The sequence below is a fragment of the Mercenaria mercenaria genome, chromosome 15, assembly GCF_021730395.1.
Source record: "Mercenaria mercenaria strain notata chromosome 15, MADL_Memer_1, whole genome shotgun sequence".
NCBI classification, from domain to species: domain Eukaryota; kingdom Metazoa; phylum Mollusca; class Bivalvia; order Venerida; family Veneridae; genus Mercenaria; species Mercenaria mercenaria.
Window position 1 is genome coordinate 21,672,338 of NC_069375.1, and position 69,934 is coordinate 21,742,271.

General features: G+C 35.6%; 2 protein-coding genes and 1 long non-coding RNA gene across 3 annotated transcripts; 2 read left to right on the forward strand and 1 right to left on the reverse strand.

Annotated features, from left to right (window-relative positions):
• Window positions 1-217: 217 nt before the first annotated feature.
• On the reverse strand, window positions 218-15,461 carry LOC123532085 (uncharacterized). Its single transcript, XM_053524758.1, has 5 exons — window positions 15,279-15,461; window positions 13,829-14,083; window positions 9,107-10,819; window positions 2,560-2,747; window positions 218-854 (listed from the first exon to the last, which is right to left on the reverse strand). Exons 3-5 carry the CDS (start codon window positions 9,170-9,172, stop codon window positions 341-343), a joined length of 768 nt encoding a protein of 255 aa, XP_053380733.1. The 5' UTR covers window positions 9,173-10,819; window positions 13,829-14,083; window positions 15,279-15,461; the 3' UTR covers window positions 218-340.
• Window positions 15,462-19,528: 4,067 nt separating this feature from the next.
• Window positions 19,529-39,475, forward strand: LOC128548729 (uncharacterized). The gene is made up of 3 exons (XM_053524116.1): window positions 19,529-19,536; window positions 20,062-20,237; window positions 36,664-39,475. The coding sequence occupies exons 1-3, from the start codon at window positions 19,529-19,531 to the stop codon at window positions 37,017-37,019; spliced, it is 540 nt and encodes a 179-aa protein (XP_053380091.1). The 3' UTR covers window positions 37,020-39,475.
• Window positions 39,476-39,543: 68 nt separating this feature from the next.
• Window positions 39,544-56,556, forward strand: LOC128548956 (uncharacterized). The gene is made up of 7 exons (XR_008367380.1): window positions 39,544-40,098; window positions 40,398-40,511; window positions 42,100-42,239; window positions 42,809-42,950; window positions 44,766-44,874; window positions 50,748-50,960; window positions 53,346-56,556. It is a non-coding gene; the product is annotated as an uncharacterized LOC128548956 (long non-coding RNA).
• Window positions 56,557-69,934: the final 13,378 nt, after the last annotated feature.

Below are 69,934 nucleotides of genomic sequence, written 5' to 3' on the forward strand. Positions count from 1 at the left end.
AACCTTCAACATGTTAAGTTGTGACTGCACAAGCCTTGCCCTCAGTCATGTTCAAGATATCTTACCAGTGTTCTCATAAGGACATCTGTTTTTTTAAGTTCAAATGTACATGTTAAACAACAACACCTGGTGCCAAACCACTCAAAGACAATATTTCGTTCCAGTTAAACTTAAAGCTCATATTTCAATTAACTGCATTTTATTTTAAAAGCTAAGCTTATTACAGTAAGCATATCCCATTCAAAATAAATTCTTTAGTCAGGATCAAAGTATCATACATTTATTATGTACTCTTTAATTAAACATTTGTTTTCTGTTAAATTGATTTTGACTAATGAAATTATTTGCTTCTTATTAACATCCTTAACTTTTTGCCGGATATATTTTTTTGCCATTCCTCACCATAAACCCTTTTGGCGGGGGATACCAATTCATCGAATTTGCTTGTTAATTCAGCATCGATCCGTGGTAAAAATGTGTGATGCAAAGCGAATACATGAATTTCATTGTTTTTATCTAAAAGTTTGTAATCTTCCATATGATAAAATAGTTTATAAAATTTATCCAACACTTTGGTAAAGACATCTCTCCATAAGCGTTCAATTCTTTGACTGTGTGTAGACTGGCCGCTAATAGCACTTCCCCTATTTGGTCCCAATTCTGTATTCATAAAACGTCTAACATGTACATACTCTCCACCATTATCTGTACGTATTCGACTAGGCAGACCATGATCAGCAACACTTCGAAGAAAGAAGACGAAACTGGTCTTGGCTCGATTGTTTGATGAGGCTCTCAGGAAAGTAACAAGCCTTGAAAACCCATCAATACCTCCATGGACAACAAATCGCCACCTGTTATAGAAGTATAAATAAAGGGAATTCCTATATTTTTATGCGCATCTTTTCCGCAGCAGACACTATTTATGGAAAATTGAAGAGAAGTCAACATTTGTTGAAACATGTGACAGACAATCTTAAATATCATGTATCTTGAAACAAATAACATTTTTAAAAAGTTTTATCAGTAATCATTACTAATCAAATGTTGATACTTGTTTAAGTTGTATTGACATGTATCAAGCAACTTGCCATTTGTGGCTGTGTTTTGGCAGCGCATCTTAATACAAAGACAGTAATGTCCATATAATGTTAGATAACTAACTTTGTATTGATACGATAGATACGACAATATCTCCTTTCAGATCATTTGGTATTCGAGTATAGAAAGGATTAGGGATTTTTTAACATTTTTTTACCTTTTAGCAGACATAATCAATTTGGTCAGGTTCGCGACATTTTACGCCCGAACAGGTGTTGTATTAAGCGGTCTTAACATACTTTAGCATGGTGACCCATACATTTATAGGAGTATGATATCAAGAAAGTACATGTATATGAGCCGCACCATGAGAAAACCAACATTGTGGCTTTGCGACCAGCTTGGATCCAGACCAGACTGTGCATTCGCTCAGTATGGACAGGATCTATATGCTGTTCGCTAACGGTTTCTTTAATTGCAATAGGCTTTGAAAGCGAACAGCATGGATCCTGACCAGACTGGGCGGATGCGCAGGCTGGTCTGAATCAATGCTAGTCGCAAAGCCACTATGTTGGTTTTCTCATGGCGCGGCCCATTGTTTTTATTTGTTCATTGTTTTCAGCACACTTTTTCCTGTCATAAATTTGATAAAAATCTATGAAAGGAAACATTATAGGAATTCTCTTTAAGATTGTAACTTCTTAACCAAAGGGTATATAACGCAAAAGGAGGCAAAAATAAAATTTAATAATGCTTAGATTTGCTGATCTGATGAGCAACATTTTCATTATTGAATCCGCTGAAACAAACGAAGCCAAATGACATAGTGGATCGTAACTATTTGTAGTAAACAAGTTAGAAGTAGGCAGGTGATGCAGTTGGCAATAATTTAATTGCAGAGATTTCACTTCAAGTTATATCGTCAAGGTGTGCACCAATGAACTGCAGGCTATTATCAAGACCAATTTAAGTTTAGCTATTTCTTTATGACAATTTCAAAAAATTGTGTAAAATCTACATCGTTCAAATTTTCTGGGCATAGAGCTAGGGACCTTGGTGATGTGATTGTCTAATAATGGTGAACATTTCTGCCAAGTTATTTCATAATGCATGAAGTTGTTCTGGCGGGATACGAAAAGTGTATCCTGTTTTCAAACTTTGACCTCTACATGTGACCTTGACCTTGAAGACGGGAGTTGACACATCGTCTCATGATGGTGAACATTATTTCAGAATCCCTCCATGCAGGAAAAAAGTTACGGACAAGAAACGAAAAATGAACCCTTTTGACCTTTGACCTCCAAGTGTAACATTGATCGTGGTGTTACGGATCTGGGCCTTGTCTCATGATGGTAAACATTTGTGACAAGTAATACTAAATAAAAGAATGTACACAAAGAGTCAAAGTTATGGAGCGGAAGGGAAATTGTCGGACGGAAGGACGGACGGACGTGCCCAAAACTATATCCCTCCGCTTTCAGCGGAGGATAATAAGGTGTAACATAATTATGTGTGTACCTTCTTAATGCATGATTGGTGTCTAAATGCCACACTGCATTTGGTGAAGGAACGGAATACCGCCTGCGTTGAATAACTCTTGACCAACGTGAAGCTGTTCCAACAGGATCAGCTTCTCTCAAAGCAGCTTGAACTCCATTTCTTTGGGTAATTATTGGTGGGTGTCGTGTACGAAGGATTGCAGTAACCTTTAATACAAAATCATTGGTATATACACCCATATAGTTTTATAATCGGTCACTTTTGTAATTGCGATAACTTGGATAATATTTGAATTACACGGATTTGTTCCTCTAATATGCTATTTATTCGTGATGGTAATTTTCCATTAAAATGGCTTAACGAGTTTCACGTTTATTGGCATAATGAGCAAAAAAAATTTGCCTTTGGCCATTTACAAATTATAAACAAGAAATATGACAAAGACAATAAGCACAGCAATAAATTACAAAAAGAAAATATACAAAAATAGTTCAGTTTAAGAAACAGTTATAACTTCCAGGGTGCTATTACGGATTTCAAAAGCTTCTTTAATAAACCGAGTCAAATTATACAATGTTTTTTTTTTAGACGGCATTAAAATATTAAATTTATTAATTGGTGGCCATGATATATAATTTAAGTTTTTTCTTCAGAATTGCGAGTATTTAGTACAGCATAATAAACAAGAGCTGTCGGAGGACAGCAACGCTCGACTATTTAACAGCCTTGTCGCTTGAATGAATAAGAAAGTCGAAAAAGGGGCATAATTTAGTAAAAAAGTAAAATAGGGTTATGGAACCTGCATAGTGCTTATCAGCTCATGACAGTGGACAAGTGTATGAAGTTTCAATCCATTCCCATTAGTGGGTACTGAGATACCAGCTTACATATAAGAATTTAACCCAAAAACTCCTAAGTTGAAAAAGGGGCATAATTTTGTAAAATGCAAAGTTGAGTTATTGACCCTTTGCACTGCATGTCATATCATGACAGTGAACAAGTGTGTGAAGTTTCAATCCTTTCCCAGTAGTGGATACTGAGATACCAGCTTACATACAAAAACTTAACCAAAAATTTCTATGTTGAAAAAGGGGCATAATTTTGTAAAAAAGCAAAATAAAGTTATGGGACCTGCTTGGTGCATGTAAGATCATGACAGTGAACAAGTGTGTGAAGTTTCAATCCATTCCCATTAGTGAGTACTGAGATACCAGCTTACATACAAAACCTTAACCAAAAAATTCTAAGTCGAAAAAAGGGGCATAATTTTGTGAAAAAGCAAAATAGAGTTATGGAACCTGTGTAATGTAAGTCAGTTTATCACAGTAAATAAGTGTGTGAAGTTTCAATCCATTCCCACAAGTGGTTACTGAGATACCAGCTTACATACAAAACCTTAACCAAAAATTTCTAAGTCAAAAAAGGGGCATAATTTTGTAAAAAAGCAAAACAGAGTTATGGAACCTGTGCAATGTAAGTCAGTTTATCACAGTGAATAAGTGTGTGAAGTTTCAATCCATTCCCACAAGTGGTTGCTGAGATACCAGCTTACATACAAAAACTTAACCAAATCGGGACGCAGACGCGGACGCGGACGCATGGGCGAGTCCAATAGCTCTACTATTCTATGAATAGTCGAGCTAAAAATGATATTCAGTTTCTGTGACATTTGCATTACACATTTTACATAATCTGTCAGTTCTATCAATCCCTCTAAATCTATCCATTTCAATATCTAATCCAGTGAGCTTAATCTTAAGCGAGACAACTCAATAGGAAGAGAATCATTTTCAATTTTATCCAGGTAATGTTTGTAACAAAATGTACTTTTAAATTTCTTATAATAGTCTAATTTATAGCTATTATTAACCCTTATCATGCTGGACACGAGTTTGTCTTTGCGACAAGTGCAGGTCAAGATCAGCCTGCAAATTTAACAAGAGCTGTCACAGGAGACAGCGCGCTCGACTATTTCGATGCTGGATAGTAAACTGGGCACATCTGAGGAAACTAGAGCTGTCACTGGAGTGTTTAATGACTCCAACTGTGGATGAAGATATTGCACAATAGCCTGAGTCTATGTCAAAAATATCAACTGAAAGTATTTTAGAGAGGTAAAGATAAAATGTATCAATACACTATATAAATATATCATAAGCAAAAAGGGGCATAATTCATTAAATATTGGTGCCAGAGTTATGCACCTTGTGTCATATGGTGTGGGTGATGATGTTGAACAACTTAAGTTTGAATTAAATCCATTCAATAATAACAGAGACAGAGTGGAAGTGCATCAAAATTTTAACCTAAAATTCTAAGTAAAAAAGGAAATATTTCATGAAAAATTGGTCCCAGGGTTATGCACCTTGTGTCATATGATAAGGGTAATGATGTTGAACAATTGTTTAAGTTTGAATCAGATCCATTCAGTAATAACAGAGATAGAGTGAAAGTGCATACAACTTTAACCTGAAATTCTAAGTAAAAGGGGAATAATTCATGAAAAATTGTGCCAGAGTTACGCTTCTTGTGTCATATGATGTGGGTGATGATGCTGAACAAATATTTTAAGTTTGAATAAAATCCACTCAGTAATAACAGAGGTAGAGTGAAAGTGCACCAAACTTTAACCTGAAATTCTAAGTAAAAAGGGGGAATAATTCATGAAAAAATGGTGCCAGAGTTATTTACTTTGTGTCATATGATGTGGGTGATGATGTTAAACAATTTTTTAAGACTGAATCAAATCCATTCAGTAATAACAGAGATAGAGTGAAAGTGAAAGAGTCAAAACTTTAACCTGAAAATCTAAGTGAAAGGGGGGATAATTCATGAAATATTGGTGTCAGAGTTATGGCCCTTCTGTCAGATGATGTGGATGATGCTGAGGAATGAGTATTTCAAGTTTGAATCAAATCCATCAAGTAACAACAGAGATAAGTTGAAACAAGAGGACCATGATGGTCCTGAATCGCTCACCTTTTCCCACATGACCCAGTTTTGAGTATGATGTCGTTTTTTTCTATTATTTGTGACCTTATTTTTGAGCTCATGTGACCCAGTTTTGAACTTGACCTAGATATTATCAAGATAAAAATTCTGACCAATTTTCATGAAGATCCATTGAAAAATATGGTCTCTAGAGAGGTCACAAGGTTTTTCTATTATTTGACCTATTGACCTAGTTTTCGAAGGTACGTGACCCTGTTTTGAACTTTACCTAGATATCATCAAGGTGAACATTCTCACTAATCTTCATGAAGATCTCATGAAAAATATGGCCTCTAGAGAGGTCACAAGGTTTTTCTATTTTTATACCTACTGGCCTAGTTTTTGACCGCACGTAACCCAGTTTCGAACTTCGCCTAGATATCATCAAGATGAACATTCAGACCAATTTTCATACAGATCCCATGAAAAATATGGCCTCTAGAGAGGTCAAAAGATTTTAATAATTTTAGACCTACTGACCTAGTTTTTGATCGCAGTTGACCCAGTTTCAAACTTGATCTAGATATCATCAAGATGAACATTCAGACCAACTTTCATACAGATCCCATGAAAAGTATGGCCTCTAGAGAGGTCAAAAGGTTTTTTTATTATTTGACCTACTGACCTAGTTTTTGAAGGCACGTGACCCAGTTTCAAACTTGACCTAGATATCATCAAGGTGAACATTCTGACCAATTTTCATAGAGATCCATTCATAAGTATAGCCTCTAGAGAGGTCACAAGGTTTTTCTATTTTTAGACCTACTGACCTAGTTTTTGAAGGCACATGACCCTGTTTCGAACTTGACCTAGATATCATCAAGATGAACATTCAGACCAATTTTCATACAGATCCCATGAAAAATATGGCCTTTAGATAGGTCACAAGGTTTTTCTATTATTTGACCTACTGACCTAGTTTTTGACGGCACGTGACCCACTTTCAAACTTGACCTAGATATCATCAAGATAAACATTCAGACCAACTTTCATACAGATCCCATGAAAAATATGGCCTCTAGAGAGGTCACAAGGTTTTTCTATTATTTGACCTACTGACCTAGTTTTTGATGGCACGTGACCCATTTTCGAACTATATCTAGATATCATCAAGGTGAACATTCTGAACAATTTTCATGAAGATCTCATGAAATATATGGCCTCTAGAGAGGTCACAAGCTTTTTCTATTTTTAGACCTACTGACCTAGTTTTTGACCGCACGTGACCCAGTTTCGAACTTGACCTAGATATCATCAAGATGAACATTCAGACCAATTTTCATACAGATCCCATGAAAAATATGGCCTTTAAAGAGGTCACAAGGTTTTTCTATTATTTGACCTACTGACCTAGTTTTTGAAGGCACATGACCTAGTTTCAAACTTGACCTAGATATCATCAAGGTGAACATTCTGACCAATTTTCATGAAGATCTTGTGAAATATATGGCCTCTAGAGAGGTCACAAGGTTTTTCTATTTTTAGACCTACTGACCTAGTTTTTGATGGCACGTGACCCAGTTTCAAACTTGACCTAGATATCATCAAGCTGAACATTCTGACCAATTTTCATGAAGATCTTGTGAAATATATGGCCTCTAGAGAGGTCACAAGGTTTTTCTATTTTTAGACCTACTGACCTAGTTTTTGATGGCACGTGACCCAGTTTCGAACTTGACCTAGATATCATCAAGATGAACATTCTGACCAACTTTCATAAAGATCCCATGAAAAATGTGACCCCTAGAGTGGTCACAAGCAAAAGTTTACGGACGGACGGACGCACGGACGCACGAACGGACGACGGACGACGCGCGATCACAAAAGCGCTAAAAAGAGAATGTGTAAAAAAACTTTAACTAAGGTGGGGACGCGGAAAGACGCCGACGCCGGGGCGAGTAGGATAGCTCTCCTTATACTCCGTATAGTCGAGCTAAAAAATAAGATCATGACCTGTATTAATTGCCATTCAGTCACTCAGTATTGTTTTTGGTAAGCGCCCCTTTTAACAGTAAATGGTACTGTACAAATTGAAAGATGGACAAGTTGATAATGGAAATTTAGCAGGGTAAGGGTTAATTAAGTGAACCATTCCAGTCCTGAAATATATTGATCTCTTAATCTTCTTTTTATCATAGGAAAATAATTAAAATCTTTATTGAAATTATTCAAAAGATGTGAAAAACCCAAAGTAAGAGAGCATTATGACGTCAATTATGGCGTCAAGTTGCCGCATGACGTGAGAAACATTACTCCTCGGGAAAATGAGTCCAGCATAATATTTATTAAAATATTTCAATGAGCATGTAGGAATGAAAACAATCAAAGCCTTCTTGTGATTTATCGTCTAATTTACCACGGTTCATCGTTCGGATGCTGCAGTATTTAACCACTCGTGCTAACGTCCTCGTGGTTCAATTCCTACGCATCTAAACTCTGAACCATGGTAAATCAGACGATAAAGCACTCGAAGGCCTTGATTATTTGTTAATTATATAATGATGAATGGTCAGATTTCATTATATTTAACCAAAATTTAACAGATATCTCCTTTGCTACAACTCCCCAGTATACCATACACAACATTATTAGGTGTTTTTGTACGTACACCTAGTATATATTTACAAAATCTCAGGTGAGTTCTATCTACTTCAGTATAATTGTACACGCCCCAAATTACAGAACCTTATAAAAAAAAATAGGTGCAACCATTGTATCAAACATCTGCAGCTTTAATTTTACATTCATAATTACACGATCAAATAATGAAAGTAGATTGTGATAAGCCCCTTTGGTCAGACAAAGTTTTAACAGCCCCTAACAAATTGCCAGTATAAAGAAATTTAACACCTATATAAATAAAATGATCAACAATTTCAACCTTTTCATCGTAATGAAGAAATCGATATCATTATGATTTTGATTTTGCATGGTGGTATACTTTATTGTTTTATTTTCAGCGTAGTCTTAAAGCCCTGCTCCGCGGCTATTCAAATTCTATTGTGTGTATGCAACCCATGATTACAATAGCTAACAGTTAACGGCCTCGTGCCACACTTTGGCATGCAAAACCACAGGCATTTTATATAGAATTTTATATAAAATAGACTCTATTTTGACAGGCGTCACTGTTCATAGTCAGGATTTTCATGCTTTTTCAGTGACAATTTAAGGTTAAAAGGTAGGACTGGAGCAGGTCTTTAACGAAATATATAAAAATCATAGGTGATCGATTATAAATGCCTATGAGTGTATAATATAAGATAATTGATATATAGTTACATTTCTTATTTATACACTTAAAAAGTTAGTTATTAAGATGTGAATAAAACACCTAAATAAGGCTATCATTTAAAAATATTTTTGTTTGTTACATGTCCGCCTTCCTACTACTAAAATTTAGCCTACCCGCAAGTTTTGTTCAATGACTTTCGGACCTTATTTTTTAGCTTATAAAGGCAATGATCCATATGCAAATAGAGATACAACTCTTGTGCGTGTTGCAATTTTAATTAAAATATCTGCCTTTCATTTTGTTCTTTATTTACAGAAGTAGTATAGATTTATAGCTTACCTCTTCGCTACCAGAGTTAGGATTTTCTAGATTTATGCCGGTGTAATGAAGTATTTCGACCCCCATTGAATAACGACCCCCCGGTCATTATTCTATAGAAAATGTGACTCCTTTCCTGTAAAATATTGACTCCCTTTATAAAAAACTGACTCCCTTCGAAAACTCTATAGAATAACGACCCCCCAGTCATTATTCTATAGAAAAACTGACCCCTCCAAGTAAAATACTGACTCCCTAAAGATGACTCCCTTCGAATCTCATAGAATAACGACCCCGGTTATTATTCTATAGAAAAAGTGACTCCTTCCATGTAAAACACTCACTGCTGAAATTACTACATTCGAACTCTCATACAATATCGATTCCCGGACATTATTCTATTTAAAAAAGTTACTCTTTCCGTGTAAAACACCGACTCCTAAAAAGACTTTCGACGAAAATATCTATTAAAAAGTGATCCCCATCAAACCAAACGGACAATTTTACTAGATCTACAACTCTAATACCCTCCATTGCCAGTAGTTAACCTTTTGATTGTACTACTACTACTGGTGCCGCTACTTCTATTGCTATTACTACATGTACTTCTTCTTCTTTTACTACTACTACTACTACTTCTACTACTACTACTACAAATGCTACTACTGATACTACTATACCTGCTTCCACTAATATGTCTTGTACATCTACTTCTTCTTCTCCTGCTGCTGTTGTTGCTGTCACTTATTCCTCTGATGCTGCTGCTGCTGCTGCTACTGCAACTGCCACTACCACTGCCACTACTACTACTACTACTACTTTCTATTGTTGCCGCTACCGTACTTTACTGCCACTGCTAAGGATTGCAACTTCTATTAATACTAAGTTCTATGCTAGCAGTTTCTTGTGCAGTTTTCTTCTGAAGAATTGCTTCATACCGAAGTTTGCAGGGATTATTGACACTGGTGTGTTTTGTGAACGTATTGTGAATTGTTATTTTCCTGAAAAAAAAATGTATACACCGAGATACAGCGTCTAGAAATAGAATCCCTTTTCCAGTTGCGGAATGCTCTGATTTCTATGTCAAGTGATGGTATCTGGGGCTAATGGTCAAACGGAAGGACGGACGGACGAGGGCAAATCTATATGCCCCGTCCCCCGAGTGGGGGCATAAAATGCAGCAATTAGGTCTTAGATACATGAGTTATCACTAAATTTGACTAAATGACCGGGGGTCGTTTTTTTTATGGGAGTCAATATTCTTCGTGAGGTTCAGTTTACTTCACGTGGGGGAGTCATAGTACTATGATCTGGAGGTCATAATACTATGACCGGGGGGTCACTTTTTCTATAGAATAATGACCGGGGGGTCATTATTCTACGGGGGTCGAAATACTTCATTACACCGGCTACAACATCTCTCAGCTCTTCATCAGATATATTAGTGTATCTCTGGCGTACTTTTGCAATGTTGTGTTTTGACATATGGTTATATATAGTTTGGCGACAGCTTGTACCCAGTAATCTACTTTTAGCAATCTCCGTAACACTAAATCCTAACGAAAACAAGGTATGCAACTGTGAAGCAGTTATGTCATATGCAGAGGCCCCAGGTTGAGTACCAGCAATTCTTGAACACAGAGTTGAACTTGTTTCGTTGGCACCCAAGTCAGGTTGTGTTGGTACATCAGCAGTTTGCTGTTGGTGGATGTATTCTCTCAATATATGGATCACCTAAAAAATGGACACATGTGACAAAAAATATAACGAAGAAAAACACTTACTGTTCATCATAATTTATATAAGGTAGTTAGTTAGAGACTTCTCTGACGTTTTTTAAAAGCATTTTAGAAGTCATTTTACGTTATCAACACTATGTCTTACATAACCAAAGCAGCTTAATAAGAATGCCACTGTAAGTTACATTATGTCTTGTATAAGTGTGACCTTCACCTTGGCACTATGGACCTTTATGTTGCAAACAAAACGTGGTCTGGTTATGGTAAACATCTGTGCTAAGTTATTTCGAAATCCAATAAATGTCAGGGTTATTGATCTGCCACGATACTGTGGTGCTTTTAAAATCCATGCAGATGTTTTGAAGGTATGGTCCAGACACGAATGTCTGACAGAAAAATTTGACGTGTAAGTGCGACCTTGCCCTTACAGAAGCAAGCCTCTGTGGCGTACATGCTGCGTATTTGCTGTGTATATGCCGCGAACACAGTAGTACGCCAGAGGAGTACATTTTACATACACCGCATGCCGCGTACATGCCGCGTACTATTTCGAGGAGTACACAGCATGTACGCAGGAGGTCACTAGTACACTTCAAGTACGCAGCACAGACTCTGAAAATTTAAGGAGTACACTGCATGTACGCAGGAGGGACTTGTACAAGAAAATAGTACACTGCATGTACACCGCAGATACTTTGAAATTTGTGCAGTACACTTCATATACGCGGGAAAGACTTGTACAATTTCTTTGGCATTTATACTTAGTTTTTTTTTTTATAAGTTAAAGTCTGAAGTAAACTTCATATATGCGGGAGGGACTTGTTCATTTTCTTTTGGTGTTTATACTTTGAATTTTTTTAGGTAAAAGTCTGAAGTACACTTCATGCAGGAAGGATTTGTACATTTTTTTTTTTGGAAGCAAGAACTTGATTTCCGTGTAACTTTTATCTTAATAGCATAGAATAGTTCAGATTACCGGTATTCTGAACAATGAAAATTTGCCGAACTATTTGCAATGTTCATTTGTGAAGCTTACATCTTAGTGATTTCTGAGCTGCACCTTGCATGCAGTGTAAAAATATATTCTTTTTCATTTTGAATTAATCCTGGAGCTTTCTAACTTGGATAATTGAAAAGCCTTATTTGAACTTCGTTGCATTACATTTTGTAATACATGAAATAATTACCAAGATAATGTCTCAATAGTGCCCGAATCAGAAGAATTAATAGCTCTCACTGTTTTTTGAATACTCTTAAGCAAAACACCATTCTATCATGTTTTATAAAGGCTTTAATGCTCATTATGTTAACTCATTAAGGCCTCACCAAATTAAAAAGTTGTTCATCGGATTTGCCGCTCGTATATTTTCAGAACGTTTTTGGCTAATTGCGCTCGCCCCATTGGAAAAAATCAATCCAAAATTTTTTGGTGCGCTACTTTTTACGGACGTAAAAGTGTATAAATGCTTATTTAATTCCAGTCCTAGATTTTCTCAGATGGATTTTAATCAAAATAAATACATACTACGCACACATCGTCTATAATAAATCATAATACTTATATTTAGTTGCATTAAAGTTGTTTCCCCTTGATGCAGTTACGCCATTTTCTTCAAATGTTTACCAAATTACATGCTACAAAAATTGATTTATTTCATTGAAAAGTGGATGGAGAAAAGCATACTAATTTATTTGATAACATCAATCTACATTATTTTGGTAAGGGTAAGTACTTATTGATGCATGTCACTTATTTTTTTTCTGTTTTTTTCTGTCCAAATGATCAGCATTTGCATACGAAAGTTGGTGGGGTAAGGAATTTACATTATCACAGCAGTTTCGCCACAAGAGTACACAGCATGTATGCAGCAGGAGTACACAGCATGTACGCCGCAGGACTCGGGCCAGGAGTACACAGCATGTACGCCACAGGAGTACACAGCATGTACGCCGCAGGAGTACACAGCATGTACGCCGCAGGAGTACACAGCATGTACGCTGCAGGGGTAGTACACCGCAGGCTCATTTGCATGTGAAAAGTGTATGTGCCGCGTACATGCTGCGTACTATTTCCCGCATACTAAATTCCTCCAGCGTACATCCTGTGTACTATGTAGTCCACAGCATGTACGCAGCAAGTAGTACGCGGCAGAGCTCATTTGCATGTCAAAAGTGTACTACAAACGTACTATCGGTGTATGTGCGGTGTATATCCTGCGTACTATTGATTTCAGTACACATCATGTACGCATCATATATGCTGTATGTACACAGCAAGAGTACGCAGCAGGCCTTTTTCTTCTGTAAGGGTGACCTTAGAACAACGCACCAGGATCTTGCGCGCGACAACTCTTACCCGAGATATTTGACCTATATGCGTGACCTTGACCTATGAGCGGACCTGGGTTTTGCACGCGATACATCATCTTTTTATGGTGGTCACTTTTGCAAAGTTGTTTTAATCCATGCAGGGATTTGGAAGGTACGGTCCAGACTGACTGCGGACTGACGGACAGACAGAAGGAAGGACGGTGCGATTACTGTACACCTTCGAAATCCAAACACAACAATAAAGTGTAAATACAAGGACGCGTACAGATGTTAGTTCTATAGAAAAAATAGGGGTCGGGTGCAGAGGTGGAGGAGTTAGAGGACTGTCATATCTCACACTGCACTGGGTGCATACCAGATCAGTACCCTATAACTTAATTTCGCGGACGAAGAGGCGGACAAATGAGCCATGCCATGAGAAAACCAACATAGTGGATTTGCGACCAGCATGGATCCAGACCAGCCTGCGCATCCGCGCAGTCTGGTCAGGATCTATGCTGTTCGCTAACAGTTTCTCTAATTGCTATAGGCTCTGAAAGCGAACAGCATGGATCCTGACCAGACTGTGCGGATGCGCAGGCTGGTCTGGAGCCATGCTGGTCGCAAACCCACTATGTTGGTTTTCTCGTGGCACGGCTCAAATATAAAGACGAGATACTTATTTTAGGCTTACCTGCAGCAAAGAATTTTCAACAGGTTCATACAGTCCCACCGGTATCCTTGTCCTAATTCTGTTGACATGTCTCATAACAATTTGCAACCTGTCAAGGGCGTTTTGGAATGTTGTAACTACATGCTCCAACTTGAATGTCATTAGCACATACAAACCGTTGTAGATCATGTAACTATGTAACAGTTTTGAAACTTCCTCGAAGAAATCACTAAGTGTCGCGACAGAGGAACGTTCAGTTCGATCCGGTAGTGGAGACTGAATAAATAAAAAAAATAATACAAATATGAGAAGACGAAATATGCCCACCATTTTGTCTCTTCAGAAAAAAATGTAGTTTCTTGATTCCCATTTGGATATAGGGCATACGGTTGTGATTGGCTATGCTCGTAAATCACAGATACTGGTGCTAAAGCATAGTTACAAATCGATAAACACGGTTTTACGAAGGTAAACTGTAGTTCACGGCCGTAAACCTAGGTTCACGCTCGTAAACATAGGTTTACGGCCGAAATTGATAGTTGATTTCATAATCCTAGTATATCAATCGTAAACCATGGTTTACGTTCGATAAACTAGGTTCCTCGATTGAACTATGAATTTCGGTTGTTATCCTATGTTTACGACCGTAAACTTGGGTTTACGAACGTGAACCTACGTTTACGAGCGTGAACTATGGTTTACGATGTTATCCTATGTTTTCGCTCGAAAAAATAGGTTAGTATTTGAAAAACCTGGTTTTACGTTTGAAAAACCTGGTTTATCGGACGTAAACCTAAGTTCACACTCGTAAACCCAAGTTCACGTTCGTAAACATAGGTTCACGCTCGAAAATATAGGTTCAGGTCCGTAAACTATAGTTCACGGTCATAAACATAGGTTCACGTCCGTAAACATAGGTTCATGGCCGTAAACCCATGTTCACGCCCGAAATTCATTGTTGATTCTATAATCCTAATATATCGACCGTAAACCATGGTTTACGTTTGATAAACTAGGTTTTTCGATTGAACTATGAGTTTTGGTCGTTATCCTATGTTTACGATCGTTATCCTATGTTTAAGCTCGTAAACCCTGGTTCACGCTCGTAAACCATAGTTTACGAATGTAACGATCCGTTATTTCATTCTAGTCCTACCCTCTTTAATAGCTGTACTTTATTAATGTTTATGTTCCCCCTCCCATGTTGAAAATAGCACTTGTTGTTGTTGATATTTGTTTCTAAATGTAATTTCACTCATTTTATTTGTAATATGATGTACATAGATATGCATACTTTTGATTACAGATTTAATTTTTACTGTGCATCGTCGTCCGCGATCAAAATATTCATGGAAGTTTGTGCTTGAAATCGGCAGTATTTATTTCTAGCGTAAATGCTAGATTTCCGCTATTCAACTGATTTACGCTTCTTTCAACCGATACATATCGATAATAAATGTGATTTACTTACGAAATATTCCCGAAATATCCTTTCATAATGTGTTTGTTGCTTAAAATCGTTAAATAAAAGTGTAATTTCAAGTCACTTCCTGGTTTTGGAGCCGCCATTACTGCGCTTCACTCTCACGAGACGTGACGTCACAAGTATCGGAGTATAAAAGTGGGAACGGCGCGAAATTCAAAACAATACCGAACAAGGACGGTATTCGTGCGGTACACCTACCAACACTACCAACGTAAAATTATATGTTAAATATACCAACTGGTATCAATACCAATGCCAATTTAAAATCTACCATCTAGTTCAGAAAACCAAATCTGGTATACAACCATGAACAAAGAAGAGGTAATATTCTTAAAATAAATAAAGTGTGGAATTGGTTTTCCTTGTTTCCATCTCCAGCATCATCGTATACCAATTGGTATCGTATACCAATACCCGTGTTCTTTACCGTACATACTCATCTATCAAACTTCATAAGATTACTTATAGTATTATAATATCCTTGAATTGGTATTCAGTGTTAAACATTATAAATACCAATAGATCTATTGGTATATACCATTTGGCGTAAATACCAACAGTGAGTTACAGTGTAAAATATCTTAGAATTTGTGTTTACAATGGAAGTCGCGCTATATGTGTTTATCTAGTGATCGTAAATTTTAATAATCAGCTTATCTATCGTTGATACCAATTGGTATCATTGGTATCCGATACCTGCGATACCAAATACCAACGGTGTGTTACAGTGTACACTTTATTATGGACTTGTAATTCTAAATCGTTGTGTTAGATACGCGTAGTGGTCTATTATGTTTAAGCAGCAGTGATACTATTTGGTAAACAATACCAAATTCACATATTTACGTACTTCAATATTAAAAGCAACGTTCGGAGTATTATATCTATACCACTGAACAGTGATAGTTTATTTAACTTGATTCCTTACAGTGTATTTATTAACTGACGAGTAATACTTAGTGAATTTCATATTCCGGGGAGTTTTATCCCTGTGTTCCTAGTGCTGATTTCAAGTGTTACTTATTTCTAAGAAGTGTTATAAAATAGTGTGTGTTTTCTTTAAGCTGAAGTGTGTGATTAAAGGACAAGCTAAAGTTATTTATGGTGCTTAACTTTTACAATTACGGACTAAACGCGATGCACAGATAACATTTTACTGTTATAGAAATTGTCTTTATAGCATATCATTATACTTTCGTTTTTACGCTATGTATTAATACGTACATTATGTAATGCCATGCTAGTGTTCTTCTATAGTTAATAAAAGTTACAGTTAAACTTTAAAATTGCCTCCGTCATATTTACCCATAAATTAGATTATATATGAAAAACACTTTCGGTATTTGCCAAAAGCCGGGCCCAGGCGAACTCACGTAGCACCCTTTCTAGAGCTAACAGGCCAACGCTCGACGAGGGGGTTCGCTACACGAACGTGAACCTATGTTTACGACCGTGAACTGGAGTTTACAATCGTGAACCTACATTTACGAGCGTGAACTATGGTTCACGGCGTTATCCTATGTTTTCGCTCGAAAATATAGGTTAGTATTCGAAAAACCTAGTTTTACGTTCGAAAAACCTAGTTTATCGATCGTTAATCCTAGTTTTTCGACCGTGAACTAGGGTTCACGTAATTATTGGACAATTGGCTTGCCATACGCGTACCTATATATTTACAAGTGCACGCGTAAATATTATACTTGGGCGTATATTTTACGCTTGGATCCGCAATTCTGGGTGCTCGTTTATAGGGACACGCATAAATACGTGCATGCGTAATTACATATGCATGTATATATACACGCAGCTGCCTCGGTTAGAATTTGAGGAGCAAAAAAAAAAGGGTAAAAAGTAGGCCTATCACACTGATGAAAAATTCAGTTACAAAAATTCAAAAAAGTATATTAATATGAGTCGAATATATCAGAATATCATTTGCCTCATTACATCCTTGAGGCAAGGTGAGGTATAAATCCTAGCAGTCATATTGATAGCCTTGTCAGACCCTAGCACCACCCCCAGTTTGCTTATAAGTGACCTATACTCATCAAAGTTAAACCCAATTGTTTATTGTCATTATCAAATTCAAACCCCAAAACGCACAAGAGGCCACTATTTCATACCGATATTTCAAAATTTTCCAGGGGAAGAGTCCCCTGACACCACTAAAATGAGGGTACCCTTATACCTCAAACTTAAGACCATAAAATGAACAAGAAGCCACCACTTTATATCTGTATTTCGTTTTTTTCCCAGTGAGAGAGCGCATTAACCCCCCTAACACGAGAGGGTTTCCCATTCAGTACCTAAACATTTACACCAAACAATGCACCATAGGCCACCATTCCGTATCTGTATTTCAAATTTTCCAGGAAGAGAGCCCCGTGACCCCAATACAATGATGGGAGAACACCCTCCCATACCTTAACATTTAGACCATGTCTGTATTTCAATTCTATTCAGCGGGAGAGGCCTCTAAAATGCTCCCCCCCCCCCCCTACAGTACCTTATAATCAAGACAAAAATGCACCATAGGCCACCATTTCGAATCTGTATTTCAAAATTTTCCAGGAAGAAAGCCCACTGGCCTCACTAAAATGAGGGGGAAATCCCCACCATACCTTAAAATTTAGACCGAAAAATGCACAAGAGGCCACCATTTCCTACCTGACCTCCCCCCAAACACACACACAACACGGACAGAGCTCCCTCCCGTACCTACCCCATCTCGACCTATATAAACTAATAAACTACTAGTAAACTGATGAATAGCATGTTCTTGTATGTCTTTATTGGTGGTTGTCTGATTTTATTGCCTTTTAGTTACAAAAATAATTGTATCCGACCATTAAGTCCCCAAATATCCTTGTTATCAAAATATTTCTTTCTAAAAATATGAAAGTAGAATTGTGAAATAGGGCTAAAGTGACGATTTTTACTGTTATATAACACAGTCTGAGAGGGCTCCAGAACGCACCAGAGCCTTCCTGGGGACAAATATTCCAGGGGGGAGGGTATACCCCTGGACCCCCTAGATTGCGTCGGTTAAAATTTGTGTCTGGCTACGACACTGCCAGGCGGTAGATAAGTAATATTATAACGACTGATACATGATAGAAAACTAGTTTTGGCCGTAGGCTACTGCTCATTCATCCAAGCTACCATAATGGAAGCATATAATCGTGCGATATTGTTACCTGATGTGTGACTACGTAATATTTTTGTAAGAGGCCCGTCTATGTGAGACTTATCTGAATAAAGTCTGAGTGTAGACATGAATAACACTAAAACTATAGAGTACACAATAAAAGTGCTTATATCTTTCCTCACTACATTTATCAATGTATCTACCAAGATATAACTGTTACATCAACATATGAATGAATCATTACTTATATATTTAAGCAAACATCGAGAAGTCACTTCATATTTGTAGTATAAATAGGTACAATTGGTCTCCCGCTAACTGATGGCAGAAACAAGAAACAGTCTGATTTGCATTTGCAACTTATTTCTATTGTATTACGCTAACATACAATGGTTTCAACGACCTACGAATTTACCCCCCCCCCCCCCCCCCCCACACACACACACTTTCATCTGTTACAAGATGCAATAACACTAAACATGTTTAAGCATGCGAACTAATTTGGAAGTATTATACATGTAAATGTATACATATCTTTGAAATTACAAAACTGTGACAAAAATGTAAAAGTAAAGATCATCGAAAGGCAATACATTTTTACAGAAGCAGTTCCCTTAAAGGGAGGTAATCAAAAGAAATACGACTCTAGTGGTACTGTATACATAGATGATGAGCATGCACGATCTTCTCTGGGTTTAAAGTACATTTAAGGAGAAAAGTGGTGCGGTAGAGTTGTGATAGCAAAAGATGCCACAGAAATAGTCAATATTGTCCAGACGTCACTGCAATTTACCACTACCGTAGGGCTTAGGCCTGTTATTAGATGTACTAAGAATAATTTTAATCTTAGTTCGAAAAAGTTTCTTTTATCTTCCTTGTATTTCTTTAATAATAAGTCTGAGCTTGACACGGAGAAAATAAGAAAAGTTAAACAAAATTAATTTTGATAGTACCCAGCGAATTCAAGAGAAAAAAGGCAAATAGATATACATAACATTATTAATTATAGTTTGTGATTCTACCAAGGTAATAAAGGTAATAATAAAACATATCTTAGTTGGCAGTATCCACCACGGCGAACAAAGACATGTGTAGGTATGTTCTATAGGCAAGAATCCAGGACAATATTGGACGAAATTATATATTCAAGATTGCCTATGCTCGCCCATGCTTGATGTTGTTGACACTTACGAAGCTGGTCATATGTCAAATTTCTAGCTTAAAGAGAAGGGAGCCGATGTGCTGGGGTCATGAGGATGGGAGAGCTTAGGCGCCGGGGGCGGGTGAGGGAAGGGAAACCATTTAATAGTCTGCTGCATCAGTGCTAGCCATAACTGGATAGGTCGGATACAGACAGTGGGTCTACATCTAGGTAGATATAATTACAGAAATATGACCGAAACCAAGCCTGTCAGCCAGAGGGTATGATACATGGCGAGAAATACGGGCAACTAGACTCTATGTTCTTTCTAAGGCGATATGTGTGTGTGTTTGTTTTGTTGTTTCTTTGTTTTCCATGTGAAAACCAAGCCGAATCACATTTCACTTAGAATGGCTATTACGGGCCTCACATGTCAGTAGCGTGATCTCTATTAAGAGTTACCTCTAGTATAAAAGCAGGTTTTCCGCGCCAAAATTAGACCGATTAAAATTCTCTGTTCAAACTGACTGTTTGCTTGTATATTATGGCGCTGAGACGAGTTTGTGTGTGTTGGCGAAGATACGGCAGTGGTTTGGTTGTGGAGAGACTGCAGAGGTAGCGGAGGTAGCAGCGGAGGCCGGGGACTTCCAGGGAGGTATATGTTAGAGTTTGTTTACGTTTTTTCTGTTCTGTAAATGTCTGTAACCTCTGATGTCGGCGATGTTTTATCTGGGATATTTTGATGATTGTGTACACAAAAAAGACACAACATCACAACAACCCTCAAGGCTCTACCAAATTCTTTAAATTATTTTGATTTTTTAAAACATCGTGGCCGCCACTTTAGCCATAATCCTCTGAAACAGTGAAACAGCTGGTCATATTTCATAAACAATGAAGGTATATGTTTGTTGGATGATCCTCTGCCAAACTGGATTTTTTATATTGTTTTTTTTTTTTTTAGAAATCCCAGAATGTGCTAATCCAGTTCAAATAATAGATCAATAAAATGTCACTTTTGGAGGGACTCTATGAATCTAGTCCAAATAATTGTACTCGAGAGTTGAATATCGTTATATTTTTTTGACTTGTCGATATCCGCCTCTAGGCAGACAGCGTAAAATATCAAAATGTAAAATCGGTCTACCCGAGGCCTCATTATTTAGACTACTATGAATCGTGTAGATCTTCTTGTAGGAAAGCTTTAAAATTATTCTTCTAATACAGTTGATTGGTCAGTTCTGGATCACTAAGTGATATATTTGTTATTGAGCTTCGAAAACATATTTTTAAAAACACATTTTTGCACAGGGTGGAAGGAAAATCATTTTGCTTTTTAAATCACCACATTTGGTTTGAAAATTCAAAGTAAATAATTATACTGTAGGAGCAACAGTGATGTCACCACTTTGGTCAATTATGGATCATTTTGGTCTATCCATGATCATTTTTCAGTAAAACTAAAACGCACTGAGACACCTGTGAAATAAAAATTGTTTTCTCTCATCCAAACAAATCATTACACATTGGCAAGTTGGAAATATAAAAATATTTTCTTGTTTAAAAAACAATTCCTCGATTGTGTTAGTGTCCCTGTTGCGTGAGTTCGGGATCACATAGATTGACAAAATACGATTTCTTTTCGCATTCCTGTGATCTGCAAAAGTTCTGTTTTAGAATGTTATTTCCATCATTGAAGCAAATATTCATGCTAAGGATTAAATGATTATGTTTGTCATATAAGTGTATACAGTGCTGTGATTCGGAACCCCTATGATGCGGAACTGACCAACCAAATGTACTGCTTGCCTGATTATAAAGGTGGTTAATCAGATTTTGGTCAACTAATGAATTTGTTCAATACATAACCAGTTGGTCGCTGGAAGTATTTTTACATAGTATCCTTGTTTGATTTTCCTACTCTGGTTGCCCAACCAAGATAGTGTTATTTTAATATAAGTATGAATTAAATAAACATATATCAAAATTAGGCCTAATAATATGAATTTAAACACTATTATAATAAAGTTGTCAAAACTTGCTTTGGAAAGTACACTATTTTGCCAAAATTGATTAGAAGTTTAAGTTTATAAATTTATTATTACCTCCCTTTGTTTATCTTGGTTGCGCAAATATGATAGATTGAGACTAGATCAATTCCAAAGCTACACACTGTTTTAAATGTTACCTGTTTCATGTAGTTGAAATATCCCAATATCAATTAAATGCAAATATAAAACAGGAAATTATATTGAATTCGGAAGAAAGTCTAATTTTTGTTATTTTTATATTAAAGGGAGGTAATTACAAAATTTCATAAAAATTAATGAAATATACATTTCCAATAGCGATCTAACTCTATGTGATGGCTCTTTTTTCTTCCTTAATTAAATAGATCTGAAAAATGTCCTAAAATGTTGCTCGAATGTGATTAAACACCTTTAACATAATCACACAAAATTTATGTTTCTTGTGTGGTCTCATAAAAGATCTATCAGAAATGTTAAGACACATGACTGCTAGGAGTAGGAATAGGTCTGCCTAATACAGCTATTGCAGAAATTGAGAATCTTTTCGGAAATTGCCAGATTGTTTTCAAAATAATTATATACAAATGTTTTTTTTAGCTCAACTATACAAAGCGTATGGAGAGCTATCCTACTTGGCCAGGTGTCAGCGTCTGCATCAGCCTCCATCCCCATCAACTCCTTGGTTAAAGGTTTGATGATAGGTAGATAGATTTATTCGTGAAAATATATGTTATGATCAAATGTTACAAATATCACATAATAAAACAACATCATTACAAACAAACATTCAATTGTATCTCAGATTGATTAAAAAGAAAAGTGAACTAACTCTTTTATATAAATATTAGGGATGGGAACGATTATTCGATTAATCGATTTATCGTTTGTTTGGCCGATTAATCGATCACAAATTTGGTAGTCGATTAATCGAAAAAAAAAATTAAAAATTTGTTTTTCCCTAATTTCATCTCCAAAAAAATCTTGGTTAAAATTAACCCAGACGTTGCTGCATTCAATACAGACAGGATTATCAAAACACCGACAGGGAGGTGCGAAAACTTGTTTTGTTTCCTGCTAATTTGTACAATGAAGTGTCCCTGACTGATGACACGAGTTTGCAAATTCGCATTGTTCCAGATTGTAATTATGACACTTACATCCCAGAGAATCATATCATATTAAATTTTAAATGTTTCCCACACCTGCAGATCGGCACCTCAAATGAGAATCTCTTTTGGACGAATTAGCGGTTTGCAATCATCCATTAAGTATCCCCACCAATCAAACAAAACAGATTAATTGATAGAACAAGCGGATTATCCAATCGAATACATCCACCAATTAAAATTCAGGACTCAATTTTCATTTTGTCTTTAAAATCCAAAACATTTCTGTTATTTTTCCTCATTCTTATTGTTCAAATCGTTCAACACTGTGTTCTCTTAGTGATATTTGTGTCAAAATGCCGTCAAAGTCTACCGCTTGGAAATATTTCAAACGTTCTTCGGATGATAAAATGTGACCCCTAGAGAGTCGTAGTATCGAGCCCTGACTATAGGCTGTATTGCGAAAGTTTGCAGTTTCATGCCGGGGTGCGAGTCTTATGTAATATGCCGTCCCTGATATAACTGAAATTGTTGAAAAGGGCCGTAAAACAAATAGCTTTGACCTGTCACCCCTAGAGAGTCATAGTATCGAGCCCTGACTATAGGCTGTATTGCGAAAGTTTGCAGTTTCATGCCGGGGTGCGAGTCTTATGTAATCTGTTGTCCCTGATATAACTGAAATTGTCTGTGCACGTATTTTTGTTTTGTTTGTTTGTTATGGGATTTTTAGCTCGACGTTTCAAAGAATAGTCTAGCTATTCTACTCACCCTGGCGTCGGCGTCTGCGTCACACCTTGGTTAAGTTTTTGCATGCAAGTACATACAGCCATCAATTAAAGGCATATAGCTTTGAAACTTATTTTTTCTTTTTCTAGGTCAATTACCAACCTCTCTGGGTCAAGTCCCATAACTCTGACATGTATTTTGAGCAAATTATGCCCCCTTTTGGACTTAGAAAATTTTGGTTAAAGTTTTACATGCAAGTTATTATCTCCAAAACTAATGCAGATATTGATTTGAATCTTCACATGTGTCTTCGGGGTTATAAAACTAGTTGATAGCAGCAAGTCCCATAACTCTGACTTTCATTTTGGCCAAATTATGGCCCCTTTTGGACATAGAAAATTCTGGTTAAAGTTTTGCGTGCAAGTACATACAGCTATTTCTAAAAGGCATATAGATTTGAAACTTGTTTTTTCTTTTTCTAGATCAATTACCAACCTCACTGGGTCAAGTCCCACAACTCTGACATGTTTTTTGAGCAAATTATGCCACTTTTAGACTTAGAAAATTTTGGTTGAAGTTTTACATGCAAGTTATTATCTCCAAAACAAATGCAGATATTGATTTGAAACTTCACATGTGTCTTCGGGGTTATAAAACTAGTTGATAGCAGCAAGTCCCATAACGCTGACCTTCATTTTGGCCAAATTATGCCCCCTTTTGGACTTAGCAAATTCTGGTTAAAGTTTTGCGTGCAAGTACATACAGCTATTACTAAAAGGCATATAGATTTGAAACTTATTTTTTTCTTTTTCTAGATCAATTACTAACCTCACTGGATCAAGTCCCATAACTCTGGCATGTATTTTGGGCAAATTATGCCCCCTTTTGGACTTTGAAAATTCTGGTTAAAGTTTTACATGCAAGTTTCTATCTCCAAAACTAATGCAGATATTGAATTGAAACTTCACATGTGCCTTCGGGGTTATAAAACTAGTTGATAGCAGCAAGTCGTATAACTCAGGCGTATATGCATTTTGGTCAAACTATTCACCCTTTTGAACTTAAAACTCTTTTGATATTTAACCTTTCTGGGTAATATTTTCCAGCTTCAGGGACAATATTTCGAATAGTCGAGCTTGGCTGTCTTACGGACAGCTCTTGTTAATGCACTTATTACTTTTTGTCATTACAGGGGAAATGACAAGCACGAAAAATAAATATATACAACAATACAATGCACGTTATGCCGCCCGGAATCATAAACTTTTGATGACTGAATTACCTCCCTTTATTTCTGTAACGTTTAGTGCGTGATACGGAACAAGTGCCCGTTCTTGATACGATTAATCGTTCGAAAAAATTAACGATTAATCGAATAGTAAAATCGGTAATTGTTCCCATCCCTAATATATATAAATAAATAAAGAAATCACAGAATAACCCATAAAGTATTACTACTTATTTCCAATGGGGTCCTTGTGAAACTTTTGCCCAAGAAAGACAACTCTTACTAACATGAATAATAATCTAACCAAGAGTTACATGTATATGTCTACCAAAGAAATCCCTGATATGTTTGTTTCAAGTATCACAAATATCACAGTTATATTCAATTATGACATACATATCACAGAATAAATCAAGAATATTGTCCAAAAATGATAAAATGATGTCATACAACTAATAAAAGATACAATCTGATTGTTCAGCACTTTTCATACATTCAGTGAGTTCCATTTGACTGCCTTTTTAGCTCGACTTTTCGAAGAAAAAGTAGAATATTTCACTCGCACCGGGGTCGGCGTCAGTGTCATTGTTGCTGTTAGTTAAAGTTTTTTTATAAAGTCAGATATCTCTGTTACTATCAAAGCTTAAAATAGTTATTTACTATCAAAATCTACACCAGGAGAAACAATCCCCATAACTCTGATTTGAATTTTGACAGATTTATGCCCCTTTTTGACTTAGAATTTTTGGTTAAAGTTTTGATAAAGTCAAATATCTCTGGTACTATCAAAGCTATTGACTTGAAACTTAGTTATTTACTATCAAATTGTACATCAGGAGAAACAATCCCCATAACTCTGATTCAATTTTGTCAGAGTTATGCTCCTTTGTAACTTAGAATTTTTTTATTGAAGTTTTTGATCAAGTCAAATATCTCTGTTATTATCAAAGCTATTGACATGAAACTTAAATTAGTTGTTTACTATCAAAGTGTACATCAGGAGAAACAAACCCCATAACTCTGATTTGAATTTTGTCAGAGTTATGCTCCTTTGTAACTTAGAATTTTTGGTTAAAGTTTTTGATAAAGTCAAATATCTCTGTTTAATATTATCAAAGCTATTGACATGAAACTTAAAATAGTTATTTACTATCAAAGTCTACACCAGGAGAAAAAAAAACCCATAACTCTTTGAACTTTGACAGAGTTATGTCCCAGTTTAATTTAGATATTTTGGTTAAAGTATTATAAAAAATTTTACTGACAAAGCTCTAATTCAGTCAAGCACTGAGAAAAGTCAAGCGCGCTGTCTTACCGACAGCTCTTATTTAAAAGTATACTTGTTTTTTTTTTTTTTTTTTTTTTTATGTTATTAGGAAGGCTATTCCAGTTATTTATAGCTTGATAATAAAAAGCAGTAGATGTAAAACTTCCACCTGAGGTATATGAAAGGAGTTAACACTATGTCTACAACTATAGGAATGTTTCTTAGAAACAAGAGAGAAATTATTAATCAAATTAGCTGGACAACTATTATTGAAAATTTTGTGAACATGATTGAGTCTTAAGTGTTTAACTCAGTTTTCAGTATTAAGCCATCCAATATTACAAAAATCTGACACTTTCAAAGATCTCTTATTTCCACAACCTGATAACTTTGTTTTAAGTCACTTGTAATCTATTTTTCAACTGTTTTGAAATACCACTACACCAGTATGAAGAAGCGCAGTCAAAATGACATTTTAGAATTGACTTTTTTAACAATGTTGTTAATTGTGGATGTAGTAGAAAGATTGTGATTGATTTTGTGATTCTGTGGTATGACCATTACAATATACATTTAATTTTTCAATCTTTTCTAGTTTTCTTTTAGAACCAAACAAGATACATTAAGTTTTGCCAAGATGCAGTGATAATTTCTTGTCAACTAACCATTTGCTACAGTTTTCAAGTTCTTTTTCTCGAACATTTTAATTACATCTGGATCTTTTTGTGAAAATAGGATAGCACTATCATCTGCATATAAAATTAATTTGCACTTATTACTAATACTAAAACTAATACTCATATCATTGACATAGCATAGAAAAAGTAATGTACCCAAAATACTTCCTTGCAAAACACTGCACTTCCACTTTATTATACATTCAAAGGACATATTATGTTATGACGCCAGTGTCTGTCTGTCCGTCCGCCGTCCGTTAGCAATTTCGTGTCCGCTTTGTAACTTTTGAACCACTTGAAGGATTTCAAAGAAACTTAACACAAATGTTCACCACACATAGACGACGTGCAGAGTGCATGTTTTTGATGTCTCATTTCAAGGTCAAGGTAACTCTTAGGGGTCAAAGGTCCTGTAAGTGTGTTTCATGTCTGCTTTGTACTCTTGAACTGCTTGAAGGATTTCAAAGAAACTTTACACAAATGTTAACCACACTGAGACGAAGTGCAGAGCACTTGTTTCGAATGACTAGCTTTAAGGTCAAGGTCACACTTAGGAGTGAAAGGTCATATATGACTTTGCTGTGTCCGCTCTGTAACTCTTGAACTGCTTGAAAGATTTCAAAGAAACTTGGCACAAATGTTCACCACACTGAGGCGACATGCAGAGCGCATGTTTTGGATGACTCACTTCAAGGTCAAGGTCACACTTAGGGGTCAAAGGTCATATATGACTTTGCTTTGTGTATAATGCTCTGCATTACAGTGCTCTTGTTTTTATTTGGCAGATCTCTTTTTTAGCTCACCTGAGCCAAAGGCTCATGGTGAGCTTTTGTGACCGCTCAGTGTCCATCGTGCGTTGTGTGTCTGTCAACATTTCTAAAAAAATCTTCTTGAAAACCCACTGGGCAGCATTATACTAAACTTCACAGGAATGATCCTTTGATGGTCCCCTTTCAAAATTGTTCAAAGAAATTAATTCCATGCAGAACTCTGGTTGCCATGGCAACCGAAAGGAAAAACTTTAAAAATCTTCTTGTCCAAAACTGCAAGACATAAAGCCTTGATATTTGTCGTGTGACATCATCTTATGGTCCTCTATCAAGATTGTTCAAATTATGCCCCTGGGGTGAAAAGAGGCCCCACCCCGGGGGTCACAAGTTTTACATAGACTTATATAGGAAAAAACTTTAAAAATCTTCTTGTCTAAAACCACAAGACCTAGACCTTTGATATTTGGTATGTAGCATTGCCTTGTGGTCCTCTACCAAAATTGTTAAAATAACTCTGGGGTGAAAAGAGGCCCTGTCCCGGGGGTCCCAAGTTTAACATAGACTTATATAGGGAAAATAAATAAAAATCTTTTTGTCTGAAAGTTCAAGGCCTAGGCCTTCGATATTTGGTATGTATTATTGCCTAGTGGACCTCTAATAGGATTGTTCAAATTATGCCCCTGGGGTTATAAGAGGCTCTACCCTGGTGGTCACTTGTTATTAGAGTTATATAGGAAAAAATACTTCAAAAATTATCAGATCATATTTCCTAGACATTTTAATTATATTTACCTGATGTACCCAAGTGATTACATGTCACCTTACTGTGGCCTTGACCTACTTTCTTGTTTTTGAGATACAGCCTTGAAATTTGGATGACATGTACAGTTTTGCAAACCGATCTTAAAACTGACTTTCAGTTACCATGAATGTGACCTACTGACCTACTTTCTAATATTTTAGCATCAGTTTGCCATTTGAAACATGTGGCTCATATTACTCAGGTGAGCGATTTAGGGTCATCATGACCCTCTTGTTGTTCTCTTACAATAATTTTTTTTATTACTTCCCTTTTTTGTTACTATAAATAGCTTGTTTTGAAACTTTTTATTATTGGCAGTAGGGAAAAACCGAGACCACATTTCTGTGGTACAACATGGATGGTACATTCAATTTTTAGATTGTTTTTGACATAACTTTACCTGGTAAGAATTTTTTTATGGATTTACAATTTTTTTTTGGAATTTCTTCTTTTTGTTGTCCCTGTCCTTTGGGCTTCAACAGTCAAGTTCTTTAAATTTTGCTCCCATCCTCTGATGTAACCCTTCGGGCGTATATTGCCCGAATTGGTGGCGCTCTTGTTGCAAAAGTTTTCCTTTTGTTACTGTATGTCTCTTTTATACTTACTTAATGATTTGGTACACTTTGTCTCTGTTACTATTAAATACATTTGTACATTTGACACAGACTTAAACATTGTAGACTATCTTCATCCACCTAGGAGTCATAAAATGAGCTGCGCCATGAGAAAATCAACAGTGTATTTGCGACCAGTATGTATCCAGATCAGCCTGTGCAACCACACAATCTGGTCAGGATCCATGTTGTTCACTAACAGTTTCTTTAATTGCAATAGGCTTTGAAAGCGAACAGCATGGATCCTGACCAAACTGCACATATATGCGGGCTGATCTGGATCCATGCTGGTCGCAAACGCACTATGTTGGTTTTCTCATGGCGTGGCTCAGATGATCATTGCAGCTTCCTCTTATGTAACCAGTTTAACTATCCAGCATCAAAACAGTCTGTGACAGCTGTTATTTCTTGTAGTATCCTGTCATCTCCATCAGCCTACTATACCTAACTCTCATCCCCCAAAAAACAGTTTATAGTGTTTCTTAATCAGGCTCATAGTATTCTGACCCATGTCTCACATTAATGCTCTCCTTCCACGGTTCAGCTGTAATAACCAGTTATAGACTAAAAAGCAACATTAACATGGTGTATACCCATATCGGATCCCTCTCTGTAGAAAATGAGAAAACGGATCCCTCTCAGTTCGGGCACAGGACACTCTCTGTGCTAAACAATGAACTCAAACGTCAGTCAGCTCGGACTATCAAATTTTTCGTCCTAAACACATTTTTGTGCATAAAAACATATGTCCCACTGAATGGCGTAGCTATGTACATTGCTTTTTTATTATAATAGCCGGAGGTACTGTCCTGGATGAACATCATGCGATGTTTATGAAACTTAAATACGACTTTCCTTGAATATAGCAAATATCTAGTACCTTAGATGTGAAGCCATTGATGATCTGTCTTATGATCTGTCTTATTTGTAAATACACAATATGTTGATATTTTCATCATATTTCCTTAAAAACGCTCTACTTTCGATTTTGTTAATGCACAGAATCCCCCTCAGTCGGCTCAATTTTGCTTCACAGGATCCCTCTTGACTCTCTTCATACAGCACCAGAACCCTCTTGGACACAATTATTTTTCTATCGGCACAGATGCCCTCTCAGTTTAACTTCAATGTTAAAGTTATGAAATGGTGTTCGCAATAATTATAAGTTATTAGCTATGCACAAGTTTTGCAGTGGAAATATTCTTCCGCTAAAGAATGATCAAGAGCATATTTACCGATGCAAAGAGGATAACCTTTTTATTACATATGCATACAATGTAATGTAACTACACTATATTTTTTTTTTCAATAGGCTGAATAAGATTGACAATACTGAACTAAATAAAAAAAGTTAATGCCATGACACACATTCAGTAACGCCACGCATCCGATATGGAATTCAGGCATCAGTATATGTACTGATGTTTTCTGTACAGTGACTACACCAGGTACCTAATCTTGGCCAGGACCTATACACCAACGTAAATAATTGTAGTTTAATAGTAACTCGAAATTTCGACTTAGTAACTCATATTTTCAACTTAATAACTCGAAATTTCGAGTCAGTAATTAGAAAAATTTCGAGTTAATATACACCTGGCACTAATGCTCTTCCATAGGTAACAGTAAATATGATAATAAAATTTAAATATGAAAGTTATGTGATATTGCTTATTTATTTTCAATTTAAAAGCATATTAAGGGAAGTTAAAACACCATGATCTATACCCTTAGAAACAGATGTCATTTTCAATAAGAATTCCATCTCAAAATAACACTGAAGTTGAGAGTGCCAGTGCCGATAGAAAATTTTGTCGAAGAGGGTTCCTGTGCAGGGTTCAGAGAGTCCTGTGAGGCAAATTTGCATCGACTGAGAGGGATCCCGTGCATCAACGAAATCGAAAGTAGGGCGTTTTTAGCTCACCTGTCACAAAGTGACAAGGTGAGCTTTTGTGATCGCGTGGTGTCCGTCCGTCCGTCCGTCCGTGCGTACATGAACTTTTGCTTGTGACCACTCTAGAGGTCACATTTTTCATGGGATCTTTATGAAAGTTGGTCAGAATGTTCATCTTGATGATATCTAGGTCAAGTTTGAAACTGGGTCACGTGCGGTCCAAAACCAGGTCAGTAGTTCTAAAAATAGAAAAACCTTGTGACCTCTCTAGAGACCATATTTTTCAATGGATCTTCATGAAAGTTAGTCAGAATGTTCACCTTGATGATATCTAGGTCAAGTTTGAAACTGGGTCACGTGCCGACAAAAACTAGGTCAGTAGGTAAAAAAATAGAAAAACCTTGTGACCTCTCTAGAGGCCATATTTTTCATGGGATCTGTATGAAAGTTGGTCTGAATGTTAATCTTGATAATATCTAGGTCGAGTTTGAAACTGGGTCAACTGCGGTCAAAAACTAGGTCAGTAGGTCTAAAAATAGAAAAACCTTGTGACCTCTCTAGAGGCCATACTTTTGAATGGATCTTCATGAAAATTGGTCAGAATGTTCACCTTGATAATATCTAGGTCGAGTTTGAAACTGGGTCACGTGCCGACAAAAACTAGGTCAATAGGTCAAATAATAAAAAAATCTTCTAATATAATATAAAAAGCCTCTCTAAAGGCCATATTTTTAAATGGATCTTCATGAAAATTGGTCTGTATGTTCACCTTGATGATAACTAGATAAAATTCGAAAGTGGGTCACATGCGGTCAAAAACAAGGTCAGTAGTATAAAAATAGAAAAACCTTGCGACCTCTCAAGAGGCCATATTTTTCATGAGATCTTCATGAAAATTGGTGAGAATGTTCACCTTGATGATATCTAGGTCAAGTTCAAAACTGGGTCACATGCCTTCAAAAACTAGGTAATTAGGTCAAATAATAGAAAAACCTTGTGACCTCTCTAGAGGCCATATTTTTCAATGGATCTTCATGAAAATTGGTCAGAATTTTTATCCTGATATCTAGGTCAAGTTCAGAACTGGGTCACATGAGCTCAAAAACTAGGTCACTATGTCAAATAATAGAAAAAAACGACATCATACTCAGTTCAAAACTGGGTCATTTGGAGACAGGTGAGCGATTCAGGACCATCATGGTCCTCTTGTTAAGGAAACATGATGAAAATATCCATATAAAGTGTGTTTACAAGTAAGATGGGATCAACGACTCCACATCTAAGGTACCACATATTTGCTATATCTAAGAAAGTTGTATTTAAGTTTCATAAACATCGCACGATGTTCATCCAAGCCAGTACACTCCGTCCACATTAAATCTTTGTTTGGACTTGTGTGAACTGATAAAACAAATGTAACGATAAAAAAGCAATGGTATATAGCTACGTCATTACGATAGGTCTTGGATTCCATGATGACTCTGTTAGATCCAGTCACAGGTTCTGGTGATACAGCCCTTAATTATGTCTCCCACCACATAGTGGTGTGGGAGACATATTGATTTACTCCAGTCTGTGTGTCTGTCTGTCTGTCACAAAGCTTGTCCGCACTCTAAGTTGAACATTTCTCATCTGATTTTCACCAAACTTAAACAAAATGTGTTTGACCATAAGAACTCGGCCAAGATCGATAACTAGCCAAATCGGTCCAGGCGTATTGGAGTTACGGCCCTTGAATTACCAAAAATCAGCCTTTTTAATCTTGTCCGCACTCTAAGTCGAACATTTCTCATCCGATCTTCACCAAACTTGAACAAAATGTGTTTGACTATGAGACCTCGGCCAAGTTCGATAACTAGCTAAATCGGTCTAGGCATTTTGGAGTTACGGCCCTTGAATTATCAAAAAATCGGCCTTTTTACTCTTGTCTGCTCTCTCAGTCGAACATTTCTCATCCAATCTTCACCAGATTTGAACAAAATGTATTTGGCTATAAGACCTTAGCCAAGTTCGATAACTAGCCAAATCAGCCCAGGCACTTTTGATTTATGGCCCTTGAATTACTGATTGGATCCACTCGTCCAGACCATCTAATTGGATCTACTCGTCTAAACCATCAAGAGAAACTAGACATTTTTGATAGGGGCAGTTGTGGGAGACATGCGCTTTTCTCAAAAGCATCTCTAGTTGATCCATGAAATAGCCAAAATTTGTTAATTTTTACCTTCCAATCCCATTGTAGAAGTGACACTTTCCATTTAGGCTCTTTCAGCCATATAGAGGTTTCATTTATGCTTTGATTTGATAGATACTTGCATAGAATGTTTATCTTGATGATTTCTAGGCCAAGTTCAAAACTGGGTTATGTAGCCTCTAAGGGTTAAAAACTAGGTCACCTGGTCAAATCAAAGGAAAAGCTTGTTAACACTCTTGAGGCCACATTTATGACCCTGTTTTCATGAAACTTGGTCAGAATGTTTATCTTGATGATTCATAGGCCAAGTTTGAAACTGGCTCATGTGATGTCAGAAACTAGGTTGCTTTCTCAAATCAACCTAAAAGCTTGTTAACACTTTAGAGGCCACATTTATGACCATATCTTCATGAAACTTGTTCAGATTGAATCTTGATGATTCCAAGGCCAAGTTTAACAGGTGAGTGATATAGGATCATCATGACCCTCTCGTTTTTCCACTGATTTTAGGCTGTAGAAATATAGCTGGATGAATAAACCAAAGCCTATGATTAGCGTTACCATAAAGCAAAACTTCGAAATTAATCAACATGATTTCCAGTGCAATTAAATGTCAACAATATAGCAATTTCTTAACGAGACTTTGTTGTCTTTAATTTATTCAAACTTTGCTTTATTTGCTAAGATGGCATGCATGGTGTCCCAAACATCTGTTTTTATCTCAACTATGCAAAGTATTGAGTCTGTCCTATTCAACTCTGCATCCTTCCGCATCCTCGCTTTGGTTAAAGTTTTGATGCACTTTCTCTTTATCTCTGTAATAACTTGATTGATTTGTTTCAAACTTAAAATGGTTATTCCTTATCATCACCCTCCTCAAGTTGCACAAGGGTGATAACTCTTGCAATAATATTTCATGAATTATCTCCCCTTTTGACCTAGAATTTCAGGTTAAAGTTGTAGTGCTCTTTCACTCTGTCTCAGTTATTACTAAATGGATTTGATTCAAATTTAAATTAGTTGTTTTACATCATCACCCAAACCATATGAAACAAGGTCCATGACACTTTCACCAATATTTCATGAATAATCCCCCTTTTTGCTTAGAATTTCACATTAAGGTTTTAGAAATTAAGGTTAGGCCAGAGTTCTTTGATTTTTCGTTACTCAGACCCGCCGACCCTATTTTCCGTCATTTTCAAAAAAAAATAAAAATTGAAATTTCAAAAATTTCAAAATTATTTTCGGGCGACGATCGATGTTTTGCTGCATTCTGACGATGACGACAACGTCGATATTCATCAGCGCATTATCCGTCAGTGTCATATAGGTGCAATTTCCGCTCAAATGGAAGTGTCTCCCGTACGTAAACAAAAACTTGAGTGAAATATTTAAGATTGTCTTTTAACGATTTATGCGCGATGGAAAAGCGGAATATTTGGTTTATGATCTAGTATATAGACAATAAAACAACGAAAAACAAGTTCTGTAAATGTTACGGTCAGTAACCATGTCTCAAAATGTTAGAAAAACAGATTTACCCGACGTAAATAACAACGGCAACATTGAATGTGAATTTGACATGCCTTTGGCAGTTATTACATGAGGATGAGGTATAGGGGCAACAAAGTGCTGCCAAACAAACGAGTCATCCGTTTGAGATTTTGGGGGGTTTTTTTACCAGGAGGGAAAGGGGCCTAGGCCTGTGATTTGGAGCAAAAACAGCTCGGTGTTTGGGCAAAGGGGAATAAAAAACCTGATGTAAAGTCAGTTTTTGGGGAAAACTGCATAATTTAAAAGATATTTTCTGAGGGAAGGACCCTATTATGAAGGGGATAAAACCCTGTGATATGCTTATGAAGACATATATATATTACAAGTTGCCTGATTGGAGGTATTTAGTTATATATAATTATATTCCATTGCATACAAATCCTTTTCAAGGACCTATCTAGCTACTTATTCTTTCAGTCATTTTCTGGCCTTCGAATGTAAAATAAAGAGTGGCCCGACTTTGAATCACTTGTCCCTGACCACTGTGGGATCGAGCCCCACTCAGGTCATCATGTGAAAAAGTCAAAAAGATATCCAGCTGGCTGACGGAAGGTAGGCCATTCTACCCAGATGCCAATTCTTGCCGGAGATGATGCCCAGAGGAGTACCTGGGTTCTTCCTGCACCATTTAAGTCTGGAAAATCACCATATGACCGATAAAATTGTGTCAGTGTGACTTATAACACAACAAATAAATATTAAAATGTATTAAATAAAGATCTTGGTCAGAAAAGTTTATGAATTAAAAATAAAAGTATGCACATGCTAGAAATGAAACCAGTCGATCAGACCAGTGAAAATTGCTATTCAGTCATCAGTTTAATACTCGCCGGAGATGTTATGACCAAGGGCAAATAGTACCCATGCCCAAAGAGTGATTTTGTTAAAGTTTTTGAAATCAACAATTTTATGTTCAAGATAATAAAAAAGTTAAACACAGAATGGTAATTTTCTTTGTATTACATGTTAAATGCGTATTAAAGTAGTGTTAAAGTCCTTTCAGGCAACACATTTGAGGTGATCACTTATCGTCTGTTGTTTTAGTAAACTTTACTGCCTTTTTATTTTTTTCCCTCCTCCTGTCAACATTTTTCTGCCCAAAATCCGAGTAACAAAAAATAAAAAAACTCTGGCCTTAATTTTGATGCATTTTCACTATATCTCTGTTATTACAGAGAGGATTTGATTCAAACTTAAAATAGTTGTTTGGCATTAATTATGCCCCCTTTTTGTTTAGAATTATACCTATTTAATGTTTTGAAACTATCTCTCTTATTACTTAATTCATTTGACACAAACATAAGCCATTGTGCAATACCTTCATCCACATTGGAGCCATTAAACACTCCAGTGACTGCTCAAGCTTCCTCAGTGCCCATTTCCACTATCCAGTATCGAAATAGTTGAGCGCACTTAACTGTCTCCTGTGACAGCTCTTGTTGGTTTTTGTTGTAAAGTGGGTTAGTATTACTAAGCAGGTTAATAACTCTGCCATACTTGTGACATTCAAACTCTTGTGGAAAATGGAGGCATTTTATTGCTCTATCCTATTTTTACAAAATATTTTAAATTTCAATATTGATTGTCAGTCTCTGACAGTTGAAATTTAATTTTTAAGTTCTGGTAAAATTGACTATCAATATTTCAATCTCAAACTCAGCTATTCTGTGAACAATGGGCCTGTAAAATAAAAAAAAAATAGAAAAATAGTTTCCACTTCTTTTTTTGTTAAGAATTTTTTTTTGTCTGAAAGACATACTTGTCATTTAACTGCTCCGGTAATTCTCTCGTTTTTCATGTTCATTGAAGTGATGCGACAATATGACAGAACAAAATATTTTGTAACTTCTTTTTTTGTAAAGCAAAGTATAAAAAATCTGAAAACTAGTATTGTCCTTGCCAGCTGGAGACTTGATAACAAGTCCACCAATTTAGAATGTAGGAAAATAATGTCTTTTACAAGAAATGAAATAAGTATGAGAAATAAGCAATACACTCAGAAACAAAAATTAGCAATATATGTCAGGGAAAGAAGCACGCCATGTCAACTTCAGCGAGCCTAGCTGTACAAGGATGTGGAAAATGTTAACACTAGATTGTCATTGGCTAAGGCTAACAGATTGTAAACCTATCTTAAGATTCTAATGAAATCAAGTCATATATAACTGTAAGCAGTATTTAAAGAAAACTCATGAACGCTGTTTTTTTTCTATTTTCAGGTGTGGAGGACTTTTTTCCTGCTGAGGTCTTCAGGGGTGAACCACAGGCCAGTGGCGAGGAGGTTGTCATGGTTGTAGGCGAGACCGAGTCGTTGGATGAGGTCCCTTCTGTCAACCAGGTACCAGAGGTGGACCCTGTGGTGCCAGCCCGTCTGACTTCTTTCCTTGGGGAACGGGAGGATCCTCAGTTTGCTGTGTCGGCTCAGCCTGAGGCAGGAACAGTTGAGGTTCCTGTACCAGATGTGGCTCTGGTTCTTCCTGAGGTGAGTCCTGTTCATGCAGCGGTTGATTTGGTTCTTCTGATTTTATTTTTTTCACATAATTATATATATACTTTCAAATGCATCTATACTTGATTTACATATTAATTTTCATCTTTAGTCAGTATATACTTGTTCTTTTACGTATTTGTTTTGTTTTCAATTTTTGGTGTTAGTTTTATTTTGTTTTCAGTTAATTGTGTTGGTTTTATTTTGTTTTCAGTTTTTGCATTGGTTTTGTTTTGTTTTCAGTTTTTGTTTTTATGTTATGTTTTGTTTTCAGTTTTTGTGTTGGTTATGTTTTGTTTTCAGTGTTTGTTGTTTATTTACATATTAATTTTCATCTTTAGTCAGTATATACTTGTTCTTTTACATATTTGTTTTGTTTTCAGTTTTTGGTGTAAGTTTTATTTTGTTTTCAGTTATTGTGTTGGTTTTATTTTGTTTTCAGTTTTTGCGTTGGTTTTGTTTTGTTTTCAGTTTTTGTTTTTGTGTTATGTTTTGTTTTCAGTTTTTGTGTTGGTTATGTTTTGTTTTCAGTGTTTGTTGTTTATTTACATATTAATTTTCATCTTTAGTCAGTATATACTTGTTCTTTTACATATTTGTTTTGTTTTCAGTTTTTGGTGTTAGTTTTATTTTGTTTTCAGTTATTGTGTTAGTTTTATTTTATTTTCAGTTATTGTGTTAGTTTTATTTTGTTTTCAGTTTTTGCGTTGGTTTTATTTTGTTTTCAGTTTTTGTGTTGGTTTTATTTTGTTTTCAGTTATTGTGTTGGTTTTATTTTGTTTTCAGTTTTTGCGTTGATTATGTTTTGTTTTCAGTTTTTGTGTTGGTTATGTTTTGTTTTCAGATTTTGTGTTGGTTATGTTTTGTTTTCAGTTTATGTTGTTTGTTTATTTAATACTATTGAAACACAAGTTTATATACTTTAAAGTGTAATATTTACTTGAATTTAACATTTACTTTATCGTTTAATTCACTTTATCGTTAGTCAGTATGTACTTTCTTTGTTCACATTTTATTTATTCTTTTACTTAAATTACATGTTGGTATAAGTAACTTGATTTAAAATGCTTTTATAAGGCCATATTGTAAAAATGATATGTTGTTTTTATAATCTATTGTCATTATCAGAAGTAAAAGTTCAGCATCACTTGCCCAGAAGTAAAAGTTCAGCCATCAGCTTGCCCAGAAGTAAAAGTTCAGCATTACTTGCCCAGAAGTAAAAGTTCAGCCATCAGCTTGCCCAGAAGAAAATGAGGTTCAGGAAAAATGTGTTACGTCACTTATCAGCACTGTAATATAAAGATCTCTGTTATACTTTCAACTTTAAATAAATACGTTCTTGATTATTCTGTGTGTATTTTAGTATTTTATTATGTACATATACATATATACTTTCAAATGCATCTATACTTGAATTACACATTAATTTTCATCTTTAGTCAGTATATACTTGTTCTTTTACATGTTTGTTTTATTTTGTTTTCAGTTAATTGTGTTGGTTTTATTTTGTTTTCAGTTTTTGCATTGGTTTTGTTTTGTTTTCAGTTTTTGTTTTTGTGTTATGTTTTGTTTTCAGTTTTTGTGTTGGTTATGTTTTGTTTTCAGTGTTTGTTGTTTATTTACATATTAATTTTCATCTTTAGTCAGTATATACTTGTTCTTTTACATATTTGTTTTGTTTTCAGTTTTTGGTGTAAGTTTTATTTTGTTTTCAGTTATTGTGTTGGTTTTATTTTGTTTTCAGTTTTTGCGTTGGTTTTGTTTTGTTTTCACATTTACTTTTTTGTTTAATTTACTTTATCGTAAGTCAGTATATACTTTCCTTGTTCACATTTTATTTATTCTTTTGAATTATATGTTGGTATAAGTAACTTGATTTAAAATGCTTGCCCAGAAGTGAAAGTTCAGCTATCAGCTTGCCCTGAAGAAAATGAGGTTCAGGAAAAATGTGTTACGCCACTTATCAGCACTGGTGGACAGAGTAAAGATTACAGGTTTACAAAAATTGAAGTAGAGGTATTTATATGTCTTTTTTTCTTAGTTCAGCTATTCTTTCAGTTGTTTTGATATATAAATTTCCTATTGTACTGGTTATACACCTATATTTTTTATATTATCTAAGGCTATATTGTAGAACGGATATGTTGTCTTTATAACATATTGTCATTATCAGAAGTAACTATCTGCTGTGGAACAGTTTCAGCCCTGAAGAATGTGAGGTTCAGGAAGAATGTGTTAAACCACTTGTCAGCAATGACGGATAGAGAAAAGATTACAGGCTTTTATATATGCAGGAGTTGAGGTATATGTCCTTTTTTTCTAATTTCTTTTCTTTCAGTTATGTTGACAGGGAAGTAAATATTATCACAAGTTCATATATACCATTTTTTATGAAATAGGAACAATTACATGACCTAGAGTTTCAGTAATTTCAACATGATATATGTTATGTTGATGTATGTGCTTCATGTTCTATACATTATATGTTTATACTTGCACTTTATGTTGTTTAAGTACTTGTTTAATTCTATTACTAAAGATCAGAGTATAAAGTATTGATGTTGAAATGTAAGTTGTTATTTCATTTGAAGTAAAGTTCAGCAATTAGCTTTGAAACTTGGGCAGTGAAGAAGATTAGGTTCAGGAGGAATGTGTTACACCACTTGTCAGCAATGATGGATAGAGTAAAAGAGTAAAAATTACAGGTTTTTACAAATGCTGAAGTTGAGGTATGTATACGTCTTTTTTTTTATATTTCACTTCCTTTAGTTATGTTGTAATATAAATGACCTATTGTGCTGTTGATAACCTATATTCTTGGATATTTGTTATTTTATATGTTTTTTGTTTTTATTTTTCTGTTTGTTTATAACCTTCACTTGGGGCACAACAAGCTCAATGTTCACATGTACAAGAAATACAGACTGGCACCATCACCGACCTATCAATGTGGTGAGCAAGATCAGATTACTGAGCAGTTACTCCAGAAATGTAAAAGGCATGACCAGGAGCGAACTGCGACTTGGCCGATAGATACCTCAATCCTCCAGAAATTGTATGAAGGCATTGAACATCTGCGGCAAACCACAAGTTTCATCGAGGATGCTGGTCTGATAGTGTAGGGCAAACGAAGAAGTTTATAAACCAACTGATTTTGTAAACTTGAGTAAGTTAAACATTTTTTTTGTGTGTGTTTTCTTGTGTTGTTTGTTTATTGTCTACAACCTTATACTGTTTTTTATGAAATGTTAAGAAAAATTTACATGAACTTCGTAATTTCAGCCTGAAATATCTTATGTTGTCATATTTGTGCTTTGTGTTCTAATATTACATTCTTTATTTACTTGTACTTCATGTTTGTTATAGTACTTGTTTGATTCTATTATTAAAAGTCAGATCATGAAGTACTGAGATTTATTTTTGTCTTGAAATGCAACTTGTTATTGTAATAGAAATAAATTTCAGCCATCAGCTGTGGAAGTTTTGTTTCGGCAGTGAAGAACATGAGGTTCAGTACTGATGGATTACACCAATTGTTAGGAATCATGGACAGAGAGCAATGCTTATATAAAAGTTGAGGTATGCATACAAGTCTTTCTGTGTGTGTGGGGGGGGGGGGGCAGAAAATAGATCTCTGTATGATATATTGTTCCGTAAAATAAACCCTGCTGTAATTTTTAGCTCAACTATACGAAGTATGGACAGCTATCCTACTCAACCTGACGTCTGCGTCCTTCCACGTCCGCACTTCGGTTAAAGTTTTGATGCACTTTCTCTTTATCTTTGTTATTACTTGACTTGTTGATGGATTTACTTCAGACTTAAAATGGTTGTTCCTCATCATCACCCACATAATATTGCACAAGAGTCATAACTCTGACACCAATATTTTATGAATTATCCCCCCTTTTTACTTAGAATTTCAGGTTAAAGTTTTGGTGCACTTCCACTTTATTTCAGTTATTGCTAAATGGATTTCATTCAAACTTAAAACAGTTGTGTCACATCATCTCCCACATCATATGACACAAAGTCCATAACTCTGGTACCAATATTTAATGAATTATCTCCCCTTTTGATTGGAATTTCAGGTTAAAGTTTTGATGCACTTTCACTCTATCTCAGTTATTACAAAATGGATTTGATTCAAACTTAAAATAGTTGTTTAACATCAATACTCACATCATATGACACAATGGCCATAACTCATAACTTATAAATTATCCCCCTTTTTACTTATAATTTCAGGTTAAGGTTTTGATGCACTTTCACTATAAAGTAGTTATTTCTGAATGGATTTGATTCAAACTTGAAATAGTTGTTCAACCTTATTACCCATCATGTGACACTAGGTCCATAACTCTGGCACCAATTTTTCATGAATTATGCCCCCTTTTACTTTGCATTAAAGGTTAATTTTGATGCATTTCACTATATCTCGGCTATTACAAAATGAATTTGATTCAACATGACACAAGGTGCATCACTCTTGCACCAATATTTCATGATTTATGCCCCCTTTTTGCTAAGAATTATACTTATTTGATGTTTTGATACACTGGATTCTTATCTCTTATTACTTAATACTTTTGACACAGACTCAAGCTATTATCCAATATTTCATCCACACTGGAGTCATTAAACACCCCAGTGACAGTTCCAGCTTTGTCAGATGTGCCTAGTTTCGCTATCCAGCATCGAAATAGTCCAGCGTGCAGTCTCCTGTGACAGCTCTTGATGTTATTGTGTTGTGTTTACTTGACCACATTTGCATAATTTTTGTTGGTTTATACAGAGGCAGGTTTGTTTTAATTGGAGTTTAAGTTCATTAGGGGTTTTTATGTTGGTATTGTAGTTTGTTGAATTTTTGGTGATGATGGAATAATTGAAATAAAAATATTTTAAGCTGACATACTTTTAAATTCTACTTGTTTGTCATAAAATGTGAACAATTTCCTATATGCTTTTAAAGGAAGTAGAAAGAGACAGTTATTTGAATTAGTTTTATTTATCTCTAGCTTGTATGTCTACTTTCATTGCTGCTTTTGTTTGCTTCCTTTGTTTACTTGTATTTTCTTTTAATACTTTTGTGTTAAAATGCTATTACTGAAGGTCAGATTGTAATTAGGATATGTTATCTTAATATTTAACTTATTAATAATTTTAGGAGTAAATGTCAAGTGGAGGCTGTGGAAGCTGTAGAACTGTAACCTGGTTCTGAAGAGGTTAGAAAAAAATGGTATTGTTCACCTGTTAGCAGTTGAGGACAGAACAAAAATAACAAGTTCTACAAAGACTGAAGTTCAGGTATTGCATATCAATCATTTTTTTCCAAAATTTTACTTGTGTCTGTATTGTTTTGTAAAGAGTTCTGTTGTACTCTTACATTTGAATTTTAGTTTCACCACACTCTCTGTGCGTAAAAATTGCTTCAGTATATAGAAATAACTGTCTTTTTAATATTTGTTCTTAAATATCTGTGCTGTAGATAAAGAAGCCATTTAGCCCTGTGCAAACATCTACAAATAGTCAATGGAAATGAATAATAAGTGAAAAACTTGTGTTTTGGTTAAACCTAGAATGCAGTCCTTCATAGGCTGATGAAAATAACTTTTTGATTGATAGGTTTTAGATCATGTACCGACAGTTTTTGGAACCTCTTCAAGAGGATTTGTATCCATTGACAACGAGGGTAGCCATGTTTGTTGCAACTACTAGCTCTTACAGATATTTCAGCAAACAGTTTATAGATGTAGATAATGATTTTACACAAGGAAGTAATCTTGAAGAAATACTGTATTACAGTACCCAGTATAACCTGTTATAGACACCTATATGTTACCATTATTTGTGAGTATGTATTATACTATTTATAGTGTTTGAGGGAAATGTGGACAAGAAGGGATGATGATTCACATGGTTCCTTTAAAGATACAGGAGAGTAGAATGGACAAATGGATGACATGCTGGTCAGAATGAGGTTGACAGATGAAAGGAGTTTACAAGAACCATTAGATGGTGGGTTACAGTTTCAAATTTAGTTATTATAGAAAAGAGTCTTCTGAAGACAAGTGATGTAATTATACATTTGAATAGCCTCAGGAGTTATCTACTGTAAACAAAACACAGGGTCTGAACACAGACTAATATGATAGTTAATTAAGATTTGACATTCTATGAGGATGCATACAGTGCAGATAATGTCAGAAGAAATAAACTATTTAAGTAGAAGATGCACTGAATATGTTTAATATGAAAGAGATTTCCATTCTAATATGCCCTTAATCTAAAACAGTAGATAAAGTATAGAAGCGCTCTTTCTTGGTCACAACAAAAACTTTGACGTCACGGCATGTTCGTGACATCATTCTATCATAAGAGTGTTTTAACTGAAACTGAAACTGTTTTATTTGATTTAACGCCTATTTTTACGTAAAACATATTCAATTGTGGCATGTCAAACGTTGCTATATTATATATGTATATTATTATTATTGTGTGTTTGTTATTGTTATTCAGTGTCGTGTCATTCATATTCTAAGTGAACCATTGTTATTCTATATGTGGTTATTCGTATTAAGACATTGTTGTTGTATATTCATTATTGTTTTTGTAAGCTTGATATTCTTATTGTATGTGGGATTTCCCGCGATATAAATAGCACACACGATATAAATAGCACAGCAACGCTATACAAATACAATCACATAACAGAATAAGAATGACATGTTTTGTAAATAGAATCGTCAGATATTGACCAACAATGATGACTTTTACCATAAGAATATCGAACATACAATAAGAATAACGACATATACAATAACAATGGTATTACTTAGAATATGAATGACATGACATTGAATAACAATATCAAAGATACAATAAGAATAACGAAATGTAGAATAACAATAATGACTTTTACCCTAAGAATATCGAAAATACAATAAGAATAACGACATATACAATAACAATGGTAAGACTTAGAATATGAATGACATGACATTGAATAACAATATCAAAGATACAATAACAACGAAATATAGAATAACAATAATGACTTTTAGAATATGAATGACAAGATATTGAATAACAATAACAAACATAAAATAATAATAACATACATATATAATTTAGCAACGTTTGACACTAATTTCACTTCATCACTTTAACAGAGACAAGCATATTAGAATATTGAATATGTTTAATATGAAAGGGATTAAAGAACAAAAAAAATTGTTCCTGTAAATTAAGGAAATCATATGCTTACTCATAAACATAATAATAGTTGGGTAAATCTAAGATAATAATTATAAGAATGTTTGGAGTTTGTGGAAATGGGACAAATATGCTCTTCTCAGTCACATATCACATATCACCATTCCTTCTGATGTTAATGTGAACACATAAACTTAAATTTCCAATATTAGTTAATCTATATGTATGTTTGGGACAATAAATTGGTGGCTCTATACCATGGACAACATTTTGCGCATCCCCTTTCAACATGGAGCTATCAATGCTGTACAGTATCTCCAAAACAAGTGCGCAAACCTGTTCATTTTATTTCTCCTTTTCATAAACAATCATTTATTTTGAATATCTGCTTTATGTGAACAAAGTTTTAATTTTCCTCATAGACTCTGTTAAGAAAACTTGCTTGCATTCAAATGATTAAAATCAGTCCAGCAAACATTGAAGTTCTTGACATATATTTTTTGTATGCTGCATTTCTTGGTATATCCTTAACTTTTGATCAGGGTTGGTTTTATATAAGGAATCATTTAGTAAAAACTCTTTTAATATTTATTACATGATATACTTTACTTCTTCCAGTGTGTTTAGGTGAAACTTGATGGTGTACTTAGGAAGACGGACCTCGGCTGGCACGCAAGTAACCTGGCAACTACTACCTAAGGCATGGACACAGATAATCGACTTACAGGTATTGTCCATGTGCAGTCACATGGAGAAAAGAACGCTGGGGCAAATTCAAAACTATAAACAAAACACACACACACACACACACAAAAAAATACACATTTAATTAGTCTTCAACTTTTTAGATTCCAGAAATTCAAATGGGTGAATTATTTCATTAGGCTAATTCAAAACTCATAAACACAAAATAGTTACATTTAATTAGTCTTCAGCTTTTTGAAATTCAAATGGGTGAATTATTGCATCAATTTTCTAGAATAAACTTTGCAATTTTTTGGGGAAAAGTGTCTCTTTTCTAATGCTACCTGATTTCAAGTTTGTCTAAAATTGCTTGTTTTAGACTACATTGTACTTCTATATGGCTCTTATTAAAATTATCAGTATTAATAAAAAAACTTGATAAAAATATATAAAAAAAATTGATGTAAAAATATCTACTAGAACAGCGACAAACTTGAAATCTGGAGGTCCCAAGTCCTCAAAAAAGCAGAGGGAAAAAGTGTTGCTACCTTGAGCATCTGTTCCACAGTATTTACCTGTACAACTCGTACAGTTTTCAAAACTTTTAGAAAATAATGAATTTCTGAATTAATCTGCTTTATTCTAGGCAATATTTATCTATACAATACTAATGCATGTGGTCTCAGAAAGATTTTGTAGCAAAGCATTATTTGCACAATAAACATTTGAAATAAAACAGTTGTTTCTAGTTCAAATGTTTGAAATTTTTCAGTTTGTACAGCTCTTGTTGTTGTCTTTGTCACAAAAAGTTTGCATGTAAGCTGGTGTAACAAAATCTATTTTGCCAAATGCTTTCAAACTTTAGATGCATCCAGACTTGGCTTCATAGCACCAATTACATAATTCCAACATTTCTTTTTCATCAAAATTGTGCACATTTTCAAACGTTAAAGTGACATTTTGTGAAAGCTTTGCATGTAAGACAGAAGAGCTTCCAATAGTCCAGCAGAATTCCCGCTGTCACATACAAGGTCCCAAGAGTTCAGCATCACTCCTGTTACAGCTGGTAACCAAGCTGAATATGTCACTCACCTACAAGTTCATGTTCTCTTCAACTAGTAACCACTAATTTAAATATTTCAAAACATAGTTTTCAGCTCATCTGATTTTTTTTTTAAAAAAAGATGAGTTATTGTCACCACTTGGTCGGTGACGGCTTTGGCGTTGGCGTTGCCTGGTTAAGTTTTATGTTTAGGTAAGCTTTTTTCCTAAACTAGCTAAGTTATTGCTTTAAAACTTGCAACACTTGTTCACCATCAAAAGCTAACTCTGTACAGCAAGAAACATAACACCATCTTGATTTTTGCAAGAATTATGGCCCCTTTTTAACTTAGAAAATCAGATTTCTTGGTTAAGTTTTGTGTTACAGATTAGGTCAGCTTTTCTCCTAAACTATCTAAGCTATTGCTTTAAAACTTGCAACACTTATTCTCCATCAAATGCTGACTCTGTACAGCATGAAACATTACTCCATCCTGCTTTTTGCAAGAATTATGGCTCCTTTTGGACTTAGAACATCAGATTTCTTGGTGAAGTTTTGTGTTAAGGTAATTTTTTTCTTCTTCATTGTCGATACTATTGCATTAGAACTTGGAGCAGTTATTCGCCATTAAAAGCTGACTGCACAGGAAGTACTGTAACTCTACATTTCAAAATTACAAAATCATGGATAGGACAATATTTCTATTATACAAGGTCAAGGTCACACTTAGGAGTCAAAGGTCATATCAGTTTGTTTCGTGTCCGCTCTGTAACTGTTGAACCCCTTGAAGGATTTCAAAGAAACTTGACACAAATGTTCACCACATCAAGACGATGTGCACAGCACATGTTCCGGATGACTTGCTTCAAGGTCAAGGTCACACTTAGGGGTCAAAGGTCATATCAGTTTATTTCGTGTCCGCTCTGTAACTGTTGAACCCCTTGAAGTATTTCAAAGAAACTTGACACAAATGTTCACCACACCAAGACGACGTGCACAGCACATGTTCCGGATGACTTGCTTCAAGGTCAAGGTCACACTTAGGGGTCAAAAGTCATATCAGTTTGTTTCATGTCCACTCTGTAACTCTTGAACTGCTGGAAGGATTTCAAAGAAACTTGGCAGAAATGTTCACCACATTGTAACGATGTGCAGAGCGCATGTTCCAGATGACTCGCTTCAAGGTCAAGGTCACACTTAAGGGTCATAGGTCATATATGACTTTGCTTTGTGTATATTGCTCTGCATTGCAGTGCTCTTGTTTTTAGCTCGACTATTCAAAGAATAGTCTAGCTATTCTACTCACCCTGGCGTCCGCATCGGCGTCACACCTTGGTTAAGTTTTTGCATGCAAGTACATACAGCTATCATTTAAAGGCATATAGCTTTGAAACTTATTTTTTCTTTTTCTAGGTCAATTACCAACCTCTCTGGGTCAAGTCCCATAACTCTGACATGTATTTTGAGCAAATAATGCCCCCTTTTGGACTTAGAAAATTTTGGTTAAAGTTTTACATGCAAGTTACTATCTCCAAAACAAATGCAGATATTGAATTGAAACTTCACATGTGTCTTCGGGGTTATAAAACTAGTTGATAGCACCAAGTCCAATAACTCTGACCTTCAATTTGGCCAAATTATGCCCCCTTTTTGACTTAGAATATTTTGGTTAAAGTTTTGCGTGCAAGTACATACAGCTATTACTAAAAGGCATATAAATTTGAAACTTATTTTTTCTTTTTCTAGATCAATTACCTACCTCACTGGGTCAAGTCCCATAACTCTGACATGTATTTTGGGCAAATTATGCCCCCTTTTGGACTTGGAAAATCCTGGTTAAAGTTTTACATGCAAGTAACTATCTCCAAAACTACTACAGATATTAAATTGAAACTTCACATGTGTCTTCGGGGTTATAAAACTAGTTGATAGCACCAAGTCCCATAACTCTGACATGTATTTTAGGCAAATTATGCCCCCTTTTGGACTTAGAAAATCCTGGTTAAAGTTTTGCGTGCAAGTACATACAGCTATTACCAAAAGGCATATAGCTTTGAAACTTATTTATTCTTTTTCTAGGTCAATTACAAACCCCACTGGGTCAAGTTCCATAACTCTAACATGTATTTTGAGCAAATTATGCCCCCTTTTGGACTTAGAAAATTCTGGTTAAAGTTTTACATGCAAGTTACTATCCCCAAAACTAATGCAGATATTGAATTGAAACTTAACATGTTTCTTCGGGGTTATAAAACTAGTTGATAGCATCAAGTCCCATAACTCTGATATGTATTTTGGTCAAAGTATGTCCCCTTTTGAACTTGAAACTCTTGATATTTAACATTTTGGGTAATAATTTCCTGCTTCTGTGACAATATTTTGAATAGTCGAGCTTGGCTGTCTTACGGACAGCTCTTGTTATTTGGCACATCTCTTTTTATGCCCCCGAAGGGAGGCATATAGTTTTTGAACCGTCTGTCGGTCTGTCAGTCTGTCCGCAATTTTCGTGTCCGGTCCATATCTTTGTCATCGATGGATGGATTTTCAAATAACTTGGCATGAATGTGTACCACAGTAAGACGACGTGTCGCGCGCAAGACCCAGGTCCGTAGCTCAAAGGTCAAGGTTACATTTAGACATTAAAGGATAGTGCATTGATGGGCGTGTCCGGTCCATATCTTTGTCATCGATGGATGGATTTTCAAATAACTTGGCATGAATGTGTACCACAGTAAGACGACGTGTCGCGCGCAAGACCCAGGTCCGTAGCTCAAAGGTCAAGGTCACACTTAGACATTAAAGGATAGTGCATTGATGGGCGTGTCCGGTCCATATCTTTGTCATCGATGGATAGATTTTCAAATAACTTGGCATGAATGTGTACCACAGTAAGACGACCTGTCGCGCCCAAGACCCAGGTCCGTAGCTCAAAGGTCAAGGTCACACTTAGACTTTAAAGGATAGTGCATTGATGGGCGTGTCCGGTCCATATCTTTGTCAACCATGGATGTATTTTCAAATAACTTGGCATGAATGTGTACCACAGTAAGACGATGTGTCGCGCGCAAGACCCAGGTCCGTAGCTCAAAGGTCAAGGTCACACTTAGACGTTAAAGGTCATTTTTCATGATAGTGCATTGATGGGCGTGTCCGGTCCATATCTTTGTCATTCATGCATGGATTTTAAAATAACTACGCATGAGTGTGTGACACAGTAAGACGACGTGTCGCGCGCAAGACCCAGCTCCGTAGGTCAAAGGTCCTAAACTCTAACATCGGCCATAACTACTCATTCAAAGTGCCATCGGGGGCATATGTCATCCTATGGAGACAGCTCTTGTTTGTACTTACAATAATTTTTTTTTGAATTACTTCCCTTTTATGTTACTATAAATAGCTTATTTTGAAACTTTTTTATTATTCGCCGTAGGGAAAAACCGAGACCACTTTTCTGTGGTACAACATGGACGGTACCTCCAATTTTAAGGTGTATTTTTACATACCTGTACCTGATAAGCATTTTTTTTGTAGACTTTGAATATTTTTTTTTTTGTGGACTTAGATTTGTTTTTTGAAGTTTTCCTTTTGTTGTTCCAGTCCATTGGGGCTACAACAGTCAAGTTCTTAACATTTTTCTCCCATCCTATGATGTAAGCCTTCGGGCGTATATTGCCCAGCTTGGCGGCGCTCTTGCTTAAAAAATAAACCAGAAGGCCTAGAGCTTAGATATTTGACATATAGCATTGCCTAGTGTACTTCTACAAAATTTGTTCAAATCATGACCCCCGGGGTCAAATTGACCACGCCCCAGGGGTCACTTGATTTTACATAGGAAAATCTTAAAAAATCTTCTTCTCAAAAACCAGAAGCCCTAGAGCTTAGATATTTGACATGTAGCATTGCCTAGTGGACCTCTACAAAATTTGTTCAAATCATGACCCTCGGGGTCAAAATTGACCCCGCCCCAGGGGTCACTTGATTTTACATAGGAAAATCTTCAAAACTTTTCTAAAAATAAACCAGAAGGCCTAGAGCTTAGATATTTGACATGTAGCAATGCCTAGTGGACCTCTATACAAAATTTGTTCAAATCATGACCCCCGGGGTCAAAATTGACCCGCCCCAGGGGTCACTTGATTTTACATAGGAAAATCTTCAAAACATTTCTAAAAATAAACCAGAAGGCCTAGATCTTAGATATTTAACATGTAGCATTGCCTAGTAGACTTCTACAAAATTTGTTCAAATCATGACCTCCGGGGTCTAATTGACTCCGCCCAATAGGGTTACTTGATTGTACATAAAAAAATCTTCAAAATTTTCTAAAAATAAACCAGAAGGCCTAGAGCTTAGATATGTCAAATGTAGCATTGCCTAGTGGACCTCTACAAAATTTGTTCAAATCTTGACCCACCAGGGGTTACTTGATTGTACATAAAAAAATCTTCAAAATTTTCTAAAAATAAACCAGAAGGCCTAGATCTTAGATATTTGACATGTAACATTGCCTAGTAGACTTCTACAAACTTTGTTCAAATCATGACCCCCCGGGGTAAAATTGGCCCCGCCCCAGGGGTTACTTGATTATACATCGGAAAATCTTCCAAAAAATTTCTAAAAATCATCAGTTTGACATTTGAAACATGTAGCTCATATTACTCTGGTGAGCGATCCAGGGTCATCATGACCCTCTTGTTTTAGTATTCTGATATTTTGGTGTCTGGTGATTTCTGATATTTGCAATAATATACTTGAGTATTAAAGCTTTAGACACAGCTTGTAAAGGATTCCCTGCTGGAAATATTTGTTGATACTTTCAGGAAATTAGCCATGCCTTGAGGATATTTTCATTTGTTTACTTTCTCTATCAACAGGTCCTTCATGTGTCTCCAAAACAAAGCTAATATATTGGATATTAAAGTGTACTGGATTTATACCAGTATCCTTTGTTGGAGTGCCTCGATACAAACGGGGGAAGTTACAAGAACAGAACAGAACAGAATGTGGAGAAGCTTGAAAACTGGCAGTTTGTCAGTTGCTCTAGCAAACAAGAAGATGGTAACAACTGTGGCACTTTAGTCATAATGGTTAGTATGTAAATGATATTAGGATAGTTCTTTTTGTGGGGATTATTGTGTGTACAGCTTTGTTTATGATGACAATTCAATAAATTATTAGCTTGTCTGATTTTTGTGCCCCCCCATGAGTGGTGGGGGCATATAGATTTGGTCTTGTCCGTCCCTCCGTGCATCCGTCCGTCCGTCCGTCCGAAGTTCGTGACGCACCTAGCTCGAAAAGTATTTGATATAAATTGATAAAACCTTGCATGAGGTTTTATCATGATATGAACTTGCGCACCTCCTATTTTTCGTCTGGCTCTGCCCCCTATTTTCAGAGTTATGGCCCCTGAAATAGTCAAAAATGCACATTTTTACCTTGTGACATGCCTAGCTCAAAAAGTATTTGATATAGATTCATGAAACCTTGCATGAGTCTTAATCATGATATGATCTTGCGCACCTCCTATTTTACGTCTGGCTCTTCTCCCTATTTTCAGAGTTATGGCCCCTGAAATAGTCAAAAATGCACATTTTTACCTTGTGACATGCCTAGCTCAAAAAGTATTTGGTATAGATTCATGAAACCTTGCATGAGTCTTAATCATGATATGAACTTGCGCATCTCCTATTTTTCATCTGACTCCGCCCCCTATTTTCAGAGTTATTGCCCCTGAAATAGTCAAAAATGCACATTTTCACCTTTTGACATGCCTAGCTCAAAAAGTATTTGATATAAATTCATGAAACCTTGCATGAGTCTTAATCATGATATGAACTTGCGCACCTCCTATTTTTCATTTGGGTCCGCCCCCTATTTTCAGAGTTATGGCCCCTGAAATAGTCAAAAATGTACATTTTCACCTTGTGACGCACCTAGCTCAAAAAGTTTTGAGTATAAATGGTTGAAAACTTGCATAAGTCTTAATCATGATATAAACTTGCACACCTCTAATTTCTTGGCTGGCTCCACCCCCTATTTTTAAAGTTATGGCCCTTGAAATAGCATAAAAATGCACTTTTTCACCTAATTATGCACTTTTTTTTACCTAATTATGTGCCTAGCTCAAAAAGTATTAGATGTAAATTCAGGAAACCTTGCTGGAGTCTTTATTGTGATGTGACCTTGCACACTTAGCATTCTTCTTGAGAATCCTAGCTTTTATTACAGAGTTATGGCCCTTGAAATAGCCAAAATAATGGATTTTTTGTTTGTGATGCTCATAGCTCAAAAAGTATATGGTCTAGAATAATGAATCCTTTTCATAAAATGTTTGTTGAGGCTATACCCTCAAACTGAGACTGCAAATATTTGAATTATTGCCCCTTATTTGTGACAAATGTACCAGTGGGGGGCACACCCTGTGTCCTACAGACACATTCTAGTTGAAAAAAAATCTACATGGTAGTGTCATATTAAAATTCTTGTATAGGGTCCATCTTTCTCAAAACCTATAAGAGCTGCAGCTCAGAAACATTGCTCAATCGTTTATCATCATAATGGACAATGTAGGCCGAGAACTATAACTCTGATTCATTTTGTCGTTAATATGACCCTTCTTAGAGTTTCTTGGTTAAAATTTTTGTTTAGGTCAGATTTCCTAAAAAAACAATCTATAACAGCTACAGCTGCGTTAAACTTTGCACACTCTTATATCATCGTTAGCACAGTAAGAGCCATAACTTTATACTGCATTTTGTTAGAATTATGACCCTTTTCCATTTAGAAATCTGAATGATAGCTCTTTCCTTACATATTGTCCAGCATTTGCACATGAGAGATGGCTGTTACTTTGAAAGGTTAAATCAACAAATAAAAGTGCAGAAAATATCCATCACATTTACATACTTCAAACATTTACTGCATTTCATGCTTAGTGGATTCTTGAGAACTGCAAATGAGCCATGCCATGGGAAAACCAACATAGTGGCTTTGCGACCAGCATGGATCCAGACCAGCCTGCGCATCCGCGCACATCAGGATCCATGCTGTTTGCTAACGGTTTCTCTAATTTCTATAGGCTTTGAAAGCGAACAGCATGGATCCTGACCAGACTGCGCAGATGCACAGACTGGTCTGGATCCATGCTGGTCGCAAAGCCACTATGTTGGTTTTCTCATGGCGCGGCTCAAATAGCTTTAAAATCTCAGCTGTTCAACTTTATCTGCCATGTTTGATGGTGTGCAGGTTTGCTTGATGGAAGATAAGTTTTTCTGTGATATTTAGAGGGTGGTTTTTATATGGTTAAACATTGCACTAGCTTTTATTATTGCATATTGTGTCATACCGATGTAGAATGCCATGAAGGCATTGTGCATTGTTCCTTTTCTAGTTGAAATAAGTGCCAATACACATCAAAACAAAGCTCGTGTTAAGCTTATGTCAGTGACTTCAATATTTCTTTTTTCTTGCAGAATGCTGAGGCCATCATCAAAAACATACCAACTTTGGTTATGCGGCAAGCACATTGTGAAACATACAGAAAGTATGTAACAAAAAGTCTTCTTATGGAAGGGAAGAGAAGAAATGAAGAAACATGTGACTTTGTAGAATCTTGTAGTGGACCACATAAAAAGTGGATCCAGTGTGACTGTTGTGGAAAGTGGTTACACATGAAATGTGCTCAAGTGAAAAAAGTGGATCCCAGTTATATGTGTGTGTTTTGTTGTGCCTTATACAAGTGATTCAGATTGAAACTATTCAAGTTCCAAATTGTATGACAGTCAATAGGAATCTTCTGGACACATTCCTAGTATTCACTTGAATTAAAAGTTATGAGATTTTTTTCCATCATGAATTATAGCATATGTCATGTCACCAACTGTGACCATGCATACAACAATGGACTGGTGTTAAATGTTGTTTCAATTTAATTTTTAGCTTTACTTTTCTAAGTCATTTATTGGTAAGTGTTTTTGGTAAAGTCCAATGTACATGTATCTCTATTATAACCAAAGCTATTTACTTAAAACTTAACGTGGTTATTTACTATTTATGTCTACACCAGGAGGAACAATCCTCACAACTCCAATTTTAACATAGTTATGTTTCTTTTTAATGTTGAATTTTTGGGTTTAAGTTTTTATTTGATAAAGTGCAATAGCTCTTTTACTATCAAAGCTGTTGACATGAAATTTAAAATTTGCAGTAGCTCTTTTACTATCAAAGCTGTTGACACGAAATTAAAAATTTTATTTACTATCAAAGTCTACAACAGAAAAAACAAACTCTATAACACTGATTCTAATCTTGGCAGAGTTATGCCCCCTTTAAACTTACAGTTTCTTTGGTTCAAGTTTTTGAGAAAGTCAAATATCTCTGTAACTATCAAAGCTTTTGACTTGAAACTTGATATTATTTCAAAGTCTGCACCAGGAGAAACAATTTCGATAACTTTGATTGAATTTTGAGTTATGCCCCTTGTTAACTTAGAATTTTTGGTTAAAGTTTCAGAATTTTTTCTGGCAAAACTCTTATTCAGAGTCAAGCACTGAAAACTGTATCGAGAATAATAAAGTATTGAAGGAGCACTTTATTAAAAAGAGATGCAAATATTTTGATTGGAATCAAGTATTTTGCTTAAGTATTTAAAGTTCCATGAGGCTTTAAATGTTACATTAAAGACTAATAGAACAAATAGATGTTATACATGTATATATTAACATGGTAAGGAAAGCAGTGCTTTCAATACTGCACATAAACACATGTAGTTGGTTGTATATAGGAACCTCAAGGTTGAGCATTTTTTTAACTCTTAATATCCGTCTGTCAACAATTACTTGTGTGCATGATAGTGGTTTCACTTATGATTTGATTTTATTTAAACTCACACACTACTTGTATCACAATACGATCTTGTTTCCTTTCATGATCCGGCCATATCTCACCATAGGTTCGAGCCCTTGAAAGGGAATAATGGCTTTTTCGCTATTGTCTGAACAAAAGTGGTTTCATATATGATATGATTTCAAGCATACTTGCACACAAGTATCAACATAAGATTTTGTGTTTTTTCTTGAGTTATGGCATCCCATTTAGATTAAAAAAATTTATTTAAGCTGGAATTCAAGTACCCACTAATCAAGTAGATTAAAACTTCACACACTCGTTCCCTGTTTTATATGACTTTCAGTGCACAGATCCATAACTATGTTTTTTTTTTTTTACAAAATAATGCCTTTTTTGTACTTCACAATGTTGGGTCAAATTTTTGTATACAAGCTCTTAGCTCAGCATGGGCTTATGGGAATAGACTGAAAGTTCACACATTTTTCTGTAGTGATGATATGACATGCAATGCAATGCAATTGTTCCGTAACTCTTATTTGCTTTTATACAAATTTTGCCCTTTTAAACACCTGCCTCGGAAAGAGCTGCGCATATTATGTGAACACCCGGGGTGGCTGGTCATCATCCAAAGCATGTTCGTTATCGAAGTCAAACAGCTATCATCCGATCTTCACCAAAGTTGGTGACAGTGTTTGTGGGCATAATATCTCGACCTAGTTCGATAACCACCCAAATTGCCCAAAGCTCTCTTAGAGCCTCGAATTTTGAAAAAATTGCATTGATTCTTTTTTTTTTTCTTTTCGTTGAGGTGGCGGGTGGGGGGAAGGTTAACAAGGTATACATCATCAACATTATTACCTTTATGATACTTAATATTTTGAACAGGCGTGTTTTGTGTCAGACAGTCTGCCTCTCTTAGTTGACTTTCATATTCCCTCCTTTAGTGACAAGGGTGTTGAGTGTTGCTGTCCTACTACAGCTGTTGTTTGACTTTGTGTTGGAAACAGTTTGTGCACCAACTCATCTTTTTCTGTTAATGATTAAATAAAAAGCCCTAACTTTATTAAGGTGGGATGTGGTTGACTTAATATATGTGTACCTAAAAATTGAAAGGAATGTTCTTTCAAATATAGTAGTACTAGTATCCACTGACCAGGTTTGTATAAAAATATTTTCCCCACACACCAATAAGATTGTTTTTGTCATTTGTCAGACTATACAAGTGAATTTGTCAGAAATTTTAATGTCTGTAATGCTTATTTGTTACCAGACATAGAGAAACCACTTCCCTTTTAGAAATCCTTTCCATTTGAGCCAGTCTCTGAAATTACGTAAATGGACAGGATTTACGTTGTGTACACATTGTTATTCTTTTACAGGATTTCAAAACAAAATGTAAATATGAGAAGAATGACAACAAATTTCACATGTACATCAATGTACTTGGTTTCAGTTGTATAGAATATTACTTTAGGTCGTTACTGTGTATAACTGGACATAGATATTTTACATTGTCAATTGCTACTGTTAAAACATTATTTTTTTTGCTGCTTTGTTATAGAATTTGTATAACGTAGTTACCAGTAATGATGTTTTATTGACTTGTCCTATAATACCCCCATGTATGATAATACCCTGAGTGATATTGTGTGTTTACTTTAAATATACTTTTTTTAAGTGAATAAAAAGATCAAATACTGTCTTGTTTAAGCATGTTAAGTGCTACATCACACATAAGAAAATGTAAGTAATGTTCTATGAAACCAAGTGTTACATATCTCTAAACAATATGTTATCATGAAAGAAAAGGAAATAAAATTCTGTTTGTTAGTATTATACTTTGTTTTTTGTTATAAAAGTCCTCTTAAAAGACTGCTTAAAATGTTTGGAAAAAGAGAAAGATGAAGTTTGAGGGTTCTAGCACTACCTTTTGCATTGTCTTTACAAGTTAAATTCAACAGATGGGTAGTCAGACTCGAGTTGGTATTTAATGTGTTTGTAATTTTTCATAGCTGCATGCTGTTAAAGGAATATCTGCTCAGTCAGACAATAGTTACTGCTCCTGAATCTTTAAAGCTTACATGAACTGAAAGTCAGTATGAACTAATTAGTATAGATGGATAAAATCTTGTCATTATTAGCAGTACCAAGCATAGTTGTGCATATGCAGGGCAGGTTATATTTTTAGCTCACCTGAGCCAAAGGCTCATGGTGAGCTTTTGTGACCGCTCGATGTGCGTCGCCAGTCGTCCGTCAGTCAACATTTTCTAAAAACATCTTTTTGAAAACTACTGGGCAGAATTACACCAAACTTCACAGGAATGATCCTTTGGTGGCCCCCTTTCAAAATTGTTCAAGGAATTGAATTCAATGCAGAACTCTGGTTGCCATGGCAACCAAACGGAAAAACTTTAAAAATCTTCTTGTCCAAAACCACAAGGTGTAGAGCCTTGATAATATGGCACGGTTCTCTTTGAAGATTGTTCAAATTATAACCCTGGGGTGAAAAGAGGCCCTGCTCCTGAGGGTCTCAAGTTTTGCATAGACTTGTATAGGAAAAAACTTTAAAAATCTTCTTGGCTGAAACTGCAGGGCTTAGGCTTTTGATATTTGGTATGTTGCATTGCCTTGTGGTCTTCTACCAAAATTGTTCAAGTTGTGCGTCTGGGGTGAAAAGAGGCATTGCCCTGGCGGTCCCAAATTTAACATAGACTTATATAGGAAAAAACTTTAAAAATCTTTTTGGCTGAAACTGCAAGGCTTAGGCTTTTGATATTTGGTTATGTAACATTGCCTAGTGGATCTCTAACAATATTGTTAAAATTATGCCCCTGGGGTGAAAAGAGACCACGCCCTGGGGTCACTTGTTTTATGAGTTATATAGGAATAAATACTTAAAAAATTATCACATCATATTTTCTAGACTCTTTGATTATAATTACCTTATGACCGCAAGCAAATAGGGGTCACTTGACTGTGACCTTAACCTACTGACCTACTTTCTTGTTTTTTAAGATACAGCCTTGAAATTTGGATGACATGTACAGTTTGGCACACCTATCTTAAAACTGACTTTCAGTGACCTACTTTCTAATATTTTAGCAGCAGTTTGCCATTTAAAACATGTGGCTCATATTACTCAGGTGAGTGATTCAGGGTCATCATGACCCTCTTGTTTTATAGATATGGCCCTTTATAAATTTGTCCATTATAATAACGGTAAAACCTGCTTTAGTGGTCACCTCTAATAAGCAGCCAGTGTCTTATTTCCTTAAATGGTCATTCATTCTATAATTACCTGCATTAAGCACCTACTGTAAACAATAAACAGCCTCTTTTTCCCACTCCCTTGTTTGGCTGCTTAAGACAGGTTTTACTGTATATGGAAACAATTTGTTTGTGCTATTTCTTGGTCCTTATATACCAGACATTTATCAAACTTTGTGTTATTATTATAGGTACCAAGTCTAGTGGTGCATGACTTGTGCAAAGTATGTTCCTTTTGAATGATATTTAGCTTGACTATACGAAGTACCGAGAGCTGTCCTACTTCACCTGGCGTCGGGTTGCTTTTGCTTCCGCACTCTGTCAGAAAGTTTTTATGCACTTTCACTTTTTCTCTGTTATTACTTACCAATATTTCATGAATTATGGCCCAATTTTACTTAGAATTTCCGGTTAAAAGTTTGGGTACATTTTCACTCTTGGTTATAACTAATGGGATTTGATTCAAACTTAAAATTGTTTTTCAACATCATCACTCACATCACATGACAAAGGGCCATAACTTGCACCAATTTTCCATGAATTATCCCCCTTTTTACTTAGAATTTCAGGTTAAAGTTTGGATGTACTTTCACTCTACCTCAGTTATTACTAAATGGATTTGATTCACGCTTAAAATAGTTGTTCCATTTTATCAACCACATCATATGACTCAAGGTCCATAAATCTGTTACAAATATTGCATGGATTATGATCTCCTTTAACTGAAAATTTCAGAGACCACATAAGAAAAACTTCTCTATGTATTTTCTGACTTGAATTGCTCAATTTCGTTGGGAGCAGATATTTCAATGAAGGTAGTGCTGACACCAGACCCTCAGTCGATTTGAATAAGAAGATCAACCGGTTTGATTAAAGGTGTTGCTGTAGTGTTGGGAGTTACACTGTACTCGGCATCCTTGTTACACAGCCCACATCTCTGAAGTTTTAGTCACCAGTTATGAATCTAGCCGCTTATGCTGAACTTCTACCTATTTGTCTATTAATTTCTCTCATGTCAGATAATTGATCTATATAAGTGGTTTTCTGACATTCAAAGTGACATATAATCACATACTGCTTTTCCTGAAAATAAGAGATGAAACATTTTGCGGCTAAGAAGATTTTATATCTAAAATTGTATTGCTGGAAATATTGAATAAAATCCTTAGCAAAGGTTTAAGATTCAACATCGTAATTAATTTATGATTCAATAGAATCTACCTTGCCAAACAAAGTCGGATCCAGGGGTTGAAGCGCACCAGGAACGCACCCCCACTAAAATCACCGGAGCATATAGGTACAGTAAAACACCGCTCGCTCGATATTGTCAAAAACTGTCAAAAATCTCCTTCCCCCGCCGGACTGTACAGAAGTGTTTGAATAAACGGCACAAATCTCAGACAAAGAGTAAATTAATACACAGGGACCAGGTGTCATGCTCGAGCGATCGAGTTATCGATGCTCGACCCAGCCATGGTAATATCACATAGAAAATAGAAGGAAATTGGCCGGGACCACATGAATTGCTCGAGCGAGCCCGGGTGCTCGAGTCATCGATGCTCGAGCGAGCGGTGTTTCACTGTATATAATTTGTCTTTGTTCTGGGTGAAAAAAAAAGTTTAAAAAAAATGCATTTTTCTAGCTCGCCATGCTCGCATACAATATTTTTTGTCCTGGGTGAAAAAAAAAATGTGCATAAATTTGTCCTTGCTCGCATAGTCACACTGGCCATAGCTTTATCAGATCAAGTGGTTCCAACGTTGTTTGAACGGTGAATTTTACGCCGATCAGATGGAGAAATATGGCCGATACTACAATTTTCCGGAATTGTAAATATGATTTAAAGGAATTTCAACCCGTTAAATAACGAATCAAATGAAACCGATGGGTGCACCTGGAGCACAAATGTGTCTATTTTTAGCACATGTGTCTATTTAGCTGAGATTTTTATCATACATACACGTTACAAACGTTCTTCAAATCCGAAACTAATCTGGACTATGTAAAAGAAAGAAGCATGTAGGTAAGTCAGTTATCATTCTCGGAATAGGTCTGCATTGTGTTTATAGACCTGTGAGGAGATTTGAAAACCTCGCTCGCTCTGTTCACAAATCCCTCACAGGTCTATAAACACAATGCAGACCTATTCCTCGACCAATAACTATTACAGATCAGCTTTTTATATAAGACGGCCACTAAGATGTATTTTATCAAAATTGCGTATACCACCATTGGTTGGAATTTTTGGGAAAAGTCATAATACTGTATAGCATGTCATCCAACAGCTGACGGGACAAAAACTTCATATGTTACATTCAACCTGTCCCCCACGTTTTGTCTAATGATACGCTTGAAATAGAAATTGTTATTTCTGTGTACTCGTTTTCTTTTGCTACATTGCATTATGAATAATAAAATTTAGCTCTTATGAAATAACTCGGTATACCAATAGCCGGCATTTTGCATGTGCTACTTGGCCAGCACTATGACAAAATCTAAAATATAAGTCGAGGATTAACTTGTGATCTCATGTATTAAGTATTTGTTCCGGGTTTTGTCGGTTAATAGTCAAAACATTTGGTCTCTAGGTCGATAGCCTTATCTGTTGACCGGTATGCCTTTCAGTAACTGTACGTTATTACACAATCTTCTATACATTTGTATGACCGGAATGTCATTTAGTATTCGTATATTATTTCTTTTGCTACATTGCATCATATATAATAAATTTAGGTCTTATAAAATAACTGGGTATACATACTTGTCGAGTTTTCGTGTTTTCGCCCGCCGACATCTCTTATAAAATCTAGAGTTATTCTGAAGCCAGTGGCAAAGGGTTTTAGAAGCATTTTTCTGTCCATTCGAACGAACCGTCACTTCAGAATTTATTTATATTCACTAAAGCTGCATTAGGAGATCTGAGATTATAAAACAATAAAATAATATGTCAGATGTCAGTTATCGTTTCAAGAATACAAAGTGTATGTATAACAGACCCGGTTCCAGAAATATTTTAGTTTAATCATATTTTATTGCTTATTAATATTTACATTTATAACAACAAACATTAAAAATGTACATGTACAGCCAAGAAAATAAGCAAATGGGTCGGGCCACAAGTTCTCACAACATCAGTAAACGGCCCTTCCCAATAGAAATAACTTAATATAACTCGGCGGAGAAAACAAAATAAATATGCGAAGTTGTGTTAATAATATTGAAATAATTTGTTAATTAATTGATGGAGAGAGAGAGAGAGAGAGAGAGAGAGAGAGAGAGAGAGAGAAAGAGAGAGAGTTGGGGCTTGTCCAGCATTTTAAAGTGTCGTCTATTAGTTAAGATATTTTCATATATAAGAAAGTGTCATTAGAATCTGCCTGTCTGTTTTACATATTTTTGAACTTGTAGAAAGATGAACGTGTTTTCATCTTCCGTATATCGATCATTCCCAAACAGAATTGTTTGTAGGTTTAGCGGATGAAATTTACGTGTCTCGTGAAACAAGACGGTTCTCTGAGTATGATAATTTCTACAGTTAAAGAAAAAATGATTAGCGTCTTCGTTTTGATGACCACATTCACATGAAGAATTGTTGCGTAAATGATTGTTAAAAAGATCAGCATTCAGGTTACTACAGCCGTTGCGTAAGCGTGCGTGATATACAGAAAATTTTCGGTCACCAATACAAAAATATTTAGGAACTGTATCTGATTTGTATTTCGATCTGGTTTTGAAAATATTCAATGAGTCTGAGTTTTTAATATCTATTTCAAGATTATTCCATAGAGAAGTAGCAGATGGAATAAAAGATGAATTATATATCTGGGTGCGGCGGGCTAATGTCACGTAGTCATTGCTATTACGAAGTCGGTATGAGTTTGATTCGGACACAGAAATATTTCATTTGGGTGCTGTGAGCGGCAACAGTTTAAGAATGAAGGCGGCATCGGCGAGCCGAGTGGGGTTAGGTTCGGATGGGGGTAACCTCTCATGTTAGGTAGGTCAGGGCGTGTCCGCCTGGAAATGTTTGAAATATATGAATAAAATGGTGGCCCCTGCTGCATTTTTGAGTCCAAATTTTGAAGTACGGGAGTTAACCCCCTCCTGACAGTGGAATCACAGAGTCTCTCCCTTGTCATGTTTGAAATATAGGTATGAAATGGTGGCCCCTTTCTGCATTTTCCCCAAAATAATTTGAGGTACGTGAGTTGGTCATGCCCTCCTATTTAGGGGGCCAGATGGTATTCCCACGGACATTTTTGAAATATAGGAATGCAGTGGTGGCCTCTGGTGCATTTTTTAGTCTAAATTGTGAGAAAATATGGTTTTGATATTCGACCTTTGTCTTTCGGTATCTTTTTATGTAACAAAATGGTATTCGGTCGAAATATACATAGAACATAAGTCAATTTTTATTCTTAAACTTATATTTTCTAGCATGCAGCTATGTTGTGCTCAGTTCAGTAATTGTTGTGCGCATGTCTAACGGAAGATGCCAAAGCGAAAACACGTAAACTCGACAAATAAGATATTTGTCGTGTTTTCGAGTTTTCGTGTTTTCGTGCCGGCGGGGCGAAAACACGAATACACGAAAACTCGACAAATAAGGTATTTGTCGTGTTTTCGTGTTGGCGGGGCGAAAACACAACAACACGAAAAATCGACAAATACCTAATTTGTCGAGTTTTCGGGTTTTCGTGTCGGCGGGGCGAAAACACGAAAACACGACAGCACGACGAATAAAGGGCGCCAATTCGACATATTCATACCCGCCAACACGAAAACTCGACAAATAAATGTGTCGTTTCGGCGCCCTCTAAATGTCGTGTTTTCGTGTAAAATTTGTCGTGTTTTCGTGTTGTCGTGTTTTCGCCCCGCCAACACGAAATGGCAGAAATCAGCCACCATAGTAAACAGACCACCGCCTGCTGACAATATTCAGATGTGAATGTTTGAAATGTTTTAATTATTTAAGCCAACATTACCACTAATTCAGGTTCACAGTTTACCGAAATTAAAACAAGATATTTCGTTATTCCGTGTTAGCATATATATCAGCGGTACCATGGTAATTATCTTTATACAAGGTATTTTAGACAAATCAAAACTTTAAACAATAGAAAGTGATTCACTTTGTGGAAACTATATGTTGATAAATTCTTAGACATTCCCATCACAAGTGTCAAAATTTTGAACTCTTTGAATATTCATTTTGGCAACAATGTACGGAAAATAGAAAAAAAGTATATTGAAATTGCTACCCTTTCCGCTGAGTATCAGATTGAAAGTCCCTTTCAATATGCAGGTGCTATCCAAAACTAAATATTCATCTGATAAGGGTTTTGCATGTTTTCTTACGAAAATGCATAAATAATCAAAATACTTATGCTATCAAATATTTACCCTTGAGTGAAACGTCATTTAATTAACAATTGCTCAAATAGTGCTTTAAAACACGAGTAAATCGTGAATAGCAAGAAGAAGACGCGGTAAAATAACTACATAGGAACTGCAGACAACAATAGTTAGCAGACGATGGAAAAAACGTAAATAATTTCATATATTCTATCTCTGGATACAATGACTTCATAGAGATAGCGTGCATTATTCAATGTTTTGAATCTAAGACATGATTAGAAGTATTTCAATAAAACATGGCAGAAGTTCACTGTTATAGGGAAATGCGGTCCTGCAAGTTTCCGCGCAAATGCTTGAGAAACACAAGAGTTACGACCCTTAGAACTTTACAAATTGTTAACTATATAGGGATTGTCTTTTCAAATGGCATAGGTCCATTTTTGTTATTGGATATTACGACCAAACTTAGTACATATGTAGCTTTCAATGTCAAGGTAGCCTTTGCTAAAATAGAAAAATGTTTTCAGTTCAATAACTTCTGTTAGAAATAAGGTATTGCGGTCACACTTGGTATTAAGTAAGCTTGCATGCGGGTCACGGTCAAGATCACCGTTACTAAAGTAGAAAAAAAATGGTTTTCGCACAATAACTTTAGCTTGCATACAGACCAATGTATTTGGTTGCAATTTGGGTAGTTTAATACAAAGTCATTGTTACTTGATATAGAAAATTGTTTTTACTCAATTATCTGTTTAGGAATAAGGAAATGCGACTTAACTTGTTATATAGGTAGATTTCATGGTGACCAAAGTTGCATTTTGGTTGCTATGGTCAGGATCAGGATCTAGAACAAAAGGAAACAAGAGGGTCATTGACCCTAAAGCGCTCACTTGTGTACAAGGCTTCAAGTGTGTTTATGGTACAAGTACAGTTAGGTTTCTTCTAAGTTAGCCTATATTACATACATGTCACACAAATTTTTGAACTTAGGGCAATAAGAACAATAATGGTAGACAGTAAAACTCTAATATCATATGCCTGGCTTTTTTGACGAATCGGAATATATTGAACAATCTTGGTAAAGGGTCACACATGGACCATTTGTGTAATATTATTTTAAAATCGGGCCAGCAGTTTCCCACAAGAAGATTTTTAAAGTGTCCACTATATACATATAGGGAAAAGCAACCACGCCCACTTGCGGTCATGTTTTTTGACAAATCTAAATAATTTGAAAAATCTTGATAAAGGATCACACAAGGATCATTTGTGTAAAATTATTTAAAAATCTGGCAAGCAGTTTCACACAAGAAGATTTTTAAAGTTTCCACTATATACATATAGGGAAAAGTGACCACGCCCCCCTGAGGGCCATGCTTTTTGACGAATCGGTATAGTTTGAACAATCTTGGTAAAGGGTCACACATGGACCACATGTGTAAAATTATTTTAAAATCGGACCAGAAGTTTCACACAAGAAGATTTTTTAAAGTGTCCACTATATACATATAGCGAAAAGTGACCACGCCCCCTGGCGGCCATGTTCTTTGACAAATCGGCATAATTTGAACAATGTTGGTAGAGGGTCACATAAGGACCATTTGTGTTAAATCATTTTAAATCTGGCAAGCAGTTTCACACAAGAAGAATTTTAAAATGTTCAGTATATACATATAGAGAAAAGTGACCACGCCCCCTTGCGGCCATGTTTCTTGACGAATAGGTATAATTTGAACAATCTTGGCAGATGGTCACATAAGGACCATTTCTGTGAAATTATTTTAAAATCGGACCATTGGTTTAGGAGGAGATGTCGTTTAAAGATTTTTCTATTTTTAGCTTTGGCGGACCCTATGTACAACCAAGTGAAACCGTTTGAACAACTTTGGTAGAGAACCATACAAGAAACATCCACGCCAAGTTTCAGCAAAATCCATTCAGTGGTTTCGGAGGAGATGTCGTTTAAACACAATTGTTGACAACGGACGACTTTAGCTCAGGTGAGCTAAAAATGGTTTCTAACTCAGTTAGGAATGAGACATAAAACTTTACACTAAACTTGGTAAGTATCTTACACAAAGACCAATGATCACTTGCATTTCGGTTTATCATTGGTACACAATAAACGCATATACTTTGAAAAAAATCAGAGTTTTGTAGGCAGAAAATGGTGAAGAAAAACAAAGATAAATATCCAAAAGGGAAAGTCTCGTTCCAAGATCGCCGCCTCTCAAAACCACAACTCACAGTGCTCAGTGTACGCGTTGTAGTGGTTATGACAAAGTAACACCCGCATATATAACACATTTGCAAAGCATAACATATAGACAACTCGGACGAAACGAGCAAATAAAGGAATACAGTGGAAACCGCATTGGAGCGGTCAGTGGCGAAAACACCACTTGGGAGCTAAAGCCGGTTTAAGGTGCTCACCGAACCTCACTTTCAACCCTCACCATTCAGATATAAAATTCAGATACAGTGCAAGTAGTGGTGAATCCCTAAAACGCAACCGTCCTATTGCACGGTTGGGATATAGTTCAGTATCTGTGATTAATTCACATTTTATGTGATTATATATATATGTAACTCCATTTAAAAAATATTTCGGATTAATTTCATTAGTACTGATAACATTCATTAGAGATATTCAAATGTAGTTAAACTTAAAATGTTAACTCATTTATTATATTGTATCTAATTGTTATATGTACCTTATGATATAAAGATATTTTATAGATATATTTACACAAACACGCAGAAGTTTAATACCCAGGACGATTTAAGTTTAGTGTTCGCGTGCCATTGCAATTATAATTAGGATTCTATACTTACAACTTTTTTATCAGGTATTGAATGATGTATTGAAGATTTCCTTTTTACTATGTTTACAAGCGCAGATAAATAGGTAACATCCATCAATTAAGACTGACATTATTATCCCCCTTCCTTCGGTGCACAAATTTCATCTAAATAAGGGTGACCAAATGGATATATTATAAACTTGTAGACTTTATTCATATCTTGTTCATTTTCATTTTGAAATTTTGAAAGAAAATCTGCTTTTTGTACAAATGTAAAGAGGACTTTCACTTGTAAATACTTTTTAACGTTGATATGCATGAATCTCACCTTGCCTTAGATCCAACATTCCCCCGTCAACAGTAAGTTGTGCTCTTCCTTTTCTTAAACACTACACTCTGCCAGATTATTTTTAAACACTCAACACGGAAATTTAGCAAAAATATTGCAATCTGGCAAATTATCAGAACAATAGAAAACAGAAACTACATCTAACCAGGAAAAATACATATTTCGTGTTTAACAGTAGACATACAGATCTAATCCTTAACAATTACTGCACACTATCCGGAAATTGTAACATTTATTTAAGGCATCCAAACATCAAAACACTGACACATTAATTTGACCTTATCAATTTATACAAGAAGTTGTCCATTTTGATCAAGACAATTGCAAACAGTGAAATATTTTCTGGAGATTTATTTTTGTGTGTTGATTATTAGGATAACAAATTATGTATTAAGGACTTATTATGACACTATTTTACCTCGGACTGCATTTATAACAGTTTAGATGTTCTTTCGTTCTTTGTTCTGTCATAATTGATTTTCAAATTCAATTTAAGTAATATGACATATTCAAAAGATACACATACAAAAATGTATATGTAAATTAATATTATATTGAGAGTATGGAATATGATAGATTTGTTTTCACAACAGGACCCAGTTAGGTCAAACTTTCATATTCAATACGTCTCCTAGCTTTTAATAAAAATAAATACAAAAAGCAGGTCAACTTTATGACAACTCAACATACTTTTTTCGCAAGCAGTTACCATATACACTGGTTACCGGATCCCTAGCCACTTTCTTACTAAGTTGCACATACATTCACTTACCGTTGAAATTGCAAATAGTTTTTTTTTCGTTGGAAATTCAAAGATTGAAGGAACATTGTGTTTTTCCGACATCTGACCGTCCATAAAGCCTCGAATTGTAGTTGAAGGTGAATTTCTTCATCACAGTTTTTCACTGGCACCAGAGCACCAAGTTGTGCTTTAAATTATGTCAAAATATTTTTTAAACCAAAATAATCCATAAACAAACTCAAAAACGCAGATTTATTCATATGCCACATTCATACTTTCTCTGTGTTAATATAGGGAAAGTACGAATTGGACATATAATATAAGAAATAGATAAAGCGAAGAACTAACTCCAGAAATATACTTTTTACTTCAAAACTAACATGTTTCGTCCATTGGACTTCATCAGAGTATAATAACAAAATAGCATGACGTCACAGGAAAGTACGACGTCAATGACGACGTCAAAAGACGTTACCCATTTTGGCGTAATATTCACATATAGTATAGGATCAAAAATAGATACTTATTCCCTGCAAAAATTGCAAAGCAAAAATAAAATTAATACAGGCAAGGAAAACTAACTTATATGCAAAAATACATTAGGAAGAATCTGTGTGAAAAAATGAAAGACTAAAATAATATTTTAGCATTCATGCCATGAGGCCAGGCTGTATTCAATGTATGAATCCAACGAGTCTCTTTCAAGAGCCTAAACCAGTCATTTTTTACCAAGTCGATTGGCATGAAAGAAAAATCACTAACAGAGTGATTTTCAGAATTGAAATGTTCAGATACATTTGTAGGAGTATCAGGAAAATGTCTGATATCAAATTTATGGCTGTTCATTCTTTGAGAACATTTCTGATGTGTTTGTCCCACATATTGTAACTTACACTTTTTGCATGTGATTAAATAGATAACATTTTCAGACATGCAGTTAAGATTTTGTTTAACATCGTAAGTTTTTAAAGTTTGAGAGCTTGTAAACTGTACAGATTCAGTGATATTAGCGCAATGAGAACACCGTGTTCTATTACATTTAAGAACACCACCATTTACATCCGAAGACATCAGGCTACTGTGAACCAAGATATCACTAAGATTTGTAGGTCGCTTGTAAGCAATAATTGGTTTGCATTTAACCAGGTTGCGTACACTGCTTTTCTCAGATAGTTCAAAAGCCCCCAATATTTATTAAGGATCTGACCAATGTTTGGTAGGGATGGGTTGTATACGCAAACAAAGGGGATAATATCATCTGTGTTCTGCCTGTGATTGGTCATGGCTTCTTCGGTTGACAATGCTGATGCTTTATCTAAAGCATCATCAAGGATATGACTTGGATAATTACGATTTTGGAAATACGTTCGCAATTTCTCCAATTCATTTGTGAACAAATCATCATTAGAAGTGAGACGCCTGTATCGCTTAGCTTGGCTATACGGGATCCCTTTCTTGCATGAAAGAGGGTGACAGGATGAAAATTCAATGTATTGATGTGTATTGGTTGCTTTTTCATGAACAGAAAAATCAAAATTACCATCTCCTGTTCTACCAATATTAACATCAAGAAATGTAGCTGTATCTCTTGAATAACTGTGGGTGAATTTTATATTGGGATGGACATTGTTTAAACTGTCAATAAATTTAAGTAGGTCTGCTTCACTGTGTTCCCATATAAAAAAAATGTCATCGAGGAAACGTAACCAAAGCGATGGCTTAACAGTAGTATTAGCTAGGAAATCGCTTTCCAGTTTACCCATAAAAGTGAAGCATAAGTAGGAGCCATACGTGTACCCATAGCAGTACCTAAAATTTGAACATAATTTTCATTATTGAACTGAAAATGGTTTTTAGTCAAGACTAGTTCAATAAGCTGGCAAATATCATTGACTGACTGATGTGACAAGTATGAATGAGCTTTGTTCAAATATTCACGGCAAGCCTCTATCCCGTCATCATGCGGAATATTAGTGTATAAGGATGAAACATCCATAGTAACCAAAATGCATTAGGGGAGATATTAGGCATAGACCCTAGCTTTTTAATGAAGTCAGTAGACTCTTTAACAGATGAAAGCAGGGCTTCCATGTGTGGCTTCAAGATATTATCAATGTATTCAGATATGCCTTCAGTAACAGAGTTATACCCAGATACAATTGGCCGTCCCGGGTAACCAAGTGGTAGTTCTGAGTTAATACCTTTATGAATTTTGGGCAAGATGTAAAACTGTGGCGTTCTGGCATCACTAGGTACAACTAAAGTATCATTAGAATCACCATTAACATTCCTACAAATAACATCTAAAACATCAGTAACATCTTTTGAAAACTGTTCAACAGGGTTATGATCAAGTTTTTTGTAGTAAGCAGTATTATTCAGCTGTCTGTTGACTTCAGCAATATAATCAGTTCTGTTCATTACCACAATAACCGAGCCTTTGTCAGATTTCTTAATAATATAATATAAGACTTTGAGTTTCTTTTTTGGTTATCTTAATTTATGATTTATTTTGACAAAATTTAAAGCACAGCTTGGTCCTCTGGTGCCAGTGTGAAGAAACACTTGTTTGTCCATTTAGAAAAAAACAACAGTATATTGTGCAAGAATCAGAAAAAGTAAAGCATTTACTGCATGATTGATTATCTCGGTATACCTACAAGATGTGCATCTGATAAGATGCTTAATATTGTT

What these genes read in the sequence shown, in the direction of transcription:
- LOC123532085 (XM_053524758.1), bottom strand. Translation starts at nt 9,172, where the DNA reads ATGGGGGTCGAAATACTTCATTACACCGGCATAAATCTAGAAAATCCT. An exon ending in CTAACTCTGGTAGCGAAGAG is followed by an intron (nt 2,748 to 9,106) that starts GTAAGCTATAAA and finishes TTTGTATTAAAG; the next exon opens with GTTACTGCAATCCTTCGTAC. An exon ending in ACCAATCATGCATTAAGAAG is followed by an intron (nt 855 to 2,559) that starts GTACACACATAA and finishes CTTCTATAACAG; the next exon opens with GTGGCGATTTGTTGTCCATG.
- LOC128548729 (XM_053524116.1), top strand. An exon ending in GGCCGGGGACTTCCAGGGAG is followed by an intron (nt 20,238 to 36,663) that starts GTATATGTTAGA and finishes TTCTATTTTCAG; the next exon opens with GTGTGGAGGACTTTTTTCCT.